The sequence below is a fragment of the Lissotriton helveticus genome, chromosome 2_1 (assembly GCF_964261635.1).
Source record: "Lissotriton helveticus chromosome 2_1, aLisHel1.1, whole genome shotgun sequence".
Classification (NCBI taxonomy): domain Eukaryota; kingdom Metazoa; phylum Chordata; class Amphibia; order Caudata; family Salamandridae; genus Lissotriton; species Lissotriton helveticus.
This window is the reverse complement of record NC_136059.1, coordinates 1,992,385,449-1,992,457,537: the sequence shown is the minus strand read 5'-3', so window position 1 is coordinate 1,992,457,537 and position 72,089 is coordinate 1,992,385,449.

Below are 72,089 nucleotides of genomic sequence, written 5' to 3'. Positions count from 1 at the left end.
TGGGTCTGGCCTGTTTTGTTTGAACCCCTGTTTGTTGTTCAGGAATCTATCTTGACTGTTATTAGTGTCTGTGGGCCAGATCAACCATTTTTTCCAATCAGGATTAGTTCTGTTTTGGTGTAAAATATGGGATACGTCAATTTCCGCAGTTGTAGAGCTATTACTATCAGGTATGGGCTTTGGTATAAACGGTTTGTTTAAGTCCTTTATCTTGGCTAAGCCAAGACAGGTTGTTTGTTGAATGGTGTCATTCAGTAACATTATTTGTTCTGGGATCATGCAGGCTCTGAATAATGATTCTAAACCTTGTACCTGCCAGTCTTTTGTACCCCAGACAGTTTTTGTCTCAATATTGTTTTTCCAAAATTCAAAACCAAATGTAGACATTTTTTCATAACATTTTGTAGAATATATCAATTTAATATTTGTCAACATGTTTTTCATTCCTGCCTTATTCATCATTTTAAAATAAAACGTTTCTGGATCAGTGGTATTAAACCCTGAGAAGTATGGGAATTTCTCATAAAATGTTTTCGAGCTGCCTTTTGGCGGTTTTGGACAATGTTCGCATTGATTATAAGTGAAAACATTTCTAGGATTAGCAGATTTATGCAAATAGTGATGCCCATAATGATTAAAACAATACATTTCTTCATAGTTCGATGAATCTTCTAGATAATCATGTTCTGTAAATGTTGCTGACATTTCCAAATCTGACATCATATTACTAATATTTTCAAAGTCCCAATCATCAGAGAAAGTACTAGGTGATACAAAGTCACTTAAAGAAACCTTGAACTGATGTGGATATTTCAAGAGTTCAACCGGGCCATAGATGTCGTATTCAGTAGTGTCCCATGCTACACCACCCGGTATAGGAATGGCTGTGATGTTTACTGACGATAGTTCTCTTTTTTCAATGTGAGAGGATCTGTGAGGCTTTAGAACCAAGTTGATGTTCTGACTTGCTGTGTGCATTGTACTGTATTTTCCATCAATAAATCTTCCCAAGCTTAAAACCAAAATGAGCCAGAGTATGAGGAAAAGTACACCTAACACAATCCACAATTCAATCCATGGTGAAATCAGATATGTTTCTCCAAGTTGATGAAAGAGTTCAGTTGTTTTTTCTTTGAAAGTTTAGTTTGCTGGCTTTTCTTCATGTTCACTTGGATCTTCAGAAAAGTCATCGAAATTGATGAAGTAGCCAGATGCATTTCTGTCAATTGTTGGAATTGCTTCCGGATTTTCATTAATCTTTGGATTTGTATAGTCAGAGGCTACATCATTGTAGATTGGTGTTTCTTGACGAACTGTTGCAATTTGGGTTTCAAGAGGCACAAGTTCCATGGCTTTGTTGCATAGTCCTTTATTATTCACTGCAGGTTTATCAAATGTGATTAGTCTCTCAGTTTGAACCTCTCGATTTGAAGCAAGGTTTGGTCTTCTGCTACTTCTTGGGAGTGCACTGGGCCTACTACTTATTATTGCCCACATGATTGTGGTTTTACCAGGTCGATTGATACAACTCTGTTCTCCTTTTTACCAGCAAGGGGCAGTTGTACTACTGATCTTGTTCCGCTGATGGATAAGACAGGTACTGCTTTTCTGTAAGAAGGCCCAAATTCCTTTTTCACTGCAATCGTTTCTCTGACCAGATCCCCAATCTTTGGAATCCAGACAGGTCTTTCTGGGACAGGTGGTTTTTCTTCAGTGGCCGTTGGCTTTAGCTTTGTGTTACTTGGACTTCTTCTTGTTTCATTTAAGTCCTGTAAAACAGCCAGACGATCTTTGATATCAAAGGTTTTTTGTTCCACCCCTGAAGCCTGACTATTGAGATCTTTGATAATCATTCTAGCACCAAACAAAAGTTCATACGGAGTGATTCCACCCAGATAATGTCTTGGCAGATTATTAAGACTACGTTGGACACTTATTAGATGTTTGACCCACCCGTCACCCGAACCTAATACCCTCGCTGTTATAGATTGCTTTATGTCACAGTTTTTTCTCTCCACTACCGCATTTCCCTCGGGATGGAATGGACTAGAGTACCGCAATGCAATGCCCAAGCTGGCCATGGCCTCCTTGGAAGCTCGAGAGCTAAACGCAGGACCCTGGTCAGAATGTAGCATGCCATGTACCAATTGCGTATATGCCGATAAAGACTCGCAAATCTTTTATAACAGTTCTGGCGTCAGCAGAGCACTGGGGCCACATCCAAATGAATCTCGTCTTAATATTTATGGGATTGCATTTTTCCGTGTGGATGTCTGCGTGTAGATAGCCTAATGCTGTCTAATAGAGGTGTCTGGTCTGGTTTCTGGTCCGGTTCACAACTGCGATCTCTATTGCAGTCCTGACAATCCTTTGCAAAGTTATAAATTTGCACGCTCATCCCCGGCCACCAGTATTGTGATTGCAATTCTATTAGAGATTTAAAGATCTCTTGGTGCCTCAGACCCCTTTACATGTGTGCTTCTTGAATCAAGTAAGCCCTCCGGTTCGTGTTTGGAATTACTCTGTCCCCCACTCCAGGGATTCGAGCAAAAGGAACGGAGTTCGCATCAATTATGTATGTATTGTTGAGTGGATAGTTGATAGGTAATGCTGCATAGTCGCCTTTTAATGAGGCTTTTACTGCCAGCATGGTTTCTCCATCTATTTGTTTTTTAGAACGCTTTTTTGTAGCTACGGAAGCCAGTTGATCAGCTGCCGTTGTGGCTTTGTTAGCCAATGAATTCCCTGCAACGTGAACGCCATCACATCGAAGACTCTGTGTATGTATCACGTGAGTCTTTCGTAATTCTTTCTGTAAAAGAACTACTTGTTCCCATAGTTTTTTATGCTTTATTGTGACACCTGTCTCATCTTTGTGACCATTTTTAATCCAGGTCTGCATGAAAATATTATAAGAATGGACGCAATAATACGAATCGCACACTATTAGTGTTGGGAATTCGCGATCGGCATTTTCAAGCGTCATTTTTAAAGCTTTTAGTTCAGCTCGCTGAGCTGTACAGTTTCTGAGTGATTCAGTTTTAGTGACCATTGGTCTGAATTTACATATGCGCCAGCGACCTTTAACAATCGCGCATGCTGCATTGTAAATTTGTTTGTCCACAACGTAGTGTTGTGCAGATATGTCTGTGTAGATTACACAGGTGTACTGTTCGAGAGGCAGAATTTCGATTGACAGAGGACATTCATGTTCGTATTCTAGATGTTCTAGCTTTTTCATTTTGGGATCAAATGCGTGTATCACGTCTGTTGCAGCAAGAGATTTTTCCCATTGTATCCATTTTGGATCTAAAGATTTAGCATTCGGAATGCTTGGTCTTGTTACTGCCTCAAGGGCTGATATTGCTGTTAAAACAGATATGCTCTTCCCTTGGGCTAGGGTTCTTTCTTTTGCTACAGCAGTTTGGACCGCAGTCAGAATTTTCTCAGTAGAACTGAATTTCATTTCAGCTTGTGTGTACAAGTGTGATTTATAAGCTATTGGTACCGTTTCTCCCTCATTAGAGGTTAGGTACGTAAATCCGCATCTTCCTGGGATGACTCGGATTACAAGGTTGCGTTCGTTTGCGCGTGTTTGCAGTTTTGTTTTAGTTAACATGTCTGTTTGTATTGATTGTAAGATTTTTGTGTGTTTCTGAGTCCAATTAATTGGTTTGAAATCAGGTTTTATTAATTCATAGAGAGGTTTAACCCTCTCTGCGTAGTTTAGAATGTAAGTTCTTCTGAAATTCAGGAAACCTAGAATTGATTGTACGTTTTTCAGCGTTTTTGGAGCTTGAAGTACTGCACACTTCTCTAAGAAGTTGTCTGCTAGGCTTTTGCCTTCACTTGATAATTCATATCCTAAAAATAGGACAGTGAGGTGGGCTATTCATGACTTTTTAAAGTTGAATTTGTACCCTTCAGATGCCAACCCAAGTATTATGGTGTTCACTCTTTTCAAGTGTGTCTCTAGGTCATCGTCTGTAAGATAGATGTCATCGACATAAGATAATGCCTCATCATCATACATTTGTAGTATTTCTGTTACCGTGGCTAAAAATAATCCTGGGCTATTCTTGAATTCCTGGGGGAGACAACATAATTGCCTATGTGGCCCCATTCTGGAGAAAGCGGTCAAATACCTGCTTTCTGGTGCAATGTTTTGACAGAAGAAACCATTTGAAACATCTAATGTCGTTTTATATTTTTTGCGCACAATGTTATTCATTAGTGCTGCACTGTGTGAGTTTTGTACTGCAAATGTTTTGCAACAAGAGTTTAGATGACTGTAGTCCAAAACTAGACGATATGGTTTGGAGACAGGAAACAAAGGGTTGTTCATTTGTGAGGTGCATGTTTCAATCACCCCCTGGTATTCAAGTTGATCTAAGATCTCCCTGACTTGTTGTTTAGCTTCTTGCTTAACATGATACTGACTCTGTGCAGTAGGGTGATTTTTTAACTGAATTTTATGGTGAGGAGAATCCTCATCCCATCCTACATGATTTTTATATAATGCAGGGGCTTGGGCCACTGCCCATTTTCTAGCACATGTGTATTTTTTATTAATTGGAATGTGATTTGGGAAGGCAGGCATAATCATTTCTTCGCCATGTGGGTACTCCCTAACAAACTCTGGTGACCAGTCTTTTTCTGCTAGAAGGATATCATAGCCTTTAGATAGATTCTCCCAAAAGAGACCTCTTATTTTCCTAGTTTTATCCCCTTCTATACGTAATGTTATTTCATATAATTTATGGGGGACACTAACTGGTGTCTGCAGTTTCCACCTGAATGTATTCATTCGTGTCCACTGTCTCCAGAAGATTCATCAGGATCTTGCGAGCTATGGTTACTTCTACTGCGCTGTCTAGCATTGTCTGGGCCCACTCTCCGTTCTTGAGTTGTGTCCTCAGAATCCTCGACATGTTTTATTTTAATACTGGCTACCTTCTTTTTGGGAAATTGTAATTTTTTACTTTGATGAGAAGGTTCCTTGTCTTTGGACTTGACGCGCTCTTTTTTATGTTCTGACCGTCCTCTTCTTTCCGATTTCTGTGAGGAAGTCTGAAAAGATCGAGAGGGACGTGTATCATTATCTTGATATCTGTCAGGTTTTCTTAAATTATCCCTATTTCTAAGGTTGTATCTTTTTTCAGAGGGCTCTCGTCGTGGAGACCTGCCCCCCCGTTCTGGAGATCTATTTCTCCGTTGGGGAGACCTTCCTCTGGACTGAAACTGTTTTTCTCTGGGAGTGGTTTGTTTATTACCCTCCCACTTCTTTTTTGGAGTAATGAGATTATTTTTAATAAAGCTCTTTTCAGGATTTTCAGTTAGTTGTGGTTTTAGTGGTTTCCCACCCAAACTATCTCTACCTAATTCTTCATATGATTTTTCAATTATTCTGGCAAGTTCAAAAGGTTGTTCTGCTATATCTGTTTCTTTTCATTTTTGGCGGATCGCCACAGATGCTGCTTCTCCTTTTATGTTGGCTAATAGTATAGCCGAGACTTGCTTAAAGTCATTCAGTAATTTCATACCTAGATTTAAAGCAAGCTCTGGACCGTATTCATTTTGAATCTGTCTTAGTATGTCTGATATAACCGTCATAGACGGAACACCATGTGTTTTTGTGTATATTGAAGCAAAGACTGTTCCCCAAGTGTCACAGTCCTCCACATGTGGTGCGATCCCCATTGGTAGACAGATTGTCAGAATTCTGTGTTTTTCATGAGGTGTAGTATCAGGAAATACTGCCTCTATTTGAGTAATTTTTTGAGCTAACCAGAACGGAATTTGTTCCCGTTTTGCAGGTAATTTGCCAAAGACTGATTGTATAGTCTGTGGTGTAATTTTATTTGTGTTCCCCTGGTGAGGGGTGTGCTGTGGAATTTTTATTGCTGGTTGGACTGTTAAAGCACTCATTACATATTGGACCAATTGTCTTTGTATTTTAATTAATTGGTTTAGCTGAACTAAAAGTTCTCTGTCTGACATTCTTTCAATGTCAGGGTGTGGTGTATAGCTGGCTAGAACCGGCCATGTGGCTCCTGGTCTACCTAGTGGACCGAGCCTGGTAATGTGATTGTGATGTTTTAGAGCGCAATTAAACCAGAGCTGATGCTCTTGGTAGGTTAGTGGAATTTCAACGTCCTCGAAAGGAACTTATTCCGCTGGAGATTCCTCTGCTTTGTAGTAGTGGAAATCGCGTGTCACAGCATTGAATGTATCCATGAATAGAATACCTCTGTCTGCCGATATTCATGGGCCTCTACCACAAATATGACCGTACCACCTCTTGATGATACTCCATTATTTATAAGTTTGTAAGTTACACTCTTCCTTACATTGACTGGGATGATTATAGCATCCGGGTCATCTTGCCGGAGACTTGTGTCCTCCGCTAAAAGTTGAGTTGCTAACGCTTCTCTTTCTCTTTCCTCTTCACTTTCCGTCATTTTGGTGACAGAAAGTTTTTTGCAGAGCAAGTTTCAAGGAGACAAAGATTAGGTGCACAATATTTTGGATCACTGTATCCTTAAACGTTGACTAAACCAAAAGCTAATTCATAGGATTCTCATCCTACTACGTTTTGGCGGATATTAACCTTTCACCCACTCCAGACGTCTATTGGAGTTTTTACGGGAAAAAGGGGTCTGTGTGAAAAGCACGACTGATTTACTCTAGTATCTAGTGTTAAATTATCGCCTTACCAAACGTTGGGCGCCATGTAGTGTAGTTCCTATATTCCCAATAGGCTCTGCGCATTGGAATAACATAAACGATAGTTTAGACGTAGGACTTAGGTCGACTGGGTCTCTATTGAATATGTTAGACTTAATTATGAATGCCAGCTAGCTCAGAGGTCACTAGAAACTTTCTCAAATAAACAAGAAGGTGTTAACTTTCCTGAATAGACAAGAAGGGATTCGTTTCTGACAACCGCATAAACATGACAACTTTGCTCCCTCCAGAATAAGGAGTATACCTCCAGAATCGCGGAAACAATATATAGCTATTTCACTCAGTCAATCGTGCATGCTTAGTTTCACCAGAAGCGCAGAGAAATAGAGAGACGGGCGTTTTCAATAAAAGAGGTTATTTATTGAACAGTCTTCTTTCTCATGCAAGAGAAGTGAGTTGCCACAATTGCAATACTTGTCATAAAGTAAAGTGCGTACACTAAAAGGAGTATTATGAAATAATACTGTAAAAGCATGGTATGGTTTCTAAGCCATACGGTGTTTAAAATAGATAAAATATATACATAGATAAAATCATGACTAAACGTACTCAACTGGTGCTTCTAAGGTACGCCTACCCCTGTGTACCTAACCTAAGCCTAGTAAGTGGGAAGGAGTAAGTGAGCTGCAGTTTTAGTTAAGATAGTTTCTGCCAAGAATCTGAATCAAGAATTCTCTAAGGGTCTAATCAGCTCCGTACCTTGGTTATAGAATGAAGGAAGTCTTGTATCTCTCTCTCAGGACTCGATCTCCCAAGGGTGACAGGGAAACACTGGAGCTGGATTTCTCGGCAGGAGAAAAGACAGCGTCTCTCTCAGTGCGTCATCGGGAGGGTCGGCTTCCTTCGGCACTCGCTACAGCAGGGCGTTGGGCAAGTAGATAGCCGAATTGCTCCAAACCACTGTGTGTTTTGCTAGGGCAGATGCTGGTATATTTATACCTGGAAGGTGCCGAGTTTGACGTAAGGTTGGACATGACACGTCACTAAGAACTCGCAGTTCTTTCAGGACTCCAGGAGTTCTAGGACAAATCAATACAGAAGCAGGGGGAATTCCCGGGCTGCTGGAGGCTTGGCTTGTTTAAGAATACGTTTTGCTTTCTAGGAGTCTATAGGAGTAGCCTTGCCGTATTTGGACTGCATTGGCTATGACTTAATATGGGTATGATTCTTATGCCTTTATAAGGATATGATTTGATATAACCGCATAAGGGCATAAATCGGGAATATTTAAATAGGGTCCTAGATTCGTTTACAACACTGCTTTTGTGCTCATTTGTAAATGAGCCAATCAGCACCTCCATGTGGGAGAGTGTCTTAAGTGTTGTGTCCACCGGAATCCACCGGCTTAAATGTAGCACTGCTTTGATTAGGGAAATGGAAACCACTATTATCCAAGGGTATCAGCAAGGCTTTAAGTGGGCTGGGTGTTGATCGTGCTCAGCACCGGTAATTCTAAAAAGCAAGTGTTGAGATGGGTCCCTATCAGGCTCTCCATTTCTGCCATCACCCACAGGGTGAAAAAAATCTTAACTCTGCAGACTCGGTATAATTCTTTCACAGGATCATCATTTCAGAACTGTAGCATTTTCAATATTATATACTACCAAGCTCCTTTCATTTATGCAACTAACAACCATTGACAATCCCAATAGTCTTGGTTTTTTTTTTGGAGGTGTAATGGTACTTGTTGTATTTTATATACAAAAGCAATCAAGTAGCAAAATACCACTTGGGTTGCACCCTATACTAAGCACAGATTTTAAGCTGTGTTTTTAAGCAACGCCCCTTTATGAGACACCCTCCCTGTTTTTTCATCCCACTTAAAGCCCTGGGTATAAGGATAATAACATTGTCTCATTCATCCCTCTGAGGTCAATACCATGAGTATTCTTGAGTTGGGAAATAAATACTATCTCTTATCAGCGCCCAGAGAAGAAAGACAGAGCTCAGTAGGTAAGTGTAGTACTGATGTTGTGCCTTTAGTCTGTAGGTTGCATTTAATATTTTAGCACTACTTGTAGGAGGAATACGTTGTCCTAACAGGGCTTCAAGTGATTAGATATAGACAACAGGAATGCATTCCTCATACGCATTTTCCACCTTCTCTTCCTTTCAAATACAAGAAACACATGTTTTTAGGACTAGATACTGAGGATTTTTGTTGGCAAGTGACAAGAAAGCTGCTTGCTTTTGTGGCCGAGTGCTGTGAACCTGTTAGGGCTGAGCTAAAGGGGTTGGTATTGAGGTAATATAGATAAATAGGTAACCAAGCCTCGGGCACTTCACTGCTTGCTCATGCACTCTGTCATCTCGGAGTAAACAGCCCTCTCCGGGGCAGGTATTTTTGTCCGATTATGAAGTATTTATGGGGAGGCTACCTTGAGGGCATGTTTCTAGAGCTCAGCTAGTTAAAGGAGGCCCAACATTCCACAGCCACTCTGGGAGACTCAAAACATGTTTGCAATCAGTATCTGCCAAATTTTTCAACACTTTTGATTCTTGACAAACTATAAAATGATAGCCAGGGCCTCTTGGCCCTTCTCTTATGGGCCATCCCTTCAGGGTAACAACTATCCAAAACATCTCTATTCTGCTGGCTTGGCTTATGGTTTTTTGCCTTTCATGGCCTGGCACGGTTGCCAGATTGGCCCGGCATAAACGCCCCACATGAATAATTAGATACCGTGCTTCTCTAGTACACCATGAGCTCATTAAGCACCAGAAGCAGTGGAAAGCTCCACACAGCAGACTTGGTAGCCAGTGACCCCTGAACTGAGGGCAGAGCCTCTGATGCGGGGCAGGGGAGGTCTCCCACGTCCACTACCAGACGGTGTAATCTGATCTTTACAGGAAAGGGCAGCTTATTTCTGTCCTAGATCCAGAACCTGCATGGGATGATTTCAATTAATTGGGCTAACTTTCTAACAAGTTTATTAAAAAGGCCACAGCATCGCTGCTGGATGATGTTTGGGAGGTGGGAATGGTGTTTTTTGCAGGCAAGCATTAAGGGCACCTTATTAATTAAATAAATAAATAACAGGGCATGGCAATTGCTGCTCGATGCTATTTGGGAGGTGGGAGGGGTGTCCTTGATTATTTAGTATGCAAATTTAAAAAACAAGAGAGAGGCTTTTTAGTGAAAGGAATGAAAAGTTGTATTAACATGATGGCTACTCGCAGCATTCTCTCGATGTTATCTACAGAGTACAAGATACTCAGTAAGGTCATTGCTCTGAGGGTGAGCCCCATCTCGCCGCCCTGATATACCCAGACCAATGTGGCTTCCTCCCGGGCAGGAGTACGTCCCAGAATACACGGAGACTCCAGGCCCTCATGGCTGCCACACCGCAAGATCTTCCCCGGGCTGGCTGTATTGTGCTGGACCTCAGGCAGGCATTCGACTCTCTCTCATGGTCATTCATGTTTGAGGTATTACGGCGCTTCGGCTTCCTGGAGTCCCTATTGAAATGGGTGCGTCTGTTATACACGGACCCTTCTGCCCGGGTGCGCACTGGTCGGTACATTTCAGACAGCTACCTGGTATACAGAGGAACCCGGCAGGGTTGCCCCCTATCGCCCATTCTGTTTGTGCTAACGCTGAAACCCCTGGCAATAGCCCTTCGGGCTCGTGAAGACAGGATGGGTATTACCATTGGTGGGACACACAATCTAATATCAATATATGCAGACGACATCCTACTGTACTTCCGTGATCTGGAAGAGGATCACTCAGCCATAGCCGACACCTTTATACGATTTGAGACCATATCTGGCTTAGCTATTCACCCCGAAAAGTCTACCGGATTTTACTTCAGGGAATCGCAATACCCCCTTCTCATCCAATTTGGACGATACTAGTTCCCAATAGCCCAGACCACGTTCAAATATTTGGGCATTCAAGTCTATAGAACCCCTGAAGACCAAATTGAAGGCAATATTAAAAGGGCTATTAATGTCCTCCGCAGTAGTGTGGGGTTTTGGACATCTGTGCCCCTGTCCGTTATGGGTAGGATCGCCGTCTCAAAGATGGTCATGCTTCCCCACATGCTCTATTATTTTGTTAATCTGCCGGTCCTCCTACCGCAGCAGATATTTAACACGTTGAATACGATTTTGATATTTCTCGTTTGGGGGCCCGGACAGAGACGTATCAGCCTCCGAAAACTCCAACTAAGCACTAGATTGGGTGGTCTGGGAGTGCCGGACCTGCGTGGGTACTATTATGCCAGTCAGCTCTAATGGCTGACGCGATGGGTGGCGGGTAGAAATCTGCACGAGATTAACTTTACAACAGACAGAATGGCGAGTGGGGAGTTACACTGTCTGTTACTGCCTAAGACCAGGAATCTTCAGGAGTGCCACCCTCTCCTGCGCACGGCCCTGTTGTGCTGGAGGAAGGCATTGGCGTACACTTCCACGACCACGCCCTTCTCAACGAATGTTCCCCTGTTAGGCAGTCCAACGCCGCACGGACGACTTAACCAACGTAGGCTGTTGCCCTGGAAGGAAGCTGGGGTGGCAGACATAGGGGCCTTTTTTGGGGACGACACATTGCTAGATCACGACTCCTTCCTTCAAACCACTGGGGCCCCACGAGGTTTATTCCTTCTACATGCCGCTGTATCACACTGCATACGACACACATGGGCCCCGCAGCGGGATAAACCTATACAACATGAACTGGTTCACCTACTCTAATACATGGGGACAGGAGGCCACCTGGTCAGATGGCTTTACACCTGGACTAACAGTGTGGCACTCTGATTTGCTGAAATGGGGTAGGGCAGAAGGAGCAGCCTTGCGCAGAGAGGAGCAAAGAGGGCAGCGAAAATACCCAATTGCACAAGATTGGGAATGTATGCTACTAGAACTAGAAGAGATGGAACTAGGACCATCGCAAGTAGATGGGTCGTAAATGGCTGGCTTGGTTACAGGTGCGGCGAATGAGATGCAAGAGCATAGGATCCCAGAGCCGCGCAAGGTGGAATCACATAGACTCTGCATGTTCTTTGCTAAGTCAATTGAGAATTAAGTAATGAGATGTTATCCTCTAGATTGGATGCACCAGGAGACGTGGGGGGGTGGGAAGGTTGAGGGAGGAGGGGCGGGTTAAGGGGTTGTGTAATTATGGTCAGTCCTAAATGACTTGTGCATACTATGATGTGCTGCATAATGATGTTAAACAAATTGATGCTTTCCTGCACATAGTATACGAATGGACTGAAGTTTCTGGTTTTCTACCTCTTAAGAAACAGTACTTGTTCAATTACCAGCATTTAGCCTGTTGGGATATGTTGGGGGCGAAAAGTAAAAATGGACTGTATGTTGTAGTCAAAGGCAATGATAAGATGTAAATTATAATATGCAGCCGCAAATAAAGAGTTTTTTTAAAAAAATGGCTACTCGCAGCATGCCGCTTCTTATGCCCTGCAAGCCTAAACACAAGCACTTGTTTACTGAAAGATGACATATGGTAGCTCTTTTAGATTAACAACATGGGCGCACGTGAACAATGGCGGTCGCAGCCCCCTCCCGCTGCAATTTAATTGAAGTTAAAAAAAATGCACTGTGCGCCCGTGTTGTTAATCTAAAAGGGTGATTTTGCGGAGGTCTCAGTCCAGCAGTAGAAAAAGACACCAGCATCTTCATGTGATGCAATATTAAACAAACTTGAAAAAAGCATACGGGTTCATTATTACATAAATAACTAAGAAGCCACAGCATCGCTGCTGGATGATGTTTGGGAGGTGGGAGAGTGCAGGCAACCGTTATGGGCACCTTATTAAATAAATAAATAAAAAGCCACAGCGATTGCTGCGCTATGGTGTTTGGGAGGTGGGAGAGGTGTTCTTTGTAGGCAAGCATTACAGGCACTGCATTAAATAAATAACTAAAATGCCACATAATCGCTGCTGCCATTAAAGGTAAAGGGCGGAATGGGGCACCTATAAAAAAAAAATAGTCCCTAAACAAAAAGATAAAACCCTGTAGTGTAAGGAAACTGTAGTTGGCCGGTGCTCCTCGCTTACAAACAAAAGTGATGTATCAGGAGCACCACCCAATAAGGAGCCAGGAAACAAGAGCAGTAGAGTTGATGCTCGACCTAATAAATCATTGTCCAGTCAGTGCTTTTTATTTGGAAAAAGGAAAAGTACATTCATTACACACACACTTCTAAATACAAGGCAGTCATTTACAAATGTGTACATTGGCAGATGGAAACCACCATAGATCACGTAATCACTTTTGACCCCCTAAAGGGGTGAAACAACCATATCAGGTAAGGCTACTGGCTTGGTCAAAAGGTCAAGATCATTGTCAACAAAATTATATCAATAATACATTTAAAATGAGCAAACCATGTGTCTCTGTGCTTTTTGTAAACTTTCAGCCATCAAAATGCAATCATAAAAACATCCCCTAGAAAGTAACACATTTTGATCACTTAACATGCAACCATAGGCTTAGCCCCTAAAGAGTGCTGTACACATATCCTTTAAACACATTCTTTACATCTTCTTCACACATATTCAGACCACAATAAATGCAGCCATAGAACAAGCCCCTAGAAGGTGCTGCACTCCAGGCTGTAGATCAGAAGCTCCAGCCTAGGGAATGCTTTGAAAACATTAAAGGAAATCCCAGAAAGGTCCAGGATTCTATCACCCTGTAGATGTAGGGTCAGTTCTTTAAATATTACTCCTGGGGGGATGCTGAGACTTCTGCAGCCCCCCACCCCCCACAACACTTGTTGAGTTTGTTGATGGTGCCCCTGCTCTCCGGGAGCCAACACGAGGGGAGTAAATCATGCAAATAAAGCAGCCCTGCAGGTCATTATGTAGCCTTCCCACTGGAGCGCTAAATGCAAGATGAGCGGCTGTGCTGGGGAGAGGTTCTGCCTTTTTCTTCAGCTGAGCGGCCTCACACCGTGCAGCTCTTTCCTTTTGTGTTTTTCCCCACCCAGTCACCCCATGCCACCTCACTGTTGGGTGCAGCTGAGGGAGCCCACCCCTCGCTGCCCCCCCAGCTTCCGCACAGCCTGCACCTCCATTGCAGCTGTGGAAGCCGGCAGCTTCTCTCTCCATGCCTGTTCCTCTGGGAAGGGATGTCTGTGCTTGTGGAGGCTGCCTGCTCCCCCAAGACATGGGCAGGGGGAGCGTGGCAGGCACATCACCCCTAGTGAAATTAAGGTGCTCCCCCTGTCTTCTGTTGCTTGGTGGTTGGGGATGGGATCCTTGCCTAATCCAAAACAAATATGGTCTGAGGGATAGGATCACTGGACCATGGAATAGTCTGGGGAGGGAGCCCCATCCCCAGCCCTTCCTTAAAAAAACGTAATGAAAACAATGTGCGTGACCCCCGAGCCCTGGCACACCCTGGAGGTTAAAAAAGCAGCAAAGCCCCATGCGCTCCACTCAAGAACATGATAAAAGGTCACCAGCCTTCCAAATGCCATAACTCTGGCCCGTTGGACCGATTTGTTTGATTCTGGGCACATTTTACTCCTGGTGGTGAGCTTGAGCCAGGGGAAGTTACTGCCGATCTCCAAAAAGGTGTAATCTATGGTGAGCTGGTTCTCCTGGCTCCCTGACCTAGCCTTCCTCTGGTCTTTGTCTCTGGGCACAGAAGTCCAGAGCTTTCCCCCAAATGGCCCTCAGGAGTATAAGGGGGCCAGCTCACTGGCCCTTGGGGAGACCCACTGGTCTTGGAGTTAACTGTGCAGAGTCCTTAGCCCTTTCTGTGCATCAGGGGCTTTTCCTTTCAGATGTCCATGGTGGCCCTAGGGTCCAGCAGTGGAGCACAGGAAAACATCAAGCAAGAGAGAGTCTCCCCTGTGTGCAAGAGTATTTAAAAGGGAAAAGAAGTTTCCTGAAACCAGGCACCCCTGACCAATCCTAGGGTGCCACGTCACAACTCCACCCCCGTCCTAACCCTCCTGCACAGCATGCTGAGACAGTTCAAAATGGCGCCATCCAGGAGACACTAGTCGCATCTTCTCTGGAGGCCTCAGCTATGCCCCTCGCTGACATCACTGCTAGGGCCTTTCCAAATAAATCTTCAAAGGAGAGCTCCCTCTTGGGTTAGCGCCAGCCAGTGGTCTAGGCTCCCTCCTTTGCTCAGTGGGCTCAGGCAGGCCAATTCCTGGCACAGTGTGACAGGTGATTGATGCAGATCCTTCATCCCCACGCCTTTCCTCCTCAGGAGCTTAGTGAAACACTGTTAATTGCTCCCTTTGTGTGGGGAGTGCATTGTTCCTGCTGCTGTGGGGAATTAACCTGACACAGCAGACTTACAAAAGGCCTGGGCTCTGATCCTGAGCTGAGCCAAGAATTATGGCAGTTATTGATGACTCATATGTGGTACAGATATTTTTGTGGAATTTGCAGATTTGATTTTCTTTCACAGGTTACACCCCATTTTGATACGTCACTGGTCACTGTAGGCCAAAGGAAAGCAAAACTGCATTCTAAGGCAGTTTTCTCCATAGGTGTGCAATCAAGTGTCACTACAGACAAAACAGTAAATCACACTGACTTTCCCTATTAGTGTACACTAGCATTATAAGACCTGTCCCAGGTCAATATCTAATCCTTCAGTGTCCCTCCTGTGCCAGGCTGCATGTGCAGTAACTGAGGTGCGTACAACAGTTGTCTTCAGTACACAGGCATCAAATGTGCTCAAACACGTGAGCACACATGTTCACATGTAACCATCCAAGTACCCCTTACCCTTGCGGTGTCACAGGGGCTATCTAAAAAAGACAGACACTAGTGTTACACACACCCAGTCCATTTGCTATATGATTACCGTGGGTGAGACACATGTAGTGAGACTCACCCATAGTAAAATGTTCAAACTGGGGTGATCCACAACGCAAAAAATCCAGGCGTACTAAATCGGTGGAACCTAATTGCAACAGCTATGCATTATTTTATTGCAATCTCGATTGTGACATCGAAATCGGTCTGGGAACCAAAAGCAACCATGGGACAAATGTTTAAACTAGGATCACTATTTTCTTTCCGTCACTCTAGCCCACTCTCCTTCCATCCATCTCGTTTCTTCCTCTCTCGTCTCTCTGTCTATTCGCCCTGTCAGATCTTTGTTTTCTCACTCTCTCTCTGTTCAGAAAGCAGCTGAAGACCACCTTGCTGTTTCTGCCGACTTAGCCCCAACATCTGGTGACTCACCTTCCTGGCAGTTGCTCTCTCTCTTCCGTCTTGTTCAGCCCAGCACTAAGACACCCTTGGGTATTGCGCGCTTTACAAACTCAATTCAATTCAATTCAATTCTCAAGAAGCCTCCTTGTGACTGCAATTAACCTCTAGAGCTGGAGAGAGGACAGGTTCAGTTCTGGGTTCTCAAAATCCTGCTTCCCATGGCTCCAACCTTGCGGGGAAATGCCATTGGAATGAATGCCCTGTTCAACACTGCTTGACAGCACAACAATCATGGTGCTTGTGCCTGGGTAAGATGGAACCTCATCCTTTTCAGTGGCATTAGGTTACCCATTAGCAAAATTAGTGTGCAAAGTAGGAGCTACTGCAGCATGAATATTTGAGTACTCCCTCTGCAAGCTGTGCTTACTTTTTCAGATAACAGAAACAGATAAATTACTGCATATCTTTGCTTTACCAATCCTGTATGACATCACCAGCGTTTTTTCTCTCTGGGATTAGGGAAACCGTCAATTAGTGCAGAACGTGACTGATTGCTTGATATGGCTCATTGACTTCTTTGAGCATTCATCATTCATTCAGTGAACTGCAGTGGATTTCCCTGAGATTCCTAATCCATTGCAAGGTTTTTTCTGTGCCATTTTTGTATATAAGATATACAAAACTTGCAACATTCTGCACAGCTCAGGTCAACGTTCTTTACCGACTGCATGTTCGGCATCACTTGTCCTGCGTGAATATCAAACTCAGCATCTGCGATACAATTACAGAACTTTTCACTTGTGGAAAAAAAATCTAATCAACTCGCCCTGATGTTGCTACTTGTGTGATACAGAAAGGAGCAAACAGATTTTCCTTCAGTCCATATCATAAAAAAAGGAGAGCTGAAATTTGGCAAGTGGGTTGTGAAACCCTATGAAACACATGTATCGATTATAAATCATTTTAAGCGAGTCAAAGACAATTTCACCTTTTTACACCAGTGCAACGTTCCTGTGATATGTATCTAAGATTCAAAACCTTCTGCTACCATGAAAAAGTATTGTTTTAGGTTTCCATTTCTTTCTTAATTTCTCTGGACTAAGGGCTTTACATAGAATCAGATGACTTCGCTGCTTAAATGCCATTTAGTAGTGCCAATCAACATTCCTCCAGCCAACCCCGTTGCCAAATTTGAAGGTATCTGATGTACAGACTGGCATTTTACCCTAAAAAGTCTCCCAAGTAAATGGCAGGAACTGCACTGGAGCAAGAAGGTCTGCCATGCAATGCTAACCTTTTGTTATTTATATTATTCCTCTACATAGATCCACCTTCAGGATAACGTAACTTATGTAATCTACTTGCCAGGAGATTTGTACATGGGGACATTTGAGGAGATTTACTCTTTGGGACCAATGACATTGATTCCACTAAAAGGGTGTTTCTGATGACCGAGCCGCTAGTGGCTCCTTTAGTGGTATGGCAAAATATTGCCTACAAAAATATTGACACACAGTAATATGTCAAAAATACTGAGTTTACATACTGTGGCTCAGATTTACTATGCACTTTGCTTTGTGTTTGTGTCACACATGTTAAAGTAAGACAGTACAAGTGCTGAAGTAAAGCCAAGATTTGCATGACGGGGAGTGGCCAACTGCTGATGAAGATGGCCGCTTGCTAAAGCGGCTCCCGCTATTCACCAGCCCAAACCCCTGACCTCCGGTACACATCCGTCTCCTGCAGCCCTAGCACTGCTGATTTGAACACTGGAGGCAGCTGGGATACCAGAGTGCTTCTTCCTGGTGTCCTGTGCTAAGAGGTGACCGAGACTGTGGAGCAGGGCCCGAGAATGCATGGCGGAGTCGTGATGTGTCGGCAAGAGGTGTGTGTGACTTAGTCTGCGAGGTAAGCAACAGTGTAACGGCCCCTATGAAGATGGAATAGGGGGCAGACTGATGTGGGTACTGAGACTCCCTGCCGCAATTCCAGCAGTGTGCAACCGCAGCCCGAACTAAGTGCCGACTCTGGCAGAGAATTACAGCAAGGGAGAGAGGTGCGTGGGACGCTGCCCTTGGGTGCTGAGCTTCTGCAGCGGATCCGGCAAGGAGCGGAGAGAGGTCCCACAGCAACAAGGGCTGTGATGGGCCCCACGTTAGTGCTAGCATTGAGGTGAGGCCCGGTGTGGGGAGCAGCACTGTGGCCTTGCTTCAGGAAGGCACCCAATCGGCACACATTACTGTGGGGGCAGGGCGCTCTTGGTTGCCAGTGCCGTCCTGCTGCCCTTTCCAGCAACAGCTTGAATCTCCCAAGGTAGAACAATGAGCAGCTTTGAATTGCGGGGCCCTGTTGAGTGATAGGGGGCTCAAGTGGTCAGTTAGGCACTACTCAAATTGGCCAGGTTATCCACTGGGGGCCCGGTCAGCGACAGTAAGAAAAGGCTAGAAACGAGTCTTTAATTTTTGGGATGGACCCCTGCAGCAGTGAAAAGGAAATTAAAGGCCTGCAGTGGAGACAGAGAGCCTGCATGTAGTGCCTTCTCATCTCCGACATGCCATTATCACTTTTAGACAGAGCAGCACTTTTTAAGATGATGTCCCAACCGCGTTTTCTCTATGTCATGCAAAACCTACCTTACTCTGTACATAAATCGTACTTCAAGAGAATCGAAGGTGAGTTCAGGATGTTGCTCTGGCATGAAGACCCTGCGTGGATAGCACAACACCAATTGATGAGGGGATGGTATGAAGGGGGAGTGGCCCTACCCGACATTCAAAAGTATTACTGGGTGACACAACTGACTACCAATAATGGATGGGTTTTTGCTTCACAGAGAAACCAGCCTTCCGGAGGGATACGATGGTAATGCAGACAGGGGGACATCTTAGGGCTATCTAGGGTACCCACAACATCTTCACTTGCATGGAACAACTGATACCGTGTTTGACCTATGGCACACAGTCACACAGGCCATAGGCTAAAAGGGAAGGATCACATAGACTACTCCCTATGGGACACAGAAGCTTTGGGTACACTGGGACAGTTACCAGATTTTGATAAATGGGACCTTTTTGGTCTCTCCTAGGTGGGTGAAAATGTTATCCCCCTCACAGTCCTCCAGACTGACTATCAATTGGCACCTCCCGAAACATATTGCTACATAGAAGTCCATCACATCCTGAGGGCAGAACTGCCAAACGGGATGGTGCTCGAATACATGCCGCAAAAAGCCAAGTACTAGACGTACCAAAAGTTACTTACCAATACACCTGATGGCCTAACACAATTGAAAGAGCACTGGGGCCAAGACTTTGGAGGTATAGAGAATGATGAATGGGCAGAGGCCCTGGCATCCACTAGAGAGTTGGCTAAATGGTCCAGGTTTTGCATAGTCCAATTGAAGATCCTCAACCACTCCTATCACGCTCAGACCACACTGATTAAAATGGGTAGGGCTCCCACTGTTAATTGGAAGAGGCCTTGGCCACGCTGGTACCTTTTATGATATGATTTGGGACTGCCCAGCACTATAGGGCTTCTGGGGTGGTGGTGACTGCACGTTTGGTTGAGGTGTTTGGGGCACCCCTCACAGCCTACAGGAAATGGTGTCTCCTAAATGTTTGGGAGGAAAGGGATTTACTCCCTATGGAACGAATATGGATTACTCTGGGATTGGCTGTGGATAAATGGAATGTTGCTAAAATGTGATGTACGGATCAGGTGCCACAGCTGGAACATTGGAATCGTGATATGGACTGGTGTATGCTTCCTGAGAGAGTGGGGCTGACCCCACAAGTGGGCGAATATTTGGGGACATAAGAATTATTATAGAGATAGCATATGTGAGAGCCTGCCCCCATCACCTTTGGCAATTGGTCACCTAGGGCAGCTCCATTGGGCAATGCTGCGGGTTCTATTGAGGGATAAGGGGTGATGGGAGAAGGAGTGGTTTGATGCGGCAATGAAAATGTTGTCAAGGAATTTTGCAGTGAACAGTTCTGTGTTGTGCATATCTTTATTGACGATTGTCAATAAAAAGATTTGAAAAAAGTAGATTTGCTTGGCCTTGCATCAATTTTCAGACGCAGATTAATGCAAAGCAGCGCCTTGCGCGGCTTTGCATTACCCTGTGCACACCTGATACATGCCCACAAAATACTGCTCGCTCTTCTACAAAACAAATTCACACTATCACCAAATCACATTCTCTGATCTGTCTACTAATACATGCTTTATCACCCTCTAAAAACAAACATCACATCTACAAACTTCTCACCGACACAAAACCTGACATACTCTTCATAACTGAGTTATGGTTGGGAGATGATATGGCTCCATTCCTGTATGACGCCGTTCCTCTAGGCTATCAAACTATCACACAAAATCATATAGGCAAAAGAGCAGGTGGCTGACCTATTATGTTCAGGCAAACATTACATATCACTAAGCTGACAATGTCTCCATACAAGGTTGTAAAGCCCTTTTCACCAGATGCAATCCAACACCATCTTACTCCTGTAACTTACTGCTCCCTTACAGGCTTCTAACTAGCAATGCAACATTCCCAGACACACTTCTAGATGCAGTTTCAAACATGTTAACACTACACTCTAACCTACACATTCTGGGTGATGTCAACATTTGGTTTGACAACCCAATATGCCCCATCTGAAAATAATGATCACTGGGCTAGATGCACTGAACCTGCATCAGATCATCCACAAACCCACACACATCGCTGGACACATCCTAGATGTCCCTTTTGCAAATACCGAACTAGTTATCTTTCAAACAATATATGAGTGCCTACAGGAAGCTTTTGATTCCCTAATGCCACTAAAACCTACACAACAGAAAAAAAGAAAACAGGCACCTTAGAGAAATACAGAGATAAAACAACAAATCAAAAAGCTGCAACGTGCCTGACTCAAAACAAACACCTATCAAGACAAGCTAGGAAAAGGTACTATTCAGACAGAATTCAAAAAGCCAAATGTGCAAATAAAGAATTCTTTAAAATTCTCACTGAATTTCATAAACCAAAATGCCCAGAAAGAACTCATCCCATTACTCAAGATTTCACAGACAAACTGGCAAATCATTACACAGCCAAAGCGGACACGTTGGACTCATATTTAAAACAAACACAAAGCACCAGCGCCGACCTTTTTGCAAAACAACAATCCAAGAATAGTCTAATCAGCCTTTCTGTTCCTTTCGCCAAATTTCCCACAGTGAATTTATAGACCTAGTCAAAGCAAGCAGACCTACCGACAGCCCTTCTGACCCAGGTACACCACAAGCCTTCAAGGTAATTCTTCTGACAACCCCTGCTGCCACACCAGTAAGAAGACGCATCAACAATTCCTTACCTACCAGAATATTTACAGAAGAACTCAAAAAGTCATATATACACCCATTACTGAAGAAAAAAACCTGGTCCTGCTGAACCTCGACAACTACAGAATGATTACAAATAGACCTTTCCTGGGGAAACTGACAGAAAGAGCAGCATTCGCCCAAATGTCACAATTTATTAAGGATAATGTAATGCCATACTTTCAGACTTTCGAACCGGATTCCGTCCAGGAAAAGGCACAGAGTCTTCCCGCATAACCATCAGGGATGACCTGAAGAACACAGTTGACTGCAACAGGGTTGCTGCGCTACTTCTCTTAAAACTCTTATCTGCCCTCGACACAGTTGACCATGATACTCTGATACAAACACTCTATGAAGCCGGCATAGAGGGCTCTTGACTGGATCACATCCTTCCTTCACAACAGAACTAATGTCATCCATACACCCCCTTTCCCGTCCAAACCGTACATCACAAAAGTAGAGGTCCCTCAAGGCTCTATCATCTCGTCCACGCTTTTCAATATCTACATGAGTCATTATCAGCACTGATCAATCAATTTCACCTCACATGCTATAACTATGCAGATGATACACAAATACTTCTTCAGCTGGAATGCCCCAAAGACATTGGAAACTCACAAATGTTCAGGTGTCTCAGAGCTGTGGATCAATGGATGACGTGGTGCCATCTCAAATTGAATGTTTCCAAAACTAAAATACTCACATGTGAAATTTTGAAGAATTATGGCCCACTTGTTGCCTGGCCTGTTGCTCTGGAAACACCACCTAAAGTATCGAAGGAAGTAAGAAACCTCAGAATGACCATGGACTCCAAGCTGTCATTGAATGCCAAAGTGGACAAACTAGCAAGATCAAGCTTTGTACTATAAAAACTCTGCAACAAATCTTCCCCCATCTGGGATTCCCACAAAAGGTTCAGGCTACCATCTCTCTCATTCAGTTCAAACTCGATAACAACAATAGCCTCTACCATGGATCACCTTTAACTACTATGAAAAAACTACAAAGGATTCAGAACTCAGCTGCCCGACTACTCTTACTCCATCACAGGAGAGTTCCAAGGACTAGCAAGCACCTCCCGTAGAATTGTTCTATCATTTTCACTATGACGGGCTTCGGGCTTCTTTTCTTCTTCTACTTCTTTTGAAAGTTTGTATTGCCTAATTCTGGGATAAAGAGCATTAGGTTTCAACTAAATTTGGCCTGACTTTGCACTTTTTTCACAACCTTATCTCTTTACCTGTGAAATCCCATACCTCTACTTTGACAGCATGTCTCATATATAGAGCCAGGTGATTGTTTGTGAGACCTGGGAACAGCTGAACTCTCAAATCTTGTGATTTTATTTTAAAAATGGAATCTTCATCTTGAGGTTCAATTGCAAGACCATCCAGTATGCAGTAAATCACACAGTTTCAAAACAAGTCTCGTCCAAGCACATTAACAGTACTAAAATCACATAATATGAACTGAGGATTCTCCATTGGTCCTATTTAAACTGAGGCATCTGCCATAACTTGTTTCACAATCAGTTTATTGTTAATGCTCACAACTGGGACCTCCACAGAACAAAACGTAGAGTGGGTAGCATTAGTATGGATCAAGAAGGACATGTGGTGGCTATCTACCTTACTATCTACATATGAGCCACTCTGGTCTACCCCTAGATCTGCTCCAAGCATGCAAATCACCTCCCTCCATAGGCACTGTGATCACGAACTTGTCTCTGATGAAACCCGGGAAAAATCAATATTCAGAACCAACTGATTCATGGCATTTTTTTTTTCAAATGGTGATGTATTACTGGAGCTACAGGCATATTAGTGTAGGCCTACCTTTGACTCTGCACCTTCCTGTCCCCAATTTAACCACAGAATTGACAAGCAGTGCTCTTATTTGGTAGGTAAGTTACATTCACTCCAGAATTATTCACATTTGCTCCCCCACAACTCTGTGTATGATCCATCTCATTCCAAAACCTTGCATTGGACGCATTCCATTCATTCCAGAATTCTCAAGCTGCCCAAAATCTGAATTAAAACCCACCAACTGATTTCTGTTGTTCCTCTGAATCTGCTTCATCTGTGCAATCATCAACTTCTCTTTAATCTTCTGCTTCATGTCAAAACAGTCACTGCAATATTTAGCTTACATCAAGATTTCATCAATACTCTTGTTCCGCCAGCACATCACACTCCCCTGAATATGACAACTAAGCTCCAGCTGCAAACCCAAAAAAAAAGCAGATACAATACCACTAACAACTTCTTTCTCTTGCTCTTCCAATCCACTGCGCTTGCTGTAAATCTGCATAAGCCTGTCATACTAAGCATGCATCAACTCTTTTGACTCTTTGGTAGCTCTCATGATTTTTGCCCAGTTCACTTGCTTCTCTGGAGCTTTACTTTTCAAATGTTCTAACACCGCTCTGTATTTATCAGCAACCACCTCAACTGGAGCATTTTTAGGTGAACTCTAGCTGGCTCCACAGTTGCACAAGCAACATCAACTTTACACTCTGTCTATAAATCACTAGGAACAACAATCTCAAATAATATACCTTAATCAATCCAAAATATTTTGGAAATTATTCCCAATCTATGGACCTCTTTTTACGCCCAGTCAGGTTTATCTTTCAATTTTCCAGTATTTGTCATAAAGGCATAAAAATGACCCGTATTCCAAGGCACATAATTCCCTCCATGCACTTCTCTTAATGGACATTCTGAGACTGTTTCTGGTTCAAAATCACTAATTACCATATTTGCCTTCTTCTCTGACTTTATTTACCCACGTTTCTCTGTATTTCTTCAAATTTCTCCTGTCGTTAGTTTTCTCAACTAGGGACCTGGTTTAGGTTTCGGTGGACTGGTTAATCCATCACAACGGTGATGGGATATCCGTCATTGTTTTGACAGAGTAACCAGTCCGCCAAAATCTAAATCAGGACCTAAATCTTTAATGTGAGCTTGCAAAGTCACCAAGGCTATTTCTTTCATCTCCGCTTCACTCAAATCCAATGTATTTCTCTTTCTGCTATCATCGACCTCATATTTATCAGCTAATTCTTCTTATTTATTATGTGCTTCATTTGCACACTTTGCAGCTTCTGTAATCAGGTATCTCTTTTCAATCCAAGTTAAATGATATTAGTCTACATAAGTCAATTGTTCCCTGTAAAATTTCACCCAATTCAATCTTTAAGAGCCCAATATCAATCTCCCTCTCTTCAGGAAGCACAATAGATACAGGAGAGGTAGGAGCAACAGTAGGCCTTATAGCAGGAATAGAAGAACCCCTGCTATTAGCATTAGTAGGATAGCTCTGCTTAATTGTCAAGGTATTCTCAGGCAGAGTACTTGCACCCACTGCTGTACCTGCACTTCTCACTGCAAAAGCTGTCAGTTCCTGTGCACTCATACTCGGTTCAAGCAATATACCCCTAACAGGTACCAGGGTAAAGCCACTTGTGCCTGTGTGTACAGAGGAGATTTAGAATTCAAAATATTATTTTTAAAGTTATCCTCCTCATCTGAATCCTGTTCTTTGCTTTGTTTCCCCCTGTCACCCTCATCAGCTTTGTTTTTGTAAGTTGTCTCATCTACTATTTCAGATAAAAGTCTCACTACTTCCACCATATAATGTCTCTAAAATCTCTCTTGATCTTCCCACTTTTTTCTGGCCACTGCTTCAGTGAACCCTTGTACTGCTTATTAATTTTCTTTCTTTCTATGAGGACGTTTCATCTCATTTATTCAGCGTGTTAAATTATCCAGGTCTAGGTATTGCCTTTTTATAATTTATTGTCTGTTTCAGTAAATCTAACTTTCTAATGTTAAAGGTGCCCTTTAAAGGAAGCTGCAAGTACCTGTCACCAGAGGTATACTCATGCCAATCAAATCCAGGTACATGTATAACGCCAAATCTTAATCAACTGTTCATATAGAAGCGAGCCCTCTGGTGGAATCTTTTGTCCCTGCATACGAGGTATGCTAGGAGCTTCCTGCTCTTTCAACACAGTCCCCATTATTCTCACATAAAATAATCCAAAAACACACAAAACAAGCAAGCTAACAACAATCAATCCCAGCGCAGCTATGCACAAGGTCAATCAATCACAGAGCAACTATGACGGCAACCAGTCAATGACAGTGCAACTCTATGTTCATATGACAAGTTCAATACCATGTGTATAGGCAAATACTTCAATATGGTTGCCAGATATGTGTTAGTTAAGTGAAGTCATCCTCTACTTATATTCTCACTGTTGGCAGATGCAGATTTTGAAGATATAATACTTTTGAGGGGATGGAACTTCATGTTCATGCAAAAACATGTGTGCCATCATTGTGATTGAGTCTTTAACGCTGGTGCTCAAGTCTCATGTTTGAGAATATGTGTGTTCTCATGTAGTGTAATGTTGTTGCTTCGGATATTAGCCCACAACGTGTCAACAGATCAACCTTTCTCACTCTTTCCATACAGTTGGCAACAAGAATGCAGGGCAAATACAGCAGACCCCTAGCCAGCAGGGCAGGGCGTCAGCTGTTGGCCAGGGACCCACTACAACTATCACCATGAGGAAGGGGAGATGAAACGGAGGGCCAGTCTCTGACCCCCAGAACAGCTTACTGATTGGGGCTTTTTATGTCCATTTAGTGGATGGGATATTAAATGCATATACCACCTGATACCAACGAGAGATATAATATCTGAAGCAAATTATGCATAGGCTTCCTAGGACCATACATTGCCTCTGTCTGAAATCACAGATACATATTTATGCCCGAGTTATTGATGCATATTGGACTGAAACATTTTTGTGTGGAACAATTGAAACTCATTAATGTTAGGTGGGGGTGGTAACCTTTGTGCATTCACTTACCTCTCAGAGGAAGCCCCACAGAGTCAAAGAAGAGGAGGGCTTGTGTGGGGCTCAAGGGTAGTTGTAGGCGAGCAGAGAGGTCTTGGCGGAAGGCGTACGATATTGGGAAAAAAGCTATTTATCTCGCTTCCGTCAAAATTTACCATCGGGCTGTCTGCCGAGCTCGGGCAGCTTATTATACTGCTGAAGTTTGCAACAGCTCCAACCCCTCTAAAACCATCTTCAAACTGATGAAGGATCTTTTAGCAAAACGAGCCTGTGCCCCGACGACGGGCTCCACCACTCACTGTGAGGCCCTTGCTCTGTTTTTTCGGGAAAAGGTCCAAAACGTCTATAAGACGTTCCCCTGTATAGGGCCTCCAGTTGAGCCTCCGATTAACATCTATGGAGATACCGTTTTGCACGTGCTGCCCCCGTTGACATCTGAAGGGTTTGACCTCCTGGCGCAGCAGGTTAAATCTGGGTCCCCCGCTGATCCGCTCAGCTCGACTCTCTTTAGAGATCAGTCGTTCGTGGGTCGGGCCGTGGTACACTCCTTGATTAACATCTCGCTGGAGTCCGGCACGGTACCCGCTAGCTGGAAGCGGGCGGTGGTTTCTCCCATTTTAAAGAAACCTTCTCTGGACCCAGATAAACCTGAAAACTATCGGCCTATCTCCCTGCTCCCTTGGCCGACCAAAGTGTTGGAGGCCCATGTCAACAAAGTTCTTTCGGCCCACCTCATCCATGCTAACATCTTGGATCCCACCCAGAACGGGTTCCGTGCTGGTCACAGCACGGAGACCGCCCTTCTCTCCATGGCTGAACATCTTCGCACGGTGATGGACGCGGGGCAGACAGTGGCGCTCGTTTTATTAGATCTGAGCGCTGCGTTTGATACTGTCTCTCATCCCATCCTGTTGCATCGCCTGGAGGAGATTGGGCTGGGTGGCCCTGCCCTCCAGTGGTTCCGGTCCTTCCTTGACGATCGTTTCTTTAGCGATGCCGTGCCACCGTTCCAGTCCCAATTCCATCCTTTGAAACAGGGGGTGCCGCAAGGCTCCTCGCTGAGTCCCACGTTGTTCAATCTATACGTGAGACCGCTGGCTGAGGTCGTCAAGCAATGGGACATGATCATGGTCTCATATGCCGACGACACTCAGCTAGCGGTTACGATCAGCGGGGATCCGGACCGGGATGCCCCCAGGTTTCAGAGTGGACTCAGGGCGGTGGCAAGCTGGATGAAGAACAACTGTCTCCAGCTCAACGCTAAGAAAACGGAGATCATGATCGTCGGTAGGAGGGCGGAACTATGGGGGGACAGGTGGTGGCCTGCTGAGCTGGGGCCGGCTCCCCTTCCGGTCACTGAATTAAAGAACTTGGGAGTATGGATGGACCCTGCTCTCAGTTTTGTGGGCCATTCGAAGAAAACTGCGGCCTGTTGCTATGGCATCCTACGGTCGCTGCGTCCCATCCTGAAGTTCTTTGACCATCGTACCAGGCAGCTGATAGTCCAGGCTACTGTGTTATCTCGCCTGGACTATGCAAGCTCTCTCCTGGTAGGGTCCAATCTGGCTGAGGTTACCCGCCTCCAACGCGTTCAGAACGCCGCGGCGAGAGCCATTGTTGGCTTACCCTGAACAAGTTCCGTCTCCGGCACATTGAGATCATTGCATTGGCTGCCTATCAGGGCAAGAATCCAGTTTAAAGTGCTGTGTCTGGCGTTCAAGATTTTGAGGGGAGGGGGTCCTCAAATTCTTGCGGACCTTCTGTCCTGGTATGTGCCTACCCGGTCCTTGAGATCCTTGGGCCAAGCACTTACTGTGATCCCTCGATACAGGTTGTGTCGGGTTGGTGGCCGATCCTTCCGGGTCAGAGCAGCCGAGCTTTGGAACTCTCTTCCTGTAGAGTTGCGGTTATTAGACGATCTTTTAGCTTTTCGTAAAGCTTTAAAAACCTTTCTGTTTTAATAATCCAGCTCCTTGTCTCTTTATCTGTTGTGTTTCCCTGTAGGTGTTGCATATTACCTGCCATGCGCCAGGACGCCCCTTAGCTGGGGCAGCTGGAATGCCCCAAAGACATTGGAAACTCACAAATGTTCAGGTGTCTCAGAGCTGTGGATCAATGGATGACGTGGTGCCATCTCAAATTGAATGTTTCCAAAACTAAAATACTCACATGTGAAATTTTGAAGAATTATGGCCCACTTGTTGCCTGGCCTGTTGCTCTGGAAACACCACCTAAAGTATCGAAGGAAGTAAGAAACCTCAGAATGACCATGGACTCCAAGCTGTCATTGAATGCCAAAGTGGACAAACTAGCAAGATCAAGCTTTGTACTATAAAAACTCTGCAACAAATCTTCCCCCATCTGGGATTCCCACAAAAGGTTCAGGCTACCATCTCTCTCATTCAGTTCAAACTCGATAACAACAATAGCCTCTACCATGGATCACCTTTAACTACTATGAAAATACTACAAAGGATTCAGAACTCAGCTGCCCGACTACTCTTACTCCATCACAGGAGAGTTCCAAGGACTAGCAAGCACCTCCCGTAGAATTGTTCTATCATTTTCACTATGACGGGCTTCGGGCTTCTTTTCTTCTTCTACTTCTTTTGAAAGTTTGTATTGCCTAATTCTGGGATAAAGAGCATTAGGTTTCAACTAAATTTGGCCTGACTTTGCACTTTTTTCACAACCTTATCTCTTTACCTGTGAAATCCCATACCTCTACTTTGACAGCATGTCTCATATATAGAGCCAGGTGATTGTTTGTGAGACCTGGGAACAGCTGAACTCTCAAATCTTGTGATTTTATTTTAAAAATGGAATCTTCATCTTGAGGTTCAATTGCAAGACCATCCAGTATGCAGTAAATCACACAGTTTCAAAACAAGTCTCGTCCAAGCACATTTACAGTACTAAAATCACATAATATGAACTGAGGATTCTCCATTGGTCCTATTTAAACTGAGGCATCTGCCATAACTTGTTTCACAATCAGTTTATTGTTAATGCTCACAACTGGGACCTCCACAGAACAAACCGTAGAGTGGGTAGCATTAGTATGGATCAAGAAGGACATGTGGTGGCTATCTACCTTACTATCTACATATGAGCCACTCTGGTCTACCCCTAGATCTGCTCCAAGCATGCAAATCACCTCCCTCCATAGGCACTGTGATCACGAACTTGTCTCTGATGAAACCCGGGAAAAATCAATATTCAGAACCAACTGATTCATGGCATTTTTTTTTTTTCAAATGGTGATGTATTACTGGAGCTACAGGCATATTAGTGTAGGCCTACCTTTGACTCTGCACCTTCCTGTCCCCAATTTAACCACAGAATTGACAAGCAGTGCTCTTATTTGGTAGGTAAGTTACATTCACTCCAGAATTATTCACATTTGCTCCCCCACAACTCTGTGTATGATCCATCTCATTCCAAAACCTTGCATTGGACGCATTCCATTCATTCCAGAATTCTCAAGCTGCCCAAAATCTGAATTAAAACCCACCAACTGATTTCTGTTGTTCCTCTGAATCTATGTAACATAACATAACATAACGTGTGCATGAACATAGCTAATATGTGTAAGTTACTGAACATGCAACGTCATCTCTCTGTAGGGAATACACGTAAAGCAATCGTTTGCAGGTGGCTGGGTTCTGGAGTGAGTGTTGGCAGAAATGTTTTAATCATCTGTGCAAAAGGTAAAGTAATCTTTGTCAGAATCTCTCACATAGTCTCAATTTTATTGATTTCTATATCAGAACATCTCTCCCTCTCTCGCCCTGCCTCAACCTCTGACTCTGTTTTGACTCTCTCTACCCACTGTTGTCTTAAGGTTATGTGGGTCCTGAGCAAGACATATTTCAGTCGTTTTTGTGTAAAAATGTACATTTTAATTCGATATCATACATGAAGGTTTTCATTAGCAGCCAATTCAAAGCTGTAACCACCAACCATCTTTAAGATGACACTGAAGGTCGGGGAAGTTCAACACTTTTGCATTTATAAGTCCTTCTTGCTTGTTGTTCACATGTAAAGATTCCACAGAACTCCTAAAGCTGCAGAGTGGGAACGAATCACTGCAATTCAGCATACAATTAGAAATTGAATGCCATCTCCAGAAGTCTGTTGCAGGTTATATACACGTGTATGATGCAAACTCTTTGGGTAGGTCCCAGTATTTCTACAAACTGTAGAACAATTCTTCCCGATAAATATTAGTTGCATTGCGTGCGTGGACACAAACAAGGTCTGTGCCAAGTTCCTCATATTTATCCAATTTACATTGTAAAACGGTAAAGAATTTCTAGAACATAACAATTTGATCTCCAAAGTATTCATAGCTGGATTAGAACACAAGATGTAACTAAAAGTACCGCCTATACTGGCCTTGGTAAAATCCCTCCTTTCCCGACATGTTTACATTTAGTGGAAAACTTGTGATATGGCATGGGATTGGTGATCGAAGGTCGTCTAACAAACATAAACCTATCATATATTTCAAGAATAAAAACTAATCATTCAATTCCTCAAGAGGGATGTTCCTTTAACCATGTTTTCATTGGACGGATGATGGAAACTCAAATGTATATACTCATTGCTTGCGTCTTCGAGCAAAATGAAATATTTCACTCCAGATGGCAAGATGCTGACTCACTTCGAGAAACTCGGGAATCTGAACTAATAAAAACCTACTTTGACAATTCATTATTGCTTGGCGAATAACCCTCCAGTGCCAGTAACAAGGCCTGCGAGCTCTCAGGCATTTTACAGCCGAGCGTGTTTCATTTTCTCTACTAAATCACAATAATCAACAGCGTTCCTGTAACCTTATTTAAATCTCCCTACAAGGTCACCGCTGACTTGGATAAATGAAGTGCTTAGAAGAATTACCCTCTTCGACAGGCGTTCTAAATAACTCATTCCAAATCATGTTCGGTCTAATCTGGGTTTAATAATAATTTCAGTTAGATTTAGGGGGCAAGAGGTATTCCATACACACACACATATATATATATATATATATATATATATATATATATATATATATATATATATATATATATATATATATATATATATATATATATATATATATATATATATATATATATATATATATATATATATATATATATATATATATATATATATATATATCCCAAGCGCCGCTTAGAAAACTCGGATGCCAAAAGCTCTTCCTCGGCAATTCTCGAAAAGCAGACACGAACCCAGAGTAAGTGCAAAGTAGCGTTTTTATTCCTCGCTAGTCAGCCATAACGCGTTTCACCACAAACGTGGCTTGATCACATGACAACGTTCAAGACTTGAACGGACCATTAAGACAGCTAGCACCCAAAGCACGTGACTGTGATAACAATGAACATAAAAGAAATAAACGTGAAGTACATTTGGAAATTTACCTTCGAATCAAAAGTAAGTATATACAATATATATATACACCTAAATTCACAAAAGTCCAGGGGTAATAATGGGAAGGTGAGATTCAGTTACTGTGAAATACATATACATTTTTTGCAATTATTTCGGAAAATGACTCAGCATCACAATTTGTATGAAATTAATCATTGCTATTGACCAACATCATTGTTGAATAATAATAATAAATTTGTACAAGGGCAACATAGATTAAAACGAAAGCACACATCACATTTGTGGGCAATGTTAATAATTGTTGTATTATGAAAAAAGTGCAAAGTGCTTGTAAACATAAGTTGGTACGTTAAAAAATACAACGATGTTATTTGGAAGAAGGCTTTTTCTTTCATACAAAATATAATTCCATATAAAAAATATATAAGAAAACCTCTAATATTTCATATATATACACAAATATACAAATATGTTGCCCAAGGTGATATTGGGTTGGTCATAACTTGATTTCAGGCATAATGCTTACATGATAGTCCGTCTGAGTGCAACCATAATTGCAAAGAAAGAAAGGTCTCCCTTTTCCCCATTGATGGAGATTTAATTCAAAAACCCAAAATGATGTAACTGGAAGGTTAATATCCCAAAAAGGAACCGTCACTAAGTGCATAAAGTGAATGTGTGCATAATAATTAAAAAACCTCGGTGTGAGGATTTCGTGAATAAACAGAGAGAAATGAGGCAGCCAAGGGGGCATGGTCCAAAAGCCCGTGTGTGGTTTACAAGACCCATGTTGTAAAACCACTTAAAATGACAATACGACTAAAGGAGTTTCAGAATTTAGTCGGTAAAACAATAAATTGAAATGAAAACGAAAACGAAAAGGAGAAGGACACAGGGGACAGGTTTCATTATACAGGTTTAGAATTGGAACAAAAAGGTCAAAAAATAACCAGAAGTTCAATTGCATACAAACAGATCAAATGCGAATGATCACTTATGGGGGTTCTCTTACCAATAGGTCTTATGTTTAGAGGCATGTGTGTAAATCTTCAGTATTATTTAGTCCACCCGGGCTCTTACTATTAAAGTTCAAAATATACCTCGTCTCCAGTTTACGCATGCAGTGTTCCCGGTCACCTCCTTGCTTAGTTTTCGGAATGGTGTCAATAACATAATATTTGAGATCCACTAGATTGTTATTGTGGACCTCACGAAAATGTCTTGCAACAGGGTAGGTGGGATCAGAGTTAGTAATAGCCCTGATGTGCTGTAATATCCTAACATTGGCAGGTAACTTGGTACTTCCCACATACCGTAGGGGACATGTGCACTCTAGGATGTAAATGGCATACTCAGTTTTGCAATGAAGAGACTTGGTTATTTTGAACTCTTTGCTACTGAAGGCAGTACGGTAACTGGTTTTGTTAATACCGTAAGTGCAAGCCTTGCACGAATGACATTTGGTAAAACCTCTTGAACTTTTCAACCAGTCCTTAGAAGGAGTAACCTCAGGACAATTGGATACAAGACTATTGTGAAGGGAAATAGCCCTTTTGTATGTAACACTAGGCTTGATAGGCATGACTTGACCTATGATTGGGTCTGAACGAATTAAGGCCCAATTTTGGTTAATGATTTTGTTTATAGCGCCTTTTTGGGCACTATAAGGCACAATGAGTCTAACCGTACCAGTATTAGATGTTACTTGGGATTCTGATGTGGGCAAGTTGTTGATCTTGGGGACTAGGAGAGAGTTTCTATCCAGTTTAGCAGTTTTGTTGATGGCAGTTTGAATGATATGAATGGGATAACCTCTGGCGAGGAATCTGTCCCTACATTCGTTTTGTGCCATCTTCAAATCAGTTGGATTACTGCAGATGCGTTTTATCCGCAGCATTTCCCCGTAAGGGATGCTGCGAATAAGATGTTTAGGATGGAAGCTGGTGTAATGTAAAATCGAATTCCCCGCTGTCTCCTTTCTATACAACTTGGTTTCTAGAATGTTATCATGGATGTATATCTCTATGTCTAGGAAGTGAATGTTGGTGTTGCTCATGGTACAGGTAAATTTCAGGTTGATATCATTGATATTCAAAAGGTTGACCCACTCCTGGGCCTCCTCCCTAGTACCCTTCCAGACAAAAATAAGATCATCAATATACCTGTAATACATTTTAACGTGTTTATCATAAAAAGCGCCTAGAGTGCCCTTTAGAACCAGCTCCTCCCACCAGCCCATGAAAATACAGGCGTAACTGGGTGAGAAGCTGGCACCCATTGCCACCCCCCTCATTTGCTGATAATAGACTTGGTTGAAGGTGAACATATTATGATGTAAACAAAAGGTCACCATGTCTAATAGCATTTGATTGTGCTCGGGGGAGGTTGGTCGATTTTTGGAAAGAAAGTAACTTAAGGCTCTTAAACCATCCTTATGGTCTATACAGGTATAAAGAGATGAGACATCCAGAGTAAGGAGTAGATATTCAGGGTCCCACAAAAAGTCCTTGATTTTGTCAAGAAAATCGCTAGTGTCTCTTAAGTAAGAGGCTAATCCAATGACATAGACCTGCAAAAAAAAGTCAATGTAATTTGAAGTATGTTCCAACAAACTGTTCCTCCCGGAAATGATGGGCCTTCCGGGGGGGTTCACAACATCCTTGTGAACTTTAGGAATAAAGTAAATATTTGGAATGATAGGGTAGTCTTTTTTCATGTATAAGTGTTCATCTTTTGTGATTAGACCAGCACTTTTCCAAGCCAGAAGTTTAGAATGAAATAAATTAAATGTCTCTTTAATTGCTGACGCACTGCTGAATTTGTAACAATTGCGATCATTTAATTGTAACATTGCCTCACTCATGTATTTGTTTCTGTCCCATAATACCACGTTGCCTCCCTTGTCTGAGTTTCTGATGACAATTTGGTTATTCTGTTGTAGTTTGGCTACAAGATTGTCATACATTCTGTTTTGTCTAGATATTTTGTTTTTCATTGCACACGTTTTGAAATTCAATTTTTTCAGTTCATTAATTACATGTTCATTGTAAATGTCAATTCCATCTCGTGGCATGATCGGATTAAATTTAGATCTGTTTTTGAAGGGGGTCGTGATTTTCTTTTCGGGAACTGGTTGGCTGTCTGGCCACTGTTGCGAAAATTCAGTGCGATTTTCAATGTGCAGGTCTGTTAACACAGTTAGTAGAGTTGAAGGTGGCTCAGTGCATGAAGTAGTTCCCATGGGCATTTGGCTGTTCATTTGAGAATCATTATCAGTGTTAACTTGATTTGATTGCTTGATGGTATGGAATTTACACAGCTTTAGTTTTCTAATGAATTGGTACACATCCATCCGAGTGGTGGCATAATTGAAACTTGATTCTTTACAGAAAGATAGTCCCAAGGATAGAATTTGTGTCTCTGCTTGGGTTAGCACTGTTTCTGTTAAGTTAATAACTGTTTTTTCTAGAGATTTTTTAGAGTTTGTATTTATTGTGTAATTTGTATTTTCGTCAGACTTGCGGTCTGTGAGGGAAATCGGAGTGCAGTTTTGGTTTGCCGTTGCTAATTGTTCCACCGGCCCTTTCCCTTGCCCCTGTAATTGCTGTTTGTTGGCGCGTTTCCTTGCTTTCCGCCTTTTACCGCGTTTGCGGTTTCTTCGTTTGCAGCTTGATTCTGCCGGTTCCTTGGTCGCAGGGTTGATAGCCGATCCATGGCTAAAAAAATGATTTCCTCCCCTGGTGACGGAATCGCTTTGGGGTCTGCAGGTACTTTCCTAATTGCATTGCCTTCATTCTCACTTTCAGCGGCAGAGCTGAAATCCGATAGAGTGGATTCATTTGAAACATTTGAAGCATTGGATGTACCCGCTTGCATTCTGTTTTTGTTTCTCCCAGTATTCTTACCGCTTTTGATGGAATCGAATTTACGTGCAAAAGTGAAAATGCGCCCACTTTCATAGTCTATGAGATCACGCTGGAATTTGTAGGCTTTACGAGCCTTAATTTTTTCTTCTTCTTTTTTGAGACGTTTAGTCATTTCCGCATTTAGATTATTTATTTCTTCAGGTGTTCCCATTTGAGCTATTTCATCCGTTAAAGTTACCACTTTTTTCTGCAGCTCAATACGATCGATTTCCGCAAACTCTACAAGTAAGATTATCAATTCTCTGGATGAGTCAAGGTTTCTTTGTGCCCATCTTTTCATTAGTTCAGGGTTAGGTTGTTCATACGTGGGTGCCAGTAAAATCCGTAGCCCCCTCGGGACTCTTCCACATTCCAAATAACTTGTCAGTGATTTGTGCTCCCACCATTTAGCCTGTTCTCCCCGCATCAACTTCTCCAAAGTTTTCATTTTGCTTTTTAAACTATCGTCGGGTTTAGCATGATTACTTCCTGATGGTTCTGGGCGGTCCCGAACCTGGGCGGTGTTGACAAACACGCCCTGGGCTGCCGCTTCTCGATCCTTTAACGTGTCGGCCGACATGTTGGTTATTGTTGAGAAAAGGAAACGCTTATTTAACTTGAAAACACCACTCGAGCTGAAGGATGTGAGTCTCCTTCCGTTTATCGAGCGATTTTTCGCACACCAAACACCCCGCAATGTTTTAGAGGTCCTACCTTTCACGTTCTGCTAGTAGTCCCGTGCACCCTCCGGTACCGCGGGAAAAGCGAGCGTTCCAGGTGCCTCGTTATTTCTTGCAGGGGGATAACGCTGGTATAATCCTCCCGGATTGAAGAAAAAAGGCTCCGTGCCGTGGCTCGAAGTCGGGCTCCTGTTTACCAGCTACCACAAGTCGTTTGGGGGTTCGTGTGTAACTGGTCGAAGCTTCACCAGTTATATATCCCAAGCGCCGCTTAGAAAACTCGGATGCCAAAAGCTCTTCCTCTGCAATTCTCGAAAAGCAGACACGAACCCAGAGTAAGTGCAAAGTAGCGTTTTTATTCCTCGCTAGTCAGCCATAACGCGTTTCACCACAAACGTGGCTTGATCACATGACAACGTTCAAGACTTGAACGGACCATTAAGACAGCTAGCACCCAAAGCACGTGACTGTGATAACAATGAACATAAAAGAAATAAACGTGAAGTACATTTGGAAATTTACCTTCGAATCAAAAGTAAGTATATACAATATATATATACACGTAAATTCACAAAAGTCCAGGGGTAATAATGGGAAGGTGAGATTCAGTTATATATAATATATATATATATTACCTACTGGCGGTCGCCAGTAGGTATATATAGTTAGGATTTTTTCTCTATGGGATTTTTGAAAATTCTATGTCTAATAACTTTGGCGTTTGTGGACGGAATTGGCTGAAATTTTCAGGAAAATGGCACATTTTGTTTCTGAGCAGCCCTTGAAAATTTGGGGGGGGGTTCGTCAAGGGGGGGCCGAGAAAAAAGGGGGGTCCCAAAACGTGTTTTTAACATTGAGTTTTCCATAGGGCGGTTGGCCTCACTTTTAGCCCGAACGGCTGAATGGATTTGCACGAAACTTGGCAAAATTGTAGGGACTGGTAGCCCGATGTGCCTTTGCTAGGTCTCAATATATGTGCTCCAGTGGATTTTGAGAAATTAACGTTCAAAAAAAGATATATATCTGTAACAGCAGACCGGGCAGCGCTCCGGTTCGCGGACTTTTCGCAGTACGGAGCTTTGTGAAGCGAAGCTGATTGGTTCTCCGGCGTCTGTGAACATTCCAAACAGTCCGTAGCGGCCGCCATCTTGTCTCTCGGTAGGATCGAGAGACAAGAGGAGGCCAAAGCGAAGGGGCAAATGACCATAAGGGGGCATAGTAGATCCTCGCTGACCCCCTAGGTTTGATGAGGAGGTTTTAAAAGGGTCCCGCGGGGCAAAAATAATAATAATAATAATAATCGAGCGGCTGAATGGATTTGCACGAAACTTGGTAAAATATTAGGGACTGGTAGCCCGATGTGCCTTTGCTAGGTCTCAATATATGTGCTTCAGTGGATTTTGAGAAATTAACGTTCAAAAACAAGATATATATCTGTAACAGCGCTCCGCTTCGCGGAGATAAAATTATATCTGTATTACCTAGCTGTTGCTAACACCAGTTAGCGACGGCTAGTAGGAGATAGCGACCATCTTGGGCCCCACTTTGCATGTGAGTGATATTTATCACTAATGACATGCAAAGTGGGCATGCCAAGATGTTAGCGACTGGAAACAGTCGCTAACATCGCTATCTCCTATTATCAACTTTTGGAAATATTCGCGATAAGCGCGAATATCTCCAAAAGCTAGCACCTGCCCTGAGCAGTTCTTAGCCATGTTATCCAATGGGAGGTGGATAACATGACTAAGAGTATTAGCTCGGTAATGCATGAATATCGCTGAGTTTTCAGCGATATTAATGCATTGCGGTCGTTTTTTATCGTATTTGCGATAAACCTTGATAATAGCAAGGTTTATCTGCGATAATTTCTGACGATGCTTAGCGGTAAAAAATCGTTGCTAAGCATCGTTAGGGATAAATATCGCTTAACTTTGGTAATATGCCCCAACGTCTGTTAACGTTCGATTCGAAGGAAATCAGGAAGTGTTGAAAAACATTGTCTGCGCCATCTTGTCTTTTTTCAAATGCCACACTTTTGTCGTGCACGGTAGCCATTTTAGATGCCTTGACCAGACCCACTCTGTGCACGCTGTCGATCCTTAGCATGGCTCCCCACCCTCGCAAGCATCTCCCCCAGGCAGTGGTCACCCCCGCTCTCTGTCTTATGCATGGGTAATAAACCTCCCCCCATCTGCGCTGCTCTTCCCTGAGAATCACACCCTGTGCCCGCCCGACACCTCCCTTTCGCCCTATTCACTACCGCACCCTCTGACACTCCTTTTCCTCTGTGTCCGATTGTTCAGGCCGGTCCTAGGGTATCAGCTAGCCCTGCAGATGTAGTTTATGGCCCCAGCTGTAAAGAATCACCCCTCTTCAAAGGAGTTATAGTAGATCAAGGCCCACACTCGATGAGATCCGTCACAGCAGACGCGTTCCTATTATCTGAAAACCATCCTGTATTGTGATTGGGGAGGGGACCGAGCCTGAAGCGGAAGATTCCAGGGATGACTCTTTGTACATCAAAGTTTTTACAATTATGTGTCACATTAAAAATATATAGCACTCCGACAAAGTAGTAAGATTATAAAACTTTAATAACTTATAAATATATACAAGAAAACAAAAACAGTAATAACATATAAACATTTTTAGGGAAAAACAACGAAGTAGCGGTCGGCTGTGCGAATAGTCCCAACGCAGCACAACGTCCAGATTTCCGGCGTGGGGCATCGCGGGGGGTGGGTCATCAGTAGCAAACTGTTGTGCGAATAGTTCCAAGGCAGCAGAACGATGGCACCAAGGTGATGTCCAGTAAGTTGCCGCACTGGATTTGGTATCCTACAATGCTGCTCCGAATAACGGCGTGGGGCGCCCCGGGGGAGGCGGCGTGAACGGGCCTCTCCAGGTGGAGTGTCATCTGTTGTAGTGGGGCGCCCCTTTACCGTTTCAGTTGCCATTCCGTCCGTTTTTGGTCCACTGTGTCAAAAGCCGCAATTCAGCTGAGTTGCGCCCACTCTTGCGGTGCAGCGATAGGCGGCTGTCACAGGACTCTCAAAATGGCGGCAGGCTGTTTCCTTTTTGGGCCTGGTCCACTGAAATGGCCCTGGGACACCTTGGAAATCGGACGCTTGTCTGCTAGGTCTTGGACCCCATTCTCGAAAGCGTCCCCTCCGCCTTGAGGATTCATCAAAAGTTTTGGGGGCCCCCGACTCCTGTAGGCTTCTGGTGGGGAGCGGTTGCCATGATTGCTCGCGGAATGACCACGACGGAGCTACGAGATGGTGGTGCTCTCATGCTGACGCCAGCTTCAGTCTGAAACATCCAGAAACAAGGTGGGGCTTTCATCGTTTGGGAAAAAAAAAAAGTTTTCATCCAACGAAAAGTGTTGTTTTTAGGTCATATGATCAAGCCTTCCATCATTAGGAAACCAAAAGTAAAATGAACCAATGAAAAGTTTTATAAACAAGTCACATGACCTGTTATGCGGCATAGGGTATAAAATGCGGAGAAAATACGTTGGCACGTGAGGCGGCGTCAGTAGCGGACCGATGTGCGAATAGGCCGAAGGCAATACAACGCGCCAAGATCCGGATGGCACCGAGGTGGTGTCCAGCAAGTTGCAGCACTGGTGTGGCCATCCTACAATGCTGAAAGTCGGCGTGGGGCGCCCCGTTGGCCTGTGAGTTTGCGTCAGTAGCGGACCGATGTGCGAATAGGCCGAAGGCAGCACAACGCGCCAAGATCCGGATGGCACCGAGGTGGTGTCTAGTAAGTTGCCGCACTGGTGTGGCCATCCTACAATGTTGAAAGTTGGCGTGGGGCGCCCCGTTGGCCTGTGAGATGGCGGCAGTAGCGGACCGATGTGCGAATGGGGCCAAAGGCAGCGCAACAATATTTTCAGAATAGAAGACACCACAAGGCGCTGAGATGCCAAGATCCGGATGGCACCGAGGTGGTGTCTAGCAAGTTGTGGCACTGGTGTGGCCATCCTACAATGGTAAAAGTCGGCGTGGGGCGCCCTGTTGGCCTGTGAGATGGTGTCAGTAGCGGACTGATGTGCGAATGGGGCCAAAGGCAGCGCAACAATATTTTCTGACTGACACCACAAGGCGCTGAGATGCCAAGATCCGGATGGCACCGAGGTGATGTCTAGCAAGTTGCTGCACTGGTGTGGCCATCCTACAATGGTAAAAGTCGGCGTGGGGCGCCCTGTTGGCCTGTGAGATGGTGTCAGTTGCGGACCGATGTGCGAATGGGGCCAAAGGCAGCGCAACAATATTTTCTGTATGGAAGATACCACTAGGCGTTGAGATGCCATGATCCGGATGGCACCGAGGTGATGTCTAGCAAGTTGCTGTACTGGTGTGGTCATCCTACAATGCTGAAACTCGGAGTGGGGCGCCCCATTAGCCTGTGAGATGGCGTCAGTAGCGGACCGATGTGTGAATAGGCCGGAACCAGCACAAGGCGCCAAGATCCGGATGTCACCGTGGTGGTTTCATAGTTGAGAGGCACTTCATCTGCAGTGGGGCGACGAGATCCGGATGGCACCGAGGTGATGTCTAGAAAGTTGCTGTACTGGTGTGGTCATCCTACAATGCTGAAACTCGGCGTGGGGCGCCCTATTAGCCTGTGAGATGGCGTCAGTAGCGGACCGATGTGTGAATGGGGCAAAGGTAGCGCAAGAATATTTTCTGAATAGAAGACACCACAAGGCGCTGAGATGCCAAGATCCGGATGGCACCGAGGTGGTGTCTAGTAAGGTGCACTGGTGTGGTCATCCTACAATGCTGAAACTCGGCGTGGGGCGCCCCATTAGTCTGTGAGATGGCGTCAGTAGCGGACCGATGTGCGAATAGGCCGAAGGCAGCACAACGCGCCAAGATCCGGATGTCACCGTGGTGGTTTCATAGTTGAGAGGCACTTCATCTGCAGTGGGGCGCCGAGATCCGGATGGCACCGAGGTGATGTCTAGCAAGTTGCTGTACTGGTGTGGTCATCCTACAATGCTGAAACTCGGCGTGGGGCGCCCCATTAGCCTGTGAGATGGCGTCAGTAGCGGACCGATGTGCGAATAGGCCGAAGGCAGCACAACGCGCCAAGATCCGGATGTCACCGTGGTGGTTTCATAGTTGAGAGGCACTTCATCTGCAGTGGGGCGCCGAGATCCGGATGGCACAGAGGTGATGTCTAGCAAGTTGCTGTACTGGTGTGGTCATCCTACAATGCTGAAACTCGGCGTGGGGCGCCCCATTAGCCTGTGAGATGGCGTCAGTAGCGGACCGATGTGCGAATGGGGCCAAAGGCAGCGCAACAATATTTTCTGAAGAGAAGACACCAAAAGGCGCTGAGATTCCAAGATCCGGATGGCACCGAGGTGGTGTCTAGCAAGCTATGCAGCTGAGTTGCGTGCGCACTTGCGGCGAATAGGTCGAAGGCAGCATAACAATGTTTTCTGAATAGAAGACACCACAAGGCGTTGAGATTCGGTTACCACCGAGGTGATGTCTAGCAAGTTGCCGCACTGGTGTGGCCATCCTACAATACTGCTCCGAATAACGGCGTGGGGTGCCCGAAGGGGGGGGGGAGGCGGCGTGAACGGGCCTTCCTAGGTGGAGGCTCGTCTGCTGTAGTGGGGCGCCCCTTTACCGTTTCAGTTGCCATTCAGCTGAGTTTCGGCTGCTCTTGATGCTACAGCGACAGGCGGCTGCAACAGGACTCTCAAAATGGCGGCCTGTTCTTTGGATTTGGGCCTGGTCCACTAAAATGGCCCTGGGACACTTTAGAACTCGGACGCTCGATTTTTTTTTCCTTTCCTGTACATGCAAAAAAAGGTAAATGCCCGGTACGTTACACGCTTCATCTGCCACGATGAACTCTCCAGAGGAACCGAAAAAAAATATAGTTATGGTAACTATACCAGGCATCGTCATATGGAGAGGTGGCACCAATTAATTATAGTGCTGCATAAAAGAGAGATTTGGAGGAGAACCCCTGACCTGCTAGTACATTCATCAAAGAAGTGGCACTGACAGCATCAGAGGCAAGGGAAACGGTCCCAAATATTTAGAAGAACTTTGGAAAGATTAAAATGACATGTTTAGATTGTGGCAAATTAATTTCATGTGGACAGATGAGTGTTACTCTAATAAATACAGCATATGAACATCATCATATTCGATGGTTGGTAGAGACATTTTGACTATATCCTGGACCTGCCCGTCCTCGCCCAAAATGGCGCCGGAATAAATGGGACTCGTAACTCCTTGTTGTGTACTGGTTGCAGAACCTTGAAATCACGAGATACGTATGCAGTTTTGAAGCACATGGCGGGCGGGGATGAGAATTGATTGAATATTTCGACATCCCTATTGATATTAAGTTCTGATGTGTTATTGATTACTGTACTATTGAAAGTTCGAATTAACGTCACCCATGGTACTTGCCCGCAAATGTATATCTAGATAATTTTATTGTAACTGGCCCTGTCGTATTTTAATTATAAAATGTACGTCCACCGATTCCGTAACTGTTAGACACCTTAGTTCTTGCAACCTAATGGCCCGCCCGTTACGTTCCTCTACAGTGTAAATGTCTACTCATCATATACGATTACAGTTTGCTCCGTGGCCGGCCCACGTGGTTATAGGCTCGTATTTGTATAATGAAATTTTCACAATAAAGGTTTTTAAAAGAAAACATGGTAGTAGTATATACATTGGTAAAGTTTTTAATAATAGTCACTGTTTTAGAATCATTAAAAGGCAAGTGAAATAAAGCAGACCAATTACATGAAGGGTAAAAGGTATAATACGAAGGAACGCAGTAAAGATAAATGGTCAAGGGCTGTTGTGTTTTCTATTCCTGCAACATAAAGTGATCGATAGGAATCTCATATTCAGGCGTATCGGCGACTAAGACAGCAGGTCGACCCTCTTTTGCTCAACGGCTCCGTCATGGGACGAAGAAACGCTCTTTTTCTCGAAAAAAGAATATATTTTACTTGCAGGACAGTTGTAAATTTTCCGGGAAAGTACATTAGCCTGGAACATTATAACATATATTTAAGAAAAAATAATGTTCGGAAGTAATAAAAAGCGTAATTTTTAGGTCATATGACCAAGCCTTTCATCATTAGAATAAGAAAAGTAAAATGAACCAATGAAAAGTTTTATTAACAAGTCACATGACTTGTTATGCTTACGTTACGCGCTGCGCTCCCCGGATGACTTCCGGATGCGCTAACGTGGCGCGTCATATGACGCATTACGCGACAACGCAGGTCCAGAATATAGTCAAAATGTCTCCACCAACCAGCGGTCGGAACACAACCCCTTTCAGCAGGCTAAATAGTTCTGTTAAATGACAACAGAAGGGACAGGCAACAAGAACCATCAGTCAAAGAGGGGAGGGCTAGTTCTTCTCTACCGGGTTACATTGGGGCGCTACCGGAACTGATCGAATTGGTAGTCTACAGTGTTTCTGGATGTTTCAGACTGAAGCTGGGGTTAGCATGAGAGCAGTACCATTTCGTAGCTCCGTCGTGGCCATTCCGCAACCAATCATGGCAGCCGCTCTTTATCGTTATTTTGGGCGGGGTGGGTGGCGGAGCCGAGCTGTTTTGCAGCCATCATTGTGTGGAGTTCAGTCATTTCACTAGTTTTGTATTTGTCATGAGGGGTTGTTCCTAATGTTTCTATTTTAGCGAGGTCAAAAAGAGATCCCATTAGTGGCCTACTGATTTTGCTCGATTCCTTTTCTTTTTTTTTACATGATTTTTCGTTATCTGCAAAGACTAAACAGAGTATTGCGACTCTGTGTTTGTTTGTAAATAGAGAATGAACCAAAGAGAACCAATTCTAAAACAGTAAATACTTGGATAACAATCAATCAAAAGGAGAGAGAAGCAGGCACGACGTATTACAACGGGGGCAAAGGCCTGCGTTAACTACCCTTCACTATGTGCAAAGAGAGAGTACTCCTAATAGAAATGAGGGGGGGGGGCACCATTCAAAGCAGATCAGTGTGCATAAACACGAAAATGTTTTCACTTACCACGTACTTGACATTCGACAGCTTATGATATTTGCTATTAAAAAACCATTGAAATTCACTGAAAAAACCATAGGTTATAGACCATATATAGTTAGGAATTAGCATTTACAAAACCTTGAAAATTCACTGAAAAAACCATAGGTTATAGACCATATATAGTTAGGAATTAGCATTTAAAAAACCTTATTTTACTCACACAAAACCATTGAAATTCCATATATAGTTAGTTGCACTAACTATATATCGCGCACCCGCAATCCACTGCTGATGATGTCACATATTACATCATTCATGACATGGTCAGTGACATCACTGATGACATCAATGATGACATCTCAAATGACATCACTGATGACATCACTGATGACATCTCATTTGACATCAATGACCACATCACTGATGATATCATTCATGTGACAATACAATGCATCTCCTCACATTTTAATATAACCTCTGTTTCACCCAGTGTTAAATACAGAGTATAATTTTTGAAACCATTGACACACCAATACTAGTTACTACATATGTACTCACTGATTCCTACGTCTACACACACATTCACTCATTCACCCATACAATCATTCATACATACAATCACTCATCTTTACAACACTATCATATGCACTCATACACCTATACAGACACTCACACTCTGCCACTCATCCATGGAGTTACTCACACACCTAGTCAGTCCTGTAAAGAATCAATCACACTTCCATTTTCTTGCCTATACAGTTAAACATAGAGCACCTTACATTTTCAAACATATACTAACACATACTTACCTTGTTATACAATCATTGATATAAGTACACATTGATCTGCACAGAGTCACACACCTCCCAGCCAGCCACACGCACACTCAGTCTCCCATACAAATACTTGGACAATCAATCAATAACCCATATAGTTACTCATATAGCTACTGATCAACACATGCAGCAGTTTACAGAACAACAGACATAATGATGCACAAATTAAGACAGTTTAGTCACTAACCAATGCACTCAGTGAGACACATTTAATCACTCACTTATACAGTCAGTCATGCACCTACTAAATCCTTCGTCCAGACACTTATACATCCACTCATTCTTCAATATGTAAGACATATTTAAACTTTACAGAAATATAAAATCACTGGATGTTCTTATCAGTGATGTCATCAGTGATGTCATTTGAGATGTCATCAGTGATGTCATCAGTGATGTCACTGACCATGTCATGAATGATGTAATATGTGACATCATCAGCAGTGGATTGCGGGTGCGCGATATATAGTTAGTGCAACTAACTATATATGGAATTTCAATGGTTTTGTGTGAGTAAAATAAGGTTTTTTAAATGCTAATTCCTAACTATATATGGTCTATAACCTATGGTTTTTTCAGTGAATATATATATATATAAAACATCTTTCCTATTGGTATCCTTTCTCTTTATTGATGGTGCTTCATGTAACTGGATGCAGAGTCCTAGGATTTAACGCTTGGGGCCAAATGCATCAAAGGGCTTTTCCCATGTTGCATCTATGGTGAAATGAGTTGGTGCTTGAATCTAATACTGATATCTGCTGACACTGTTTACTCCTTTGCTGCCCTACTGGATACACTGGTCTACTCCCATTATGGTGATTGGTTCCTTACCTAGCCTTAAGTCCACCGAAGTACTGATTCATGTGCAAAAAAGATTGAAACCTCAACTTGTGTTGTCTCTATGACACCCTGAAGGGTTTTCCAGACAGGATCATCACTGTTAGAAATTGAGTTTCTGGTTCAGAGAGGTATGCACCCTGTCCAAGCAGGAACCATAATCCTAGTCAGAATAAGTCAGAAACGCACCCTCAATTAACCTGTGCTCACCCCCTGGTAGCTTCGCACATTTTAACCTTACCGTGTCACTATTTTACTCCTGTTGTGGACTGGTATGAAAGTATAACCAAAGGGTGTTCTCACTTCCCAAAGGTCCTGAGATGGTTCGAAGTTGCATGTTCTAGGTTGCCTAATCATCGGTTTCTTTGCTATAGGACAAAGAGCTAATGTGACACTGATTGCTAGTCTGGTAGGGGATTTTGGGTACTAAGGTGAGTTCTGGCACACCCTAATTCACTGAGGTCCTAAGTCTCTGTGCACAGTTCTGTGTTTGCGCAGAATCCCTGTTACATAGCGCCGCCAACGGGTGTGGTCTTATTGAGATACACTTGAGTAGTGCTTATATCAGTCTACAACCCCCTCACTATAGTTTCCGGTTGACAGTAGTGACAGATAAAAAAACCTACCTATATTTACATGGGTTGTTTCCAGCTTGATATTTCTCAAAGGTTTCTTCTTTGAATTACTACCCAGTTGTGCGTTATAGTATTGTATTATACTTCTCTATTACTGTTTCGATATGGCTGCGGTTGATATCCCGGCAAACAGTCGTGTAGCTGTGCGTAATCATTTGCAGGAATACCTCGTTTATCTAGAGGGACAGGTGGTGGTTTTTGTGGTCTCTGCTGACGTGGCATACCCGTTTGAGTTGTACTACTCATGGGTCACGTTTCCCGCAGTGGATGCTAATTCTGGCGTTTTTCACACTTACACCCCTGCTGATGCTCCTGCACTGTACGCTCCATATTGGACAGTAGAAATTCCGATTTCTGTTTGGTAGCATGCAGTTTGGGTTAATGGCGCCCTCCCACACGTTGTAACAGCGGTCAGACAAGGACCGTTGTCCATTCCAGGTGCTACTTGGCCTGTGTTGGCTGCTTACAGTCCGCATCCACAGGTGGGTGCTTTGATAGCCATACAACTACGACCCCTATATGCCTCTTCGGTTGCAGTTATTAGGGGTCTGGTTCACTACATTACTCGCAACCTCCCGAGTGGGGCCCCGGGTGGTGCCGCATATCCAGTTGGCGGTGGCGGACTCAAACTTAGTCCCGTCATGGTTAATGCGGTCATGGGCAAGCGTCCCCAAGTTAAGGAAGAAATGCCTTTTTGGCTTGCCGAGAAATTTGACCAACTGGAAGCAGTGTTCCCTAATACAAATCCTGTTGAGCAACACAGGAATCTCAACCGTGAGTTTGCAGAAGGACTTAGTGCCTGACGTAACTGAGTGTACAACTTGGGGGGTGATTTTTGCGGCGGTCTATACTAGGTGCTTTGGCACCCCGTCGATGACTGTTTTGCCCACAGTGATCAAGCGTGTTCAGGATGAGCACGGACCAGAGGCAGCAGTGGAGTTGGGGATGCGCCTCGTGGGAGTGTTTAATATGGTACGTGATCTCGTCTTTGCTAATGTCAAGGGGGATTCTGTAAGTTTCCAGGTCGCTAATGCTCTATGCGAGGTCCCCGACGCCGATAAACCCCGTCAGTTGCCAAAAATTATTATGGAGGCTTATAAGGCCATGGGTCATAATAGTTTAGGTTTTTAGCCTTTCGCGAAGAAGAAAAAAACAACTGCAAACTCAGCAAGGGTTGTCCAATAAAGATGACCGCCCGAAAGTTCAGAAACAAAATTGGGGTAAGAACAAAAAACAGGGGAAGCAGCAGCAGCAGAAACAGGGTTCCCATCCTGCTTCACCTACACCTGCCTCTGTTGAGCGTAAATATGATTAGCGCGACCACAGCACTATTAAGTTGCCTGATAGGTTTCAGGTTCTGGAACAACGTTCTCCTCGCTCTTTGCAGGAAACATCGATAACAGCCACCGGCGGAGGAGGCGGCGGCAGAGGTCAAGGTGCCCAACAGAGCCGTGAGCTGCCTCGTAAGGCAGAAGGAAATGGCAAGCAGGACGAGACACCGCGTCAAAGGCCCCAGTTTCAAAAGAAGATAGTTGCTGCTGTGACAGCCAGATATGCCACAGATAGTGAGAACGCAGCTACGGAACCTGACATGGGCTCAGACCCTGAGGGACAGCGCAGCGGAGATTACCATCATTCGAGAGGCGCCGCATCCACTACTGAAGGTGACAGCGACTGACACCTTTGTTGTAGTTGAAACAGCAGACGCTAGAGTGGCTCCCCCTGAAAGACTTTTTGTAATTGAAGGTGACATAGAACGTACCATAAAAGTTTTTTTGGGGGAAAATCTAACGACTACTTATGATATTTTGTTGGCGGAGGTCGACTGACCCCCCCACCTTTTGTCTTGGCCGCTCCACAAGGGGAGGAGGTGATCCTCCCCGCTTTCGCACTCACAGTGCTGAAGGAGCAGGCGGTGCAGTTTGCAGAAGATTAGCTAAGGCGCTTGCGCCGGCGTTGTAGCGTACTCAATGTGGATGGTACAAATTGTCCCCCCGACATGAGATCCTTTTGGGGTCAATGCCACAGCCACAACCCCAATACCCCATACGGCGTAAGGCAAAAGCCTCTGTAGCCGAAATCCTTGAACAATTGGAATATCAAGGTGTAATTGAAAAGTCCGATGATTAACCCACTTTTTATTGTGACCAAGCCAGATGGCTCGTACCATTTTGTATTGGATTACCGCCACTTAAACTCACATTGTCGTACGTGTGCGTTGCAGCTCTGCTCTACTGGATAGTCTTGTGTGTCTTGTGTGTAAAAGGTTCAGAAAAACACTTGACATTCCCAATGGCTTTTTTGCCCATACCTTGTCCTCACTTAGTAGTCAGTGGACAAGTTTTACCTGTGGTGGAAACAAAACACCAATTTCTTCATCTGGCCATGGGCTACAAGAACAGTCCAGGCGTTTTTGCTGCCCGAATAGTCTCTCTGCTTGAGAGGCTCGACGCAGATGCATTTTCGTATGTGGATGACATTTATCTCACAGACAAATTATGGCCTCATCGGTGTCGTGTTGATCGCATAATTTGCCACTTTGCGGACTTTGGCTATAAATTCAACTTTGCGAAATCACACATTGCAGAATACACAGTGTTGTTCCTGGGCTACGAGCTCAACAATGAAGGTAGATGCTTGGCTCCTCACTTCTTGGAGAAATGCACACTTTTGCGAGCTCCCACAACGCTGAAAAAACTACAATCCTTACTGGGCTTTTTGAATTTCGGAAGTAAACACATTCCGGAATATGCCCAGTGTATGAAGCTGCTTTATGCGTTGATACAACCTACTTTTTCCAAATCGTGCTGGCTGCCAGAACACTCATCTGTCTTGCAATCTTTGCAGGCTGACCTACTTGTACCTAAGTTATTGTCGACTCGTGATAACCACACAAACCTGGTGATAAGAATCGTTCCAGGGGCGGTGGGTTTCACGTACCTCACTTTTAATGAGGGAGACACAGATCATATTGCTTACAAGTCACACCTGTATACTTTGGCCGAGTTGCGGTTTTCTACTGTGGAAAAAGTTTTGACAGCAGTGCAAATGGCGATTCTTAAGGAACGTGCACTGTCGCAGGGAAAACGCATTGTGGTTGTTACTCCATATCCTGCCTTGGAGGCAGTGATGAAGGCCAGTGTACCAAATTCCAAGGCTTTGCACCCTCGATGGATACAATGGGCTATATCCTTGACATCCCCGGATGTAACGTTCATTTTTGATTCCTCTTTGCAGATTCAAGAATTTTTGCAGTATGAGTTTGTTCATCCTGCTCCTCTGACTATGCGACCACTTGAGGATTTTCGTTTTATCATTTACACTGATGGGAGTGCGCAAGCGGCTACGGGTTCTAGACACACGTATTCCGCGGCCTGTACAATTGTGGTTGGTACGATGGGGGATGGTGAATTCAAATCCGATGTCGTGCATACACAGACACTAGGGGACTGTACCGCCCAATTAGCAGAACTACGTACTATGATGCTTGCATTGGAGTACGCGGACCCAAGTGTGACTACTCTTATTGTGAGTGATTCTTACTACTGTGTACAGTTTTTCAATGACAATCTACCCTTTTGGACTCAAAATGACTCCAAGGGTCGCACAATGAAACATAAAATGATCTGGGTTCGAGTGGTGGAGCTTAAAGAAAGTCTCCCGCTTGTTTTTGTAATTCATACTCTGGGTTATCAGCACATGGGAGTTCACGCTGTTGGCAACTGTCTCGCGGACGAGACTGCGAAGACAGCAGTAGCAACATTTGCAGTGGCAGCGGTTACACGTTCCAAAAGTAAGATTGATGATAACATCTTGGCAACTATTGCCACGACTGAGAAGGGAAGTAATAATCCTAAGGGTTTCCCTGCGAAGTACACTTATCACTTAAGTCCCGATAAAGTTCCTTATGTGAGAATTAACAACGTTGGTGACAAACTGGTTCCCAACGAGGACCGCAGACAGGCTTTGATTACAGCAGCCCACACTGGGATGGCTTCGGCGCAGCTACTGTATCTCTCCTACAACAACGATATTGGTGGCGGGGTTTGTACAAACAGACACATGATTTTGTCCTTCAATGTGACATTTGTCAACAAATTAAGCCTTCTTCTGCTGCACGCCCATCCCAAACTCAGTTGTACATATCTAATAAGCCACTTGCGTGTGTTTATTTAGATCACTGCGGTCCTTTCTCCTCTGATACTTCATATAAGTGCATCTTAGTAGCAGTTTACTCTTGCACGAACTTTGTGTGGGTGTGGCCTCAAAGAAGCGCTGATGCCAGAACTGTCATAAGAGATTTGCGTGTCTTTGTGGGAATTTTTGCATGTGGCACCTTCCATTCGGACCAGGGTCCAGCGTTCGCCTTTAAGGCGTACAAGGATGCCATGGGTTCATTGAGGGTCCAAGTCAAATTTTCGTCTCCTTACAGGCCTGAAGGGAATAGTGTTGAGGAGCGGATGAACCGTGACTTAAAGCAATCATTGACAGCGAAGGTGTTAGGTGCTGGCAGAGAATGGCTCACCCACTTGAATAGCGTACAACGTGCACTTAATAATCTACCTAAAAGGTCTCTGGGTTGGCGGACCCCATACGAAATGCTCTTTGGCATTTTTTTTTTTTTTGCATTCTGTATTTACCCGTGTTATTGACCTGCCTGTGGGTTTATGCTATCAATTATCTGTATTTGTATCATTATTGCTGTATCTGGCTGACTATGCTCCCTCATGTACCTCCCCCACCACAATTGTCATTTATTCACGTGTTGCTCCTATTGGCTGTGAAGCGCTCTGATATCTGCAAAGATCTTGTTCGCGCTATATAAAACTTTCAAAATAAAATAAATAAATAAGATGTTTGTCCCAGACCTTGACGGTCTAGACATGGTTGGGGAGCCTCATCCTTTGATGCAGACGAACATTCTAATGTTTTGCAGAACCTACAATGGACCAGAGACAGTCTTGCAAAGGAACACTTGCCCTCCACGTATGAAGCTGCGTTGCACATTCCGGTAGTTGGCTGGCTACCCCAGGTTGGAGAACTGGTTCGAGAGAAGATCGACAACGAAAAAGAATTTCCTCCTTCCTATCGAGCTCCAGTTGCCGTGCTTGGTGTGCAGGGTGCAAGAACAGTCATTTTACCTCCTCTCTCTGGACGAAAGGGGAATAGGTACATTTCAATTGACCATGTCAAACCACACAGGGAGGCCGATACTGTATAGAAAGACGCCTGCGGTTTCGTGTCCAGCAATGGTGCGACACTCTGTTTTGGCCCCGGATCTTACCATCGGGCCTGATGTTGCCATTGAAATGAGTCCACTTACGAATCCTATAGTGCTTTCTACCGGCTGGTGATCCTCGTAATGACACTGAATATACTTATCCAACTGACTTGTCTATGCCTGATTTGGAAACTCCTGTGGCTAATCATTCCCGTTTTTCATTTGACACTGGCTCATCCACATCAAATACTCCTTCAAAAGTTTCCATTTTTGATACCTGGATTACAAAACATTTTTTGATCCCACCTTGGATTTAAATTTGGCTGGTGCTGATTGCAGTTTTTTTGTTCATGTCCATAGGATTTGTGGTTTATTTTTTTCTTTTTATCAATGGACACTATGTTGAAGAGAGATCGTCAATTCGAGTGATTAATGGAACTTTGGCTCCCCACTCCTCTTCGCACATCATGAAGAGGGACCAGACTTTCGTTAATATAACTGCTTGGCCCGTTTTAGATGGGATTGTATGGGATGCTGTAAAGTTCCAGATTCATGGTCCCACTGAGGTTAATAATGTTCCAAATGTACTCTGTGTTTCTATGGGGGATGTGATTAAACAAAATATTCGCTCAATTGGGATGCAAAAGCGGTTGAAGCTTTATTTACTGATTTGAAATATTATGCTGCCTTCGATGCTGAAGATCTATAATTAGAGTCTGCAAATTATGGTGATTTGTACTGTTACCGACATTTTGGCAATCACTTTCTGCATAAGACTGGCTCATTTAGAAGCATGGTTAATTTCACACAGTGGGAACATTGTCGAGCACCAGTAGAATGCAGTTCCAAAACATTTCTGAACAAGTTTTCTTATTTTACGGATTTTGATCAATCCAACCCTAATGCATTTTATTTTAAATTGACTGAAGAGTCATTTTCCAAGGTTAGACTTACCCACACTAAATTATTCTATTCGAAGTCCTTTATTGACCAGTTGGCTGTTGGGGGCTATGAACTGTGGAGAGATACTATTGATCTTAAATCTGTTTGGGGTTCTAAAAGTTGGCAAGTACAAGGCACTGAGGCTTTGCATCGTGCATGTCTCATCCCAAACCATATGTTGTTTCTGAATTATACTATTTCACAAACCACATGCTTTGGATTGGCTACTTCTAAAAAATTAAATGCTCCTTCCTTTCCAGATTTGGGTGAATTCCCTCATTGGAATAATTTTACCAGTACACCCATGAGTGAAATTCAGGCACTGTTTAGTAATTCCTCTGTTAATGTCTCCAGCATTAATCCCGAAGGCTGGTTGCTATGGCAAAAAAGTGCAGATTCCTGCCAGCACAGCTTTCTGGGGCTGACCCCTGGCTATACGGCGGTTAGAGTTGATCCCCATTTTCAGACTCACCATTCAGTCACCACCTATTCTGTAGGCAAGTTGTGCCAGAGTTGGCTCAGACATTCATCCTTAGCGTCTGTTAGGTCGCATTTGTCCAAGCTCACCGAGACTGTCGATTTAAATGATTTTGTGAAAGGCCATGCGGGTGGCATCGAAAAGATGGATATATGCTGCTTACAATGAAGTATGAAAACTATCTCAAATTGAAGCTGCTTCTAGGCTTAGAGCTATTCAGGCCAATTTAGAAAAAGTGCTTGCTGTTGTAGATAATAGCATTAACACCCTTTCTTCCCAAATTTACACTTTAGATAATATTGCGTCATCTGTGGTTGATATTGTACAAGAAGATGTTGCAGTGTTATATCATGGGCAAAATCAATTGCGTTCTGTTATGCAGTTTGCCTGGACTTTGCAGACACTTAAGAATGGTCGCGTTCCATGGGATTACATGAACACAAGCTTGTTATTTCTGCCTTTTAATTTGACTTTGAAACAACAATTTATGTCAATGAAAGATGCCATATTTTCCTTGTTGCATATTGAAAAATTAGAACCATTGCCTTTTTCTGTAGCAGAGACAAATTCGGCTGTGTGGCTTATCCACAGGTTAATAAACTTACCCTTCTCTCTTTTCAAGTTCAAGAATTGCATTAAACACTATGCTATAGGCAGATTTGTGCCCCTAGGTGGGACATATTTTCATGAAGTTTGGAACCTTCCATTCACTTACAGGTCTTTGAGGGATGGTAAAGAAGTATTTTCAAATAGCGACGATTGCGTCACTACACCAGACCATTCGTTAACATGCAGAAATCTTCAGTTGCACGGCTCGTGTAATGTGCTTGCACCAAATTTAGCATGTGTTTTGAGAGGCACCCCAGTCCCGGCCATTACACCTACATTCACACTGCTTGCTAATGGTAGTTATTTATTATTCAATAATGAAGAGTGTTGTGGGATGCATGCCGGTATTGCTTACATTGTTACTGTTTCCCAGCGTGTAACTTGTTGCAAGAATGTGTTGTTCCCTCCTCCGCATGGCAGGCTTGATGCTTCCATCTGGCCCTCGATTCCGACCTTGAAAGCAGAGTTCAACAAGATGAGCAGAATAAGAGCTCTTTTGTTCCAGAAGGAAGTTCCCCTTACATCTGCGTGTGAGACATTCGTTCTTCACGTTGCAAATACTCGTACTGAAGTAAATGCTTTATTAAACACGGACCTGCCCTTGCACTTACGTGCTTTGATCCACACAATCTTGAATGCCTCGTCGACTACTGGGTTGGCTAATTTTTTTTAAAATAGTATGCTCTGGCCTTGTTACCTCATTTCAAACTATATTTGGTGTGATCCCTGCTTTTTTCATTAGATTTTTTCGAGTGTATTTGGAGTTTTCCCCTTGCTCCTGGCTTTGGATCTGGCATTCTGCTTTTATTTTGTTTATTGTTTATTACAAAATGGATGCACAATATGTGCCCCTCGACGTACAGTACCGGCTGCTCCACCTGCGTGACCGGATGCTAGAATATTATGGTGCAGTGCCTTTGGCGACTCTAAGTGTGGCGTTTGGTTTATCCTTCCTGTTCTCTTTCTTCACTTGCGTGCAGCCTGTTTTCCATTGCCTGGATTGTGGATTTGAATGGGCCCTGGATCTCTGCAACACGGTGTCTCCTGAACTGGATTTTGGTCTACTAATGAGTCCCTCAGTTGCTCATGAAATAGACTGTTCTTGGAAGATTCCAGGCATGCAGAGAGACTAACCGATCCTGATGTAATTTACACTTACTGAGTGGACAGGTAAATGAGGTCCCCCTAAGAAAACTCCAGAGACCTTCTATAGTTTTAGAATACATAGTTCCAAGATAGGGAGGGTGCTTTTAATCGGCGCTTTTTATCACCTGTTTGCACTATCATTGTAATGTGATTCCTCATTTTGTATTTTATGGAATTGTAACGATGCTGTCCTTATTAGTATTATCTATATGTATGCTGATCTTGATTAAAATACTGCGCTTGAGATCACGTCATTAAAATAAACATTTTAACCTTACCGTGTCTCTATTTTACTCCTGTTGTGGACTGGTATGGACGTATAACCAAAGAGTGTTCTCACTTCCCACCATTCCTGAGATGGTTCTAAGTCGCATGTTCTAGGTTGTCTAATCATTGGTTTCTTTGCTATAGGACGAAGAGCTAATGTGACACTGATTGCTAGTATGGTAGGGGATTTTGGGTAATAAGGTGAGTTTTGGCACACCCTAATTCACTGAGGTCCTAAGTCTCTGTGCACAGTTCTGTGTTTGAGCAGAATTCCTGTTAAAGTCCAATACTTATACCCAGCTGTGCGTTTAAGTGGGGGAGACTACAAAGAGTTGCCTTTGAAGTGCACAGAGTCCCTGCCCTTCCTGCTCTGGCTACAGACTCACTGCCGGGGGCTATACAACCCTTTGTGTGAGGATGGGACACAGCCTTTTGAGGTGCAAGTGTCAGCTCCTACATCCTGATGGCTCATCAGGATGTGGATGGCCCATTTATCATACCAAAGCTCTCTTTGTGAGTGGCTGTCTAGAAGGACTGTACAAATCCCAGGTGTCACCCACCAGAGATGTGTATTCAGAGACAGGCAGAAGGCACCAAATGGCTAAAGTAAGAAAATGCCAACTTTCTAAAAGGAAAGCAATAACTAGAGCTGACGCTCTAGACACTGTTTAAACTACAGGTCTCCACTATAAGAATGGAAACAATTGTAAACGCAATAGTGTAGATGCTTGTGACAATTCAAACCGCAATTTAACAGTGCATGTAAAAAACATTCTTTGTGAAGGTGTCCATCAATCAATGAAATGGCTCGAGGGCTTGATCTTGCTCAAATTGACTTATTTTGCAATGACAAGAGTCTCAAAATGTTCCATATGAAAGCAAATTGATTTCAACATATAAGTAACTGGCTGTGTAGCTTATCCCAATGCATTTCAGGCTCACATTGTTGCCATTCGCCAGGAGAATTTACAATCCAAAACATAACCAATAAATATGTAACTAAAATAGCATGTTAACTAATCTAAATAAGAAAACAGCCTCCAAGTGTGCAGGACATTCGTAACACACATACCTCCAAAGGGAACGTGCCTATAAAGTCCAAATACAGAAAAGTGACTGAGAGTGCATAACAGAGTCTCTAATTGATCCAGTGAAAGGCGATAGTAGGAACAGTAACCAAGAGCAGTAAATCCAGCATGATAATAGAGAATATGACAAGATTAAACAAAACGTGTTAAGAATGACTGCACCAGAAAAGATGAAATGAAAAAACATGATTAATGAAAACATGCCACGACAATTGTTTGAAGAGTGTGCAGCTGACCCAATTTCCAAGAAGGAACACATCCAAGCACCAAAACCAGCTATACGTGAGAACCTGTCGCAGTATGCGGGGAAATCTAGAAATCGTAGTAGCCACAAATAACAACAGAATGAGTGAAATGTCGAGCGCTAATAATTGAAAATATGTCACAGTGACAACGGTTATCTCAACTCACCCTAGTGTAATCTTCGAACCGGCATGCTGAGAAGTCGGTGTTAATGAGCCGTGATGTGAAACAGCACGGGCATGTAAGTGAATTGGGTCGAAGGGCGGGCTAAAAGTGCATGCGTACAACAATAGTGAAAAAAGACTAGCGTTTGATAATGGTTGTGCCGACAGTTAACAGAAGTGAAAACACAACATTACGGAAGCCCGGAGGACAGACTTAGGTAAAACCACTATTTAACAAACAATGTAAAAATTAATGTGAGTAACGCTTTGGTGCCCAAAGGGAAAAACTGCAGGTTACATATGAAAAAATCAATGCTCTGGTATGCCAACGGAAAAATGAATAGCATGAACATGAGATATATATGTATATACAGAATATATCTGGGCTAGAAACAATGACCTGATCTGTAAACTGTATATATAACACTGTAATATATATAATAAAAATAACATGACACAAGAAATATGAGTGTGTACAAAATTCATCAAGCAAAATCCTACAGCTAAACTGTATAACTATACAAGTAGAACCATAGTATGCATGACATACATAATAAAACATGAGGTAAAACACATACCACTGCTCTGACAAGACAAAAAAATGACAAAAAATATATCATATATGTGAGTTGCGCAAAACTTGCATATGGTGGCTTAGACTATATTTCAGGCTGGGTGCACTAGCCCAATAAATGACCAGTACATGAGTTGATCCACTACATAATATGAAGTACCCATGGTTGGAAGTGAAACTGTGCAAAAACACCAACATAAACTATACATATGCAAGTCAATTTAGAACAAGAAAACAAAAATACGAAACAAAAAATAACACTGCCTCAAACTGGGAAAACAATCAGGGAATGTAAGTAAACAAACCAGTAAGAATGTGGAATACACATGTTTACAAAGGATGTATGGCTTGAAATTGGATGTGTACAAACTAGTATTACAGAGTGAGGGATCTCCCGGAATGAGAACATTTCAAAGTATGCTGAGTGCGTCATGCTTAAAGAAAACATGAGAATTCTATTTTATCGTTAAGGCCAGTAGGTACAAGGGTATTCAAGAAACGTATCCAATAAGTTTCTTGCTGGGTCAGAAACTTTGTCATATCCCTGTCTGTTTGAGGCATCACCATTCACAACCTCTAAAATGGTAAAGAGAACCTGGACAATAGTGTGTTTGAGTTCAGTCCAATCAGTGGCTAAAGGCGAACTCACAGACTTTGTTTTGAAATGGCTTTTGTGTTCTGTAATCCTTGTGTGGAGTTTTCTCTCAATTTTACCCACGTAATATAGCCTACATGGTCACTTAATGGCATAAATGACATTTTGTGCGTTACAATCCGCTGTATAGTTGAGGTGGATTTATTTGCTTGACCATGGATGAGAAATGGTTTTGCCAATCAGCACATTGTTGCAATGTGAGCAGTTGTATCATCTCGTCATACCTCTGTATTCCTTGGTGGTTGATTTGGTTGGCTGAGAAAGTAGTTCCTTCAAATTGTTGGATCTTTTATAAGCAAATAGAGGAGGATTGGCGAAAATACCTCTAAAATCTGGTTCAGATTTAAGCAGCTCCCACCGTTTCAAGATGATACCTTTGATCATAGGAGACTTGGTGGAGAATCTTGACACTAAAACTTCTCTAGTTTTCTCTGTTTTTATTCGTTATTAGGTCGAGCTTCGGTTGACCTGTTATTATCTCTTCTATGGGGTTTGGCACATCTACCCATTGCCATTGATTCTTTCTCGTGGCATTCAGAAATGCTCGCTTTCTATTAGTCCACTGCGCTCAATTGTCCCTCCTTTGGGTGCTTGTTTCAGCTGAGGCGATTTCACTCAGTAATTGCTTTTGTTGGCCATCGCAGCTTCCTCCTTGCACAGCGTGGGATGGCTCCTTCTCCCGGCTGGGCATGCAACCTATCCTTTCCTTAGCCATTCGACCGCAAAGCAAGGTTCCTCATGACACCGAGGGCGATCCTCTACTGTTCATGAAGTGCTTTTGTTTATCTGATCATTTATTTACTCATATGGAACTTGTTGTGAAATGTTGTTTAATTTTAATTATTATTTAATAGTTACAATCAGGGAGAGTCGACCCCAAGGATCAAACTGGGTCCCCAGTCTCAAAGTCAGAGGGTCTGTATGATGCGCCATAAGGTCCCCAAAAATGTGTTTCCGTAAAAGTTCTGACTCCATGGCTCGTCCGGCAGGTTTTTATTTTATTGTTTACTCTCACAATTGTGTTTCAGGCCTACAATTCCCCAGTCAGTATCCATACACTCCGGCAAACACCCTATTGTGACCTTTTCAGCACCATGTACGAATCCATTCACTGCGCCAAAACACACCTACTTATAAATTCACCCAGTCTCTCTCCTTGTGATACTCTAATCATTCAGTCAGTACCCAAGTACTCATGCAGTGATCCAGGGCCTTAGCAGATGGACTGCTTCAAACTCATATCCACTATGCATGTAGTCTTCTAACCACCCAGACACTTGTCTTTCAGGCCTACAATTCCCCAGTCAGTATCCATACACTCCTGCAAACACCCTGTCACTCCACTTGCACTCCTTTAGTGACACATTCAGCACCATGTACTAATTCATTCACTGCGCCAAAACGTAACCGCTAATAAATTCACCCAAGCATTCTCCTTACAGAACTCTAATCATTCAGTCAATACTCATGCAGTGATCCAGGCCTTAGCACATGGACTCCTACACATCTCTGTCCTATATGCATGCAGTCCTCTAACCGCATACACACGTATCTTTCACACCTTCACTTCCCCAGGCAGTATCCATACACACCAGCAAACCTTGTCACCCCCTTTGCACTCCTCTTGTGACCCATTCTGCACCATGTACTAATCAATTCACTGTGCCAAAACCCAACCGCTTAAAAATTCACCCAGGCATTCTCCTTGCGGTACTCTAATCATTCAGTCAGCACTCAAGTTTTCATGCAATAATCCATGCCTTACAACATGGAGTGCTACAAACCTCTGTCCAATGTGCATGCAGTCCTTTAATCACCTATACACTTATCTTACACACCTTTGTTTCCCCAGGTAGCATCCATACACTCCAGCAAACACCTTGTCCCTCTCCTTGCACTCCTCTAGTGGCCCATTCAGCACCCTGTATTAATCCATTCACTGTGCCAAAACCCAACCACTTATTAATTTATGTTGAACCCTCTTTGCAGTATTGAAATTACTCTAGATAAAAGACATATACTTAAGGATTGGCTTACCCACTAACCCTAGTACAAGTCATTCTCTTTATATACTATGCATGCAAACCTGCAAGAAGCTACAAAGTATTAATACACTCTTCAAAATACCCAGTTAATACCTATGTAGTGTTGGAATCCCTCTGTCATTGGATCACGTGTGACCTGAAAAAAAAAGATTTGATTGGTTCATAACATTTCCCATTGTACCTATTGAAGGACTGCCAGCATTTCAATCGTTCTTCTTTAAGCATTTTTGGAGAGATATCTCTGTGCTTACCTCCTGTCACCCTCATGCAAATTTTCAATCAATCAACTAGCAATATGTTCTTATTGTAACATTTTGCCAATACCTAAGCACTTATGGGGCACATTTAGAAGCATCCTGTACCAACAATATGTCACTTTTTGTAATATAGTGATGGTGCAAGACACTCTTTCATATTTACAAGGAGAGGAAAAGGCACTCTGTGTAGCTTTTCTTCTCCATGTAAATACAACCTCATCATACACACCACTTTGTGTTGAACGGGCGTTCCATAGGTGTTGCTGTGGGTGTTTGCACACAACACTCATAGAACAAAACACATCTCCAGATTTATCACAAATCATAAATCTGGAGATGTATGTGAATGCTGCACCATCCTCCAGTTGGTGTAGCAAGGCACAACAAGAATTGTTTTCATTTCTCCTCATTTTTTCTCTTTCAAAATATGCTGCATTGCACAGGATACATTGAAGGAGAAAAATGCCTCACTGATTGTTTTTGGGCAGCAAGGTGTATCTTCCTGCACAAAAACAAACTCCGCACAACACAGATATCCTTGCACCATGGTGCAAGGGTGCCTGTGTCACTGCATGGCTGCAGTTTGTGCAGCAGCGCAGAGGGAAGCATAGACTTGCAACATATTTATGTACATATGTTGCATCCCTGTGCTTCGGAAGTACCACAGCACACTGTAGCTAAAGAGCTTACAGTGTCATGCTGCAGCACATCCTTATAGATCTGCACTTATACATTCACCATACACTACTAATGCATTCTTTCAGTCAATTATGCACTACGCATACATTCAACCAAATTTTCACACACTATCATACAAATATAGCTCTTTCTTTAACAGAGAAGTTAGTTCTGAAAAGAACTTTTTTTGTCGGTTTTTTTTGTTTTATTTTTTTGTAGTTTTCTAAACAATTTTGTTTTTTTGTGGTATTTTTTCAAAAGAAAAAAGGACGAAAAAACAGGCAACTTCAGGAATTAACAGCCATTCCCAACAAAAAAAAGCAAACAAAAGTCTAACAACGATGATTTTGTTGCGCCGCAAACACTAGGTCAACAGACTGCTCTCCATAGCATATAAACTGGTTGCACTTTATGCAGTGCTGCTTCAGTAGAGCAAATTAAGGATGTATGTCCGGTGGTGATGGTGATGTGAAACTGCTGGAGGTACTAGGCACTGCAGGTGGAGGGTTCTGTTGTAATCTCCTGCACTCCTCCGGAGCCAGATTGACTGCATGCAGAGTCTTCAGGTGCTTATACATCGAGGCAGCGCCACAAGAGTATTTTTTCTCGCACTACCTCTGGACAAAACATGATCACAAATCTTGCAGGTGACTTTGGTGGCGTTCACCTTCTTCTGCCCCTCTGGATATTTGAAAAACCTTCCACACCTCTGATACTGGCCTTTGTGGGCGTGGAAGTTCTGCAACATATTCTTCCTCCGACGAATGTTCTGAGTCCTGTTGTTGTTGTCTTGATGCCATGTTGTCCTTTTGAAAAACACCACAAAAAAAAACGATGGCATTAAAGTTCTTCTGAGTAGAGATGTGTCTCCAAAGAATCTCAAAGTAGAATGATGGAAATGGGTGGGGTCCTTCAATAGTTTACAATGGGAAATGTTATGAACCAATCAAATCTTTTTTTTTTTTAAGTCACATGGGATCCGAGCACCGTGCGCACAGGCAGCATGCACCCAACGTGAATTCAGGAAATTGCATTTAAAAATAACATAAGTTTATTACAAGTAAAAATATATTATTTTTATGAATAGCTTAGATAATGTATTGCACTAATATGTATATTAAAGACATATGTATATCATTTTAGACAAATACAATTTTTTGCGGTAGTCGTGCATCCACCGCGTCCAACACGTATATGACGTCACACGGAAGCGCGCGACCGTCGCGTACAGTAATGTGCATGTATCGTGAATGCGTGGGAGCTGGAGTCACGTACCGGTCGCATCGCAATCATGCACGAAAATACACACCCGTCGCACACCCTACACAGATCCTACACAACATTCCTAAAATGGCAGCTAGGTTCCGCACATTGATCAAGAAAGGTACGCTTTGGGTGCGTGACACCCAAAAAAAATTAGAAAAGAAAAATCTATAAAGAAAATCATATAAATATAATAAAATAAAAATATAAAACAAAAAAAACCAATATTTGAGTTTCAATATTTTAGAAAAGATTTTCTTCCATTTATATTAAAAATATATAATGTAATTTAAACAATAAAATATGTCAAATTAAATAGTTAAAGAAATGTTGAAAATCAGTATAAAAAAATAAATATAACTATTATTACATTTAAAAATTGTCATTTAAAAAAACCTTCAAAATTCACTAAAAAAAACATAGGTTTCAGACATGTTATAGTTAGGAATCAGCATTTAAAAAACCTTAGAAATTCACTGAAAAAAACATAGGTTTCAGGGCTGTTATAGTTAGCTGGACATTTCACTCGTACAAAACCATTGAAATTCCTCCGTTATAGTTAGGTTCACTAACTATAACTCACGTGCCCGCAGTCCACTGCTGATGATGTCACATCACTGATGACATCTCAAATGACATCACTGATTACATCACTGATGACATCATCCACGTGACAATCTGATACACCTCATCACACAGTAGTATAACCTTTAATCACCATTTTTGAAACCATTGACACACCAAAACAAGTTTCTAAAAACCAACTCAGTGATTCCTAGGTCTACACACACATCTAACCACTCACCTATAAATTCACTTTTACACGATGTTACAAATCAATAGAACACTATCAAATGCACTTATACACCTATATCGACATTGACACACCAGCACACATCCTACTCACTTATACAGTCATCCTACTCACTTATGCAAACTATTGATCATACTTACATTTACTCAGCTACATACTTATACAAACACTACTTCATTTATTTATACAGATAGTAACTCGTACTTAGTGTCTTATAAAATCACTATTACAAGTATACAGTCATCCATACAGTTATTTACACAATCACTGACTCTTATGTATAGTTATTTATATACAACTGTCACATACATTGCCTTTTATTTTTTTGACTTTGTTGCACATGTATCATGAAGAGATATATTTGCTTATCAACACAGTCATAAAAATACTCACTCACCCAAACAACTGTTTCCACATGCACTCTTAACGTCATATACCTAGTGACTCAACTATTCAGACATCTTTGCACAGTCACACATCGGCCCACCCAAGCACACACACATTCACTGTCCCATACAAATACTTACCTAACTAATCAAAATCTAATATATACTTTCATGTAGCTAGTAAACAACAGATGCAGCAATTTACACAACAACAGACAGGGTGATACAGACATTCACACAGTTTAGCCACTAACTCACATATTTAGTGAGACATTTTAAATCAGTCACTTAAACAGTCAATCACACAGCTAGTAAATCCTTTATCCAGACACTAATACATCCACTCATTCTTCAATGCAGATTGCTATTTATATAATACATATTTTAATATCAAACCAAACCACATTCACTGGATGATGTCATCAGTGATGTCACTTGAGTTGTCATCAGTTGTTTACTTATGGGTGCACCAGTACCAAGCTCTAGCAACGGTCCACGCACAGCATACACTAAAACAACTAGCCTGACTCATGTAAGCACACTTACATACTTACATACAGTCATATGCACAAACACACAGATAGTCCGCTGTAGGCTAACTGGATTTGCAACAACACAGTGTAAACGGGGTATGCACCAGTGGACAGCGTAACATTCCAATTATCTTCCCCAATGCATGAACCGAGGGGTGATTGTCTTGCTGATGCCCACTCATTGAGCAGTGAAACGGGGTTTGTATGAGCACATTAGCCAGAGCCTCAGGACATGTGCTGGCTGTCGGGTGGTGAACTGGAAGGAGGTTGGGGAGTATGGACATAATATCACCTTTACGTCAGCGACGCCATGGCTTCGCAAGAACCCCCCTCACCGGGTGTGAAAGAAAGGTGATATTAAACTTCTCTACTCACGTAGATATCTATTATCGTATATCAATTTAAAGAGTATAATAAGCACTGGTTAGATTACTGCTGTGCTTTATCTCAACAAACCCATTCACAATGGCTATTTGTTCTCATCAGAGTGGCAACCGTATTTATCCCATCTTGGTATGAACAAATGCACCTCCATAAATAACGGTATTCTAATAAAATGCAAAGCCACTCTCTGCATCTCAGGCAATCTGAGGGAAAACAAGTGTGAAACCGAGGAGGGAAGGAGCAAGAGCGTGGTGGCTGTAACGCTGCCAGTGAATGGAAAGAAAGAAAGGAGCGAGTCACATAACCATGGGTGGATTAGAAGCACATGGGTGTGTGTGTGTGTGTGTAAGAGGAAGGTCTAGGTAACGAGGGGATAAGGCCAGCATATAGAAATAAGTTGAAGGGAGAACATGTTATGTCACCCATGGTCACTTTGAAGCGCTGTGGGATCACAGGAGTAAGAGATGACGGTCGCAGATTCAGTGCATTATAAAGTGGGCCTGGCATTTATGAACCAGAAGTGGCAGTACATCTTTGCTATAGGAAGGCATGGAGGCAAGTTGCACAGGAGGAGGGACTAGGGTTTGCAGGAGAGGACGCGCTCATGACTATTCCCTAAAGCACCGACCAATGCTATTAGATGGTTGTGCGTTCTACTGATTGGCTACAGCAGGCTTAAGCTTGCAGGACAGTGTGTGATTGGCTGCAAGTATTCCCTATGAAATAGGTGCACTGGAGTCACCGTCAAGCACCTATTAGACACTGGCATCTTAAAAAACAAGAGTAACCAAATAGAAAAAAAATATGGCGGGCCACTGCAAAAGTAAAGAAATAGAGGAAAAAATCTATTTCTCAACTTTTTCAACTATTGCGGCACCCACGCTTTACCGTTAACCATGTTAACGTAAAGCGCGGGGGCCGCAATTGTAGCAAAAGTAAAAAAATAGAAAAAAATCAAATCTATTTCTTTACTTTTTCAACAATCACGGCACCCACGCTTTACTTTAGTTAAGCGCGGGTGCCGCACTTGTTGAAAAAGTTAAGAAATAGATTTTTTTTTATTTGTTTAGTTTTTCAACAATCGCGGCACCCGAGTTTTACCGTTAACCATGTTAAAGTAAAGCATGGTGCCGCAATTGTAACAAAAGTAAACAAATAGAAAAACATCTATTTCTTTACTTTTTCAACAATCGCAGCACCCGCGCTTTACTTTAGTTAAGCCCAGGTGCCGCGACTGTTCAAAAAGTTAGGAAATAGATTTTTTTTCTATTTGTTTAATTTTTCAACAACCGCTGCACCCGCGCGTTACCGTTAACCATGTCAAAGTATAGCGCGGATGCTGCGATTGTAGCAAAAGTAGACAAATAGATAAACATCTATTTCTTTACTTTTTCAACAATCGCGGCACCTGCGCATTACTTTAGTTAAGCACGGGTAGAGCAATTGTTGCAAAAGCAACAAGTAGTGACATGGCTGAAGGGAAAGTGCGTGTGCCGCCAAAGTAAAAAAAAAGTAAATAAAAAGCATTAGCACCGTACACGGCAGCCCGTGAAGCACAGAATGAACACAAAAGAGTGCATACCCACTAATAAAGGAGACAGTGTAACGCCGCATGTGAGAGATCAAGTCCAAGTGGACTGGGCCAAAAGGAGACAGGGCAGTAACAAGGAGGGACTAAAAAGCCTCCTATAGAAAGCCAGCGTTTAGCCTGAATTATGACGCAAGCCATTGGGAAGAAGGGGCGGGGCTTCAGTCCCCTTCTGAAATCGTATTCATGGCAATAAACCTCGCATGGCGATCTGGGGTAGCATGGACGCGTACATCGCAGGCTTAGTGCAATACTGCCCACAATCAATTCTTTAAAACTAGCTCTTGCCAGGGGAGGCTAATACTCATTTATACACATGTGTGCAGGGGCGAAGCCCTAACATGGAGGTGTGCCTTTTACATTCTGCCTTCTAGAGATTAGCCGATTAGCTAGTTGAGTGTAAAAGACTGCATCCTCCTTATGTCGTCCCCAGGCACCACTGCCCTTTTCTCCTTTTGTAGAGAGATTACTGGTATATCTTGTGATTGGTTTTAATGTCACAGCGAACTGGTGGGAAGATGTATTGGGTAATGGTTTTGAAAAGTTATGCTTTTGTACCACTTCTGTTTGAAAATGAGTTACAAGAGAAAACGCTTTAATATTGAGGTAGGCATAATACTTATTGGTATTAATAAAGAAATGTGTTGGAAAAAAACGGTGCATGTGATGAAAATATAAACTTGCATGGGTAGGGTACCAAAATATTTTCATGACAAAGAAGAAATGTTTCTGTTTACATTATTTATGTTCATATATGGTAAATGGAAGGGCAATCAGAAAGCAAATTTGCCTGGTAGGTCAGTAATCTTAAAAATGCAAGGAACCATTTTTAGTCCTGTTTACAAGTAAATATAAAAGGTGTTTTTAATATTTTTTACTATATCAATGCGAGTAGTGTACACAACTAATCCGCCTTAAACCACATTTGCCTTGCAGGTCAGTAATCTCAAAAATGCAAGTAATAATTTTCTGTCCTGTCTACAAGTAAATATAAAATGTGTTGTTAATATTTTTACTATATCGGAGACCGAAGCCCCGAGCATTTGTTTGTTATTAATGGTTTCCTGGCCAAATTTTTCACATTCACGTTCTATGTTGGTAAAAACCCGTGATGGTATTGATGACCTGTTCAAATGACGAATGTAGTCATTAGTATCCAAGAGATGTGTATTAGAATCGGGTCATTGCCAAGTATGCACAGTTACGTTTGCTTGCACTTTAGTAATGGGAAATTGCGTAACTTGCACTTCGCACTTCAATCCCCTTCATTGGATGGAACCTGCGACGAAAACCATGCCCCGCTTTACTGATGAATGTAATTAGAAACGGGACATTGCTCAGCTTGCACATTAATCTTCCCAGTTGGTTTGAACCTGCAACGAAAACCGAGACCCACTTAGTACCTGTGGCTTTAAACTTCATGCTTTTTAACGCTTGTTCAACTTCTAAACGCAACGGTATTTTTAACTTGCACTGTTTTTACCACTGATGCCACTTACTGATTTATATTGATATGTATGAAATTTATTTCGCAAATCTTTGTTTCTTTTATGGTACTTTTATTGAAATAAATACAGTACAGTACAGTAATCAACAGCTGAAACGCGTCCAGTTCATCCTTTTTTACACAATCTTTGGTACAGCATTTAAGCACACATATTTGATTTTAATCCATTTTAAATTATTTTCTGTAGAAACAAGCACATTTGTTTAAAGATGCAAATTAAGCTGCAAATCAGGGGCTATGCGTGCACAGTAAAACAGTAACTGTTGCTATACCCACACTAATGTGCAGCATAGCTAAATACCTATAAGGGTAAAAGCGAGACAGATTGCATTGCAAATGCTTGTTTTAATAGGTCTGGTCTGTGAGAAGCCTGTACCCGCTGTTCTGCATGATCCACTACTGCCTTGGGGTACTCTTGTGCTATGAATTGTTATGTATATTCTTGTAACGAAGCACTACATTGATTCTCATCTGATGTTATGTGCTTAATCCTTGTAAATAGCAAAAAGGGCAAGTGTTATTTGAGCAACGGCGGGTGAAAGCTGTTGTACAACAGAGAGTTATTTCAGTACAAATCTTGGTCCCCACTATCTCCATGGAGACATTAAGGTAAAAAAATGATGCAGTGCTCAATGCTATGTGTGAATTGAATCCTCGGATTCTTGCTGTTTAATGAGGTCAAGTGTGCTTCTAAATCACGTTATGTGCCTTGCAAAATGATGAGAATGTCACATATGTAACAGTGATATAGAACAAGTATTTCCATCCAACTTTTGTTCGACAAGATGTGTTCGGTCTCGAATCTCAACATGAACAGGTTGGCATAGCTGGGGGTCCCTGAAAAAAACATGGATGTCCCATTGGCTTGTAAGTAGTATATGTGTTTCCACTTAAAGTGACTATGATAGAGACAGAAACTGTAATAATTCCAACAGAAAAATCTTTTTGGCTTGCATCTCCCACTCATTTAATAGTGCCCATCTGATTGCCTCTATAACTTCAATATGTCGAATGGAAGTGTAAAGGGCCACTACGTCCACGTACATAGCCAGATTTCTTCTTCTTCAGGTAGGTGAACATCTCCCAACAATTGAAGAAGATATGTGGTGTCTAGTAAGTGCGAGGAGCTAGCCTGAACCAATGGTTGCAAAAATAGAATCAAGGTAATGTCCAAGGGGTTCATGAATCGACCTGCACCCTGAGACGATCGGTCTGAAGGGTTGTGCAATTTTTTATGGATCTTAGGGAGCATGTATATTGATGGCCGTCTTGGATGTTGAGTGTATAGGAAACTTTTGTTTTTTTGCATGATCCATTCCATATCAATTGCTCATGTAAGAATTAACATTAGGGTCTCTTGAAATGTACCAATGGGATCTTGCGGTAACAGCAAATATGTTGATTCACCCTTGAGAGTTTCTTCAACCGTGCTCTCATCGAAGTTACGGTCCATCACTACTAGAGCGCCGCCCTTATCAGCAGCTGCAAAGGAAAGTGACTGATTTGACTTTAAAAATGTCAAGGCCGATTTGTCCTTTTTCGACATCTTGTGGTGTTTGGCAATGTATTCCGGTAGCTTTTTTAGATCTTTCTGACCAGAGTTTCAAAAGTATCGATAACCTTTTGTGAAACCTGAGGGATAAAGGTACTCTTGGGTTTGAATTCACGGTAACAAGATTCTTCTGGTTCCATGTGGTACGTATCAAGATTGTCAAAAAAGTAGCGAAGGTGCAACTTTCTGGTGAATTTATACAAGGCTATTTCAGCCTTGTATAAATTCACCAGAACAAAGCCTGTAAGTTCGCCTTTAGCCACTCATTGGACTGAACTCAAACACACTATTGCCCAGGTTCGCATTACCATTTTAGAGGTGGTGATGCCTTAAACATACAGGGATATGACAAAGTTCCTGACCCAACTAGAAACTTATTGGATACTTTTCTAGGATACCCTTGTACCTAAAGGCCTTAACATTAAAATGTAATTCTCATGTTTTCTTTAAGCATGACGCACTCAGCATATTTTGAAATTTTCTCATTCCGAGAGATCTCTCTCTCTCGGTAATACTAGGTTGTACACATCCAATTTCCAGCCATACATCCTTTGTAAACATGTGTATTTCACATTCTTACTGGTTTGTTTACTTACGTTCCCTGATTGTTTTCCCAGTATGAGGCATTATTGTTTTTTTGTTTCATTTTGTTTTTCTGTTCTAGATTGACTTGCATATGTATAGTTTCTGTCTGTGTTTTTGTGCCATTTCATTTCCTACCATGGGTACTTCATAATATGTATTGGATGAACTCATGTACTGGTCATTTATTGGGCTAGTGCACCCAGCCCAGGGCCGTACTGGCTACCGGGCATTTTGGTGTGCTGCCGAGCTGGGGGCTCATTTCGTTGATGGGGACCTGCGTGTGCTGAACAAAGTTCGTTTTGCTTTTCTTATTTCAAAGGGCACGCAGGTCCCCATAAACGAAATCAGCTCCCACAGCAGAGAAATTAGCCCCCAGCTTAACAGCACACAAAAACGCCCGGTAGCCATTCCGGCCCTGACCCAGCCTGAAATATAGTCTAAGCCACCATGCACGTTTTGCACAACTTACATATATGACATAATATTGTTTTAATTTTTTGTCTTGTCAGAGCAGTTCTATGTGTTTTACCTTATGTTTTATTATGTAAATCATGTATACTATGGTTCTACTTGTACAGTCTATAGATATGACTATACTATTTTGCTAGATGAATTTTGTATTCTCGAAAACAGAGGTCCTAAGGTAAAAGTATTTGACACATACAATAAGAATATAGTCTAGAATCAGTACTATATTTTGTTTTCCCGTGCCCAGCCGGGACGGGAAGTTTTTATTCAATATATTTTCCAATTTGGCGACCACACAGAGGGTCAAATAAAAGCATTGGATAGGGTACAAGCCTGCACCTATCTAGGAGTGAATAGACAAACAATAGAGGAGGAGATAGAGATCAAAGAGAACAAACAATATCAGGCAAAAACAAATATGGGAGCCAATTGTCTCTTGCTACTTAAATAATTGTTAAGGCAAGTTCAGACTCACAACCTCTATAACGAATTAGTCACAATGGATACATTACAGGGTTGTTTAAACAGTCGACGTTTCGGTACCCTGGCTCCTAATGAACCGGGACCATCATCAGGACTTAAATTGAGTTGCCTGTTGTAATTATCAGAGCTCCTGGATGGCTCCAAGATCAATCGGTTATAGGTTCAGAAATTTATCGGGAGTTTGTACATATGACTCGGCCCTTGGTCCGTCGTGGTGAGATCTCACGTTTCCGTGTAAAGACACGAGTGTGTGGCGAGGGTATGGGATTTCTCCTTCAAGTGCTCCTCGTTAGGGACTGGTATCCGTTGATGGTGTAGTCAACGTAGGGGCGAGGTGGGTTCAGTAAATACTGTAGTAAGTTGGGGCTTGAAATTGAAGCTCCACGGTCGGGCTAACTCCCGGGCGTCAAGGGACTCGATGGTCACTGGTGGCGCCGACACGGCAATCCGGTGTATGATGAATTTTGTACACACTCATATTTCTTGTGTTCATGTTATTTTTTATCATATATAATATGGTGTTATATATACAGTTTACAGATCAGGTCATTGTATCTAGCCCAGATATATTATGTATATACATAAATATCTCATGTTTATGCTATTCATTTTTCCATTGTCATACCAGAGCGGTGATTTTTTCATATGTAACCTGCAGTTTTTCCCTTTGGGCACCACAGCGTTACTCACATACATTTTTATAATGTTTGTTAATTAGTAGCTTTACGTAAGTCTGTCCTCCAGGCTGCTCTAATGTTGTGTTTTCACTTCTGTTAACTATCGGCACAACCATTATCAAACGCTAGTCTTTTTTCTGGATCGTTGCACGAATACACTTTTAGCACGCCCTTTGACCTAACGCACTTATGTGCCCACGCTGTTTCACATCCCGGCTCATTCTCAGCATGCCGGTTTGAAGATTACACTAGGCTAAATTGAGATAACCGCTGTCACTGTGACAAATTTTTAATTATTAACGCTCGGCATTTCACCCATTCTGTTGTTATTTCTTCTGGCAGATTCACAGTTTTTGGCTACTCCGATTTCTAGATTTTCTCGCATAGTGAGACAGGTTCTCAGGTATAGCTGGTTTTGACACTTGGAGGTTTTCCTTGTTTTATAGCTTCTTGGAAATTGGGTCAGCTGCACACTCTTCACACAATTGCCATGCCATATTTTCATTACTCATGTTTTTTCATTTCACCTTTTCTGGTGCAGCCTCTCACTGGATCAATTAGGGACTCTGTTATGCACTCTCAGAGTCACTTTTCTGTATTTGTACTTTATAGGCATGTTCACTTTGAGGGTATGTGTGTTACGAGGGCCCTGCACACTTGGAGGTTGTTCTTTTGTTTAGATTAGTTAACATGCTATGTTGGTTAAATATTTATTGGTTATGTTTTGGATTGTAGATTCCCCTGACAAAGGGCAACAATGTGAGCCTGAAATGCATTGGGATAAGCTACACAGCCAGTTACTTGTATGTTGAAATCAATTTGCTTTTATATGGAACATTTTGAGACTCTTGTCATTGTAAAATAAATCGACTTGAGCAACATGAACCCCTGGAGCCATTTCATTGATTGATGGACACCTTCACAAGGAATGTTTTGTACATGCACTGTCAAATTGCGGTTTGAATTGTCACAAGCATCTACACTGT